Source organism: Lotus japonicus, chromosome 4 (assembly GCF_012489685.1).
Source record: "Lotus japonicus ecotype B-129 chromosome 4, LjGifu_v1.2".
NCBI classification, from domain to species: Eukaryota; Viridiplantae; Streptophyta; class Magnoliopsida; order Fabales; family Fabaceae; genus Lotus; species Lotus japonicus.
The window spans coordinates 6,888,039-6,960,127 of record NC_080044.1 but is presented as its reverse complement, the minus strand read 5'-3'; the positions used below and the strand labels follow the sequence as shown (position 1 = coordinate 6,960,127).

General features: G+C 36.5%; 3 protein-coding genes and 1 long non-coding RNA gene across 4 annotated transcripts; 3 read left to right on the top strand and 1 right to left on the bottom strand.

Moving 5' to 3' along the window:
* The first annotated feature begins 36,777 nt into the window (after window positions 1-36,777).
* On the top strand, window positions 36,778-39,820 carry LOC130711972 (30S ribosomal protein S5, chloroplastic). The gene is made up of 2 exons (XM_057561778.1): window positions 36,778-37,583; window positions 39,361-39,820. Exons 1-2 carry the CDS (start codon window positions 36,907-36,909, stop codon window positions 39,608-39,610), a joined length of 927 nt encoding a protein of 308 aa, XP_057417761.1. The 5' UTR covers window positions 36,778-36,906; the 3' UTR covers window positions 39,611-39,820.
* A 1,396-nt stretch (window positions 39,821-41,216) lies between these two features.
* LOC130715503 (uncharacterized) lies at window positions 41,217-43,540 on the bottom strand. The gene is made up of 3 exons (XM_057565611.1): window positions 43,211-43,540; window positions 42,962-43,119; window positions 41,217-41,790 (listed from the first exon to the last, which is right to left on the bottom strand). Exons 1-3 carry the CDS (start codon window positions 43,304-43,306, stop codon window positions 41,691-41,693), a joined length of 354 nt encoding a protein of 117 aa, XP_057421594.1. The 5' UTR covers window positions 43,307-43,540; the 3' UTR covers window positions 41,217-41,690.
* Window positions 43,541-45,475: 1,935 nt separating this feature from the next.
* On the top strand, window positions 45,476-45,808 carry LOC130712196 (protein RALF-like 19). Its single transcript, XM_057562033.1, has one exon. It carries the CDS (start codon window positions 45,476-45,478, stop codon window positions 45,806-45,808), a length of 333 nt encoding a protein of 110 aa, XP_057418016.1.
* A 4,713-nt stretch (window positions 45,809-50,521) lies between these two features.
* LOC130716196 (uncharacterized) lies at window positions 50,522-51,719 on the top strand. Its single transcript, XR_009011890.1, has 3 exons — window positions 50,522-50,610; window positions 50,766-51,026; window positions 51,357-51,719. It is a non-coding gene; the product is annotated as an uncharacterized LOC130716196 (long non-coding RNA).
* The last annotated feature ends 20,370 nt before the right edge of the window (window positions 51,720-72,089 follow it).

The following is a 72,089-nucleotide window of genomic DNA, read 5'->3' as shown; positions in this document are numbered from 1 at the left end:
CGCGCGACGAGGCGCACATTCGGGAAACAGCGATGTGAAGGTGTGAAAAACGACTAGAAGGGGGGGGGGGGTTGAATAGAGTTTTGAATATGAAAACTTTCCCCTTAAGATTTAAAGTAAATCTTTTCGGTTTCTCTGAGATAGATGGTGCAGCGGATAAAGATAGAGAGAAGAGAGAAGCACACAAGTATTTTATCCTGGTTCACTTGATAAATCACTCAAGCTACTCCAGTCCACCCGTTAAGGTGATTTCTTCCTTCTTAGAATGAAGGCAATCCACTAATCAGATAATTGTTACAACTGCACTTGAAACCTACAAGTGACTAACAATACACTGACTTAGCTGTCACTAAGATTCACTCTCTTAGTCTTCTCTAGGATCCGATCAACCTTGATCTCCTAAAGGAATCACCACTAAGATTCACTCTCTTAGTCTTCTTAAGGATACTGACCTACCCGGTCCCTTAAGGAAAATCAAACAACTGTTTGAGGTTGGTGTTTACAAAGGTTTGCTTCTAAATAAGCTGAGTGTAAACTAAATAAGAACAGATGAAGAAAGTAGAGGCTTGAATCTTTTCTTGTATTGCAGCTCTTTTTTTTTCTCTCTCTTAGCTTTCTTCTTTTCTTCAGCCTTTTATAGTCCAAGGTGCAAAGGATATTTCTGTTGAGAGAATATGACCGTTGGAGGGCATTTCTGGAACTTCCAGAACCTGCTGTGGCTGAACCTTGGTAGGTAGGCTTTTCAGAATAGTACACTGCTCTTGTACTTCTTGATAGAGACATTTGCCTTTAACCAATGACATCTGATCAGAGTTATGCTTCGTGTTGGAACTTGTGAAGCTTGGTGATCAGAGTCAGAGGGATGCTTGGATCCTCTGACCTTCGTAACTTCTGCTTCTGGACCTTCAGAGCTTCTGGACCTTCAGAGCCTCTGGTCCCTCAGAGCTTCTGGTCTTCAGATCTTCTGATCCTCAGATCTTCTGATCCTCTGATCCTCAGATCCTCTGATCTTCAGATCTTCTGATCTTCAGATCCTCTGATCCTCAGATCCTCTGATCTTTAGATCTTCTGACGAATATATCTTCTGGTGTCAGAATCAGAACCTGTTTGTCAAAACACTCAAGACAAACATTAGAGTATCATAGTTGTTCATCCACAAATAAATACTTGTTATCATCAAAACATAGAGTTGTACCACATGACCAAATCTTGATCTTACACGATGAAGCAGCGCGTGGCGGCAAAGTTCAACAGCAGGGTTCGCGTCCAAGATATGCAGGTCGGCGACCTTGTCCTCAAGTGGCGATCGGGAGCCCCGGGGAACAAGCTTACTCCCAACTGGGAAGGGCCCTACCGCATTATTAAAGTTCTTGGTAATGGGGCCTATCACTTAGAAGAGCTTGATGGAAGGCGGTTACCTCGATCGTTCAATGGTTTGAGCTTGCGCTACTTTTATAGTTGATCGCAGGCGAGAAAGTGAACAAGGCGGAATCGCCGGAGCCAGATATCTTTAAGATTTTCCGAAGTGTTTTCAAATTCTCCAATGTATTGCAATAACAAGGCGTGCTCTTTTTCTCCGAAAGGAGTTTTTTAATGAGGCGCTCCATCAATAAAATAAAACGAAAATTCACGAAATTCGTGTCCAAAAATTCCAGGGATTCCCTGACGATCGGAATTGCCGATCGACATAAAGAATTACGGCGATCACTAAGTGGGACAAGCTTGATCCCCAAAGGGGCTTGCTGGAACCCTGAAGGTTGTGGCGATTCCACAAATGGCCTTTGACGCCTGGGAATCACCCTCCGGAAAGTCTGACGTGATCGCCGGTCCCGTAAACGATGTGCTGGGTAAGTCTCGCCAGAATACGACGAGCGCCGTTAGCTAGGCAAAAGTCTTGGGACCCCCAAATGGCCATTGGGATCCAAGCATTGTAAGCCCCGAGCGGGCAAAGCCCCGGGCGAAGTCCTCGAGAATGGAGGCCGTTTCTTCCTATTGGGGAAAACGTCTAAAGTCTTGGTGGTGGAATACCAAGCAACAAGTCCTAGTTTAAAATTAAGGCACGAAATCGTTAGGCGTAATTCAATCATATGACGCGTGAAAAATAACGCAAGATATAAGGTCGGCGAATGAATAAGGTGGAAGGCGAGTGCTTGGTCACTCAGGATGTTGAATATTTTACTACTCTGGCGTGTTGAGGGATTAAGCTATGAAACTTATTCTTAAATTTTTTAAGCCATAAGAAGGCGGCGACTAAAAGGTGTACGGCGTAAGCATTCCAACATGATTTACAAAATATCCAACGGCGATATAAAAAGCTATGGCGAAGGGTTGCTTAAACATAGACGAATGGCGGAAAAGTACACTACAAGGTGACAGTAAAAGCTAAAGTAATGTTAAAAATTACATTATTCATTGTTTTCTTTCTCCTGTTCTTCTTCTTCCTCTTCTTCTTCAGTCGCTGTCCAGAGGTGTTGGTCAATCAGGGGAGGATCGTCGGGACCAACCAGTCCTGCGGCGGTTATCTCTTTCATTACTCCCATGGCGCTAAAGTCAAAGTTCGGGTACAAATGTTGGGCCTGATCTTTGGCGAGGTAGAAACCGCGCTCGCAGTTGTCAAGGGCGATGTCAGCGGCTTGTTCCCTCGCCTCAGTGGATTTGGCCTTCTCCATCGCCAGCTCGTCCTCTAGTCTTTTGATCTTTGCCAGTTGGGAAGCAATCTCAGCATCTTTCGTGGCGAGGGCCTCGGCATGAGTTTCGGTCGCTTTCTTGATCTCCTCGGACGTAGCCTGCATCACCGCCTCCATGTCAGACTTCGCCAAGGCCAAGGACTCCGCAGACTTTTTCTCTTGCTCCGCCAACGCCTTCTTCACTAACTCCAGCTCAGCGCGCAGTATGGCAAGCTGTGACTCCTTAGCAATCAGCGCCTCGCCTCGGGCGATCAAGTCCTTCTCAGCTTGCTCTTTTTCCTTTTTGCAAGCTTGAAGGCTTGCATCAAGCTCATCTGCTTCTTCCTTCATCAGCGCCAGCTGATCCTCCAGCTCGCCGATTTTAATCCCCGCCGTGCCAATCATCTTGTCGGCATAGACTTTGTCTTTTCCTGCCTGCGTCGCCAGTTTGTCGAAACGCTTTTCCCAAGCAGCGACGGCTTCTTGATGCTTAGCACTTTCGGCCTTCAACCGCTCAGCTTCAACGGTGGCGGCATTGAACTTCTCAAACGCGTGGGCAAAGATGCACCCAGCGCGTAGGAGGCAAGCAAGAGTCTCCTCCTTGGTGTCATTAAGGCCCCGACTCAAAACTTCTTTTTCTATGGCGTCACGGTTAAGACCAGCAAGTAAGAATTCTGAGGGTTCAATGGCGTGGGGGAGCATATTATAATAGCTTGAAGAACCGACCTCGGGAGCAGGGGCTTGTTCAATTTGAGCCGCTTCAGAGGTAGTGGCAGCGCCAGGACAGGATTTTTCCCCTTGATGAGGCGGGGAAGGCATGGAGCCCGCATCATGTGTTGAGGGCGGGCTAGGAGGCGCATCTTGGCGAGAGGGAGACTTCGGGGTTTCATTTTCTTTTTCCTTCTCTCCAACAGGAGTGTCGGAGGACGCAGCAGCTTTTGTGGCGTTGACGCCGGCGAGTTTCTCGGCAGCTGAGGATTGAGAAATGTTGGTGGTTGTGGCACCGACGGAGGCGGCTGTGGCGCCAGCAGAGGACTCAGCGGCAACAGCAGCGGTCGCACCGGCGGTGGCAGGAGTAGAAGCTGGTACGGTGGTTGGCTCGATAGCCGCGGCGACGGAGGCTTCAGTGACATTTTTGCCTTTAGGCGCAGCAGCAGTGGTGGGCTGAGCGCCAGGGTTGGATGTGCCGGCGCCGGAGGAGGCTTTGACCAATCTTCTCCTCTTGGGAGCTTTGGTGCTCTCGGCTTGGTTCTCAGCACCGCCCCGTTTTTTCACGTCGCCCTCAGTGTTGAATTTTGGGGAAAAGCGAGCCATTCTCCTCTCGCGGGCCTTCAGGAGCTCGGCGTTCGTGAAATTCATATCTTCTGTAACAATAAAAAAATACGATCAGTGACAACATAGGAGACGAGAAAGGAAATGTCAATAATAAAAGTGAGCTATGGGCAACCTAAGTATTTGGGAGTTCTTGAGAGGTCAGCGCCCTCAAGGACTGTTGTGCAGTCAAGGATGGGAAGTGGGGCAAGGAGATTAAGAAAGGCTTTGTCGTTGGCGGACAAAGATTCCTCTGAAGGATCGGTGATCCCATTGGGCTTCTCCGTCCAGTAAAGAGGAAAAAGGGCGGTCCCGTCTCTAAGGGTGAATGCCTCTGGGTAGGCGGGATGAACCGCCACACGGAAGTACTTCCGTGCGAAGGAGGACTTCGCGTTACTTTTGTGAGGATGCAAGCACTTCCGGCCGGCTCGGGCCTTCAAGGAAATCCATCCTTTGTTTTTGATGGACTTGGGATCGACGTCGTAGAGGTAGAAGAAACTGGTGGGGGATGGGGCGATGCCGACAGCGGCGCTTAAGATTTCAAAACACCGAATGAAGGCCCAGGCGTTAGGGTGGAGTTGGCAGGGAGCCGCGTTGATGTCGCGGAGGACGGTTTGGACAAAGGGCGAGAAAGGAAGCCTGATTCCAAGCTCGCTAAACATGTATTCATACGCAAAGAAAAAATGGGATCTCTTTACGTCGTCGTCTGGCTTATGAAGCCAGGGGCGGTCCTCAGGACTGCAAATCCAGATCCTGAGTTTGGCGTTAAACTCATCGTCATTAGACAAACCACCCAGGGAGTTCACGAACTGCACGATGAGATCGCTATTCTGGAAAATAGAAGGTTGGTCTATAGCCTCGTGAGTGGGGGCTATTTGGACTGGAAGGGGCAGAGTGGCGTAGGTTTTTAGTCGGTAAGGTGGGATCTCCGGGACCTCTAAACAGAGGCCGCCGGCGGCGGTGGCATCAGGGTCGCTTCCGGAGGAAGAAGAGGAGTGGTTAGGGGAGGTAGGGCTTGAAGCCATTTTTAGAAGACAGTGAAGTGAAAGAAAGGAAAAGATGAGTATGTGTATGATGCAAAGATAAGGACAGTGGGACTCACCGGAGTAGGATGTGAAGAGTGGGTAACGGAAAGGGTGATAAGCGACGGCTCCGGAGCGGAAGTGGGCAGAGGGAGTTTGGTAAGCGATTAGGGAAGTAAAGAGGGGTCTCGGAAAGGGATGACTGTGGGGAAGAAGGGTTTTTATAGGAGAAGGGGGGAAGCTGGAAGGGTGACGCGTGTTGGACGCGTGTGGAAGGTTGGAAGTCATGATGGTTTTGGGGAGGTGGGTCGCGTGCAATGGGGAGTTACTGCGCACGATGGGACGGTTATGAAAGGTGAAGTGACGGTTCTGGAGAAAGAGGGAAATTGATGTAACCGACGCGTCACGTGGGGCAGTCACGTGGGGCAGATAGGGATTTGAAAGGGTTTTAAAATAAGGGAAAGCGCGAAAAGCCTCGCCACTATAAAGATCAAACACCATCGCCTGACAGGTGACACCAACAACAAAGTTCAGTCGCTCGCCGGGGTTACCGCCAGTCAATGATTGAATGATCAGCACATGACCCATGCCTGCCACCTTTCCCGCCGGCGAACGATCATACACCTGCTCCAACTTATCGCCAATACGAAGTAATCGTTCTCGCCGCTTGTGGACTTGTGGACTTGCCAGCTCGGGTTGCTCGTCAAGTCAGTGGACTGGGTAACTGAAAATGCTAGTTTCCTTTTGCTCACGCCATGTTGGCGATATAGTTTACTTCTCTTTTCTCAAGCCATGTTGGCAGTGCAGATTCCGGTGTACTGTAAGACATATGTAAAAGCATTTAAAAGACACACTTAGCTCTCGTACCTCGAGCTCGGTGTCTTGTGGACTAGTGGACTGGGCGAGCCCCTAGAGGGGCAACGCCCAGCATGTATCCCGCCTGAGGCGGGGCCCTGGCCTTCAGATGGGCCTTGACCTCGGAGGCCCAATTGGCCCAATAGGTAGTACCCAAGCTCTATAAATAGGAGGTAGTTATCAAGTGTAGGGGACTTTTTGGCTCATTTGAGAAACTGACACATGAAATTCAGCACTCTCTCTCTCATTCTCATTCTCTCTTAGCACAATCCTCTACCTCTAGGTACTATACCTCTCTTCAATGTTCATTCCAAGAACAATTTTAAAAGATAAGATTTGGTCTTTTAATATATTTTAAATGTATTTTTAGAATATATTAATTAATTTTTATTGAATTTTCGAATTTTTATTAATTCGGGATTTTATGAGTTTTTATTGTGATTTGCTAGATTTTGTTAGTTTTTATCTATCTTTGATTAGTACCTTTTTTAATATTAGATTTGATTGGAATTCAGGTTGTTTATTTCTTAATTTTATTTTAATTTATCTTATTATTTATTTAATTTTATTTCCAGCAAATATTTTATTTTATTTTAGATTTATTTTTAGGTTATATTAATTAATTTTTCTTGAATTTTCAGATTTTTAATTAATTCAGGATTTTATGAGTTTTTATTGTGATTTGCTAGATTTAATAGTTTTTATCTCTCTTTATTTAATACCTTTTTAAATTTTAGATTTGATTAGGATTTAGTTTGTTTACCTGTCAGCACCAGATTAATTCTCATAAAAATTATTCCACTTGTCAATTAGCTAGAGGGTATAATTTTCAATTGAAATATGTTTTAATTTTATATATTCTAAACTAATTAATTGATATTATTTTAGAAGATATAATTTTCAATTGATATATGTTTTAATTTTATATATTCTAAAAGAATTGATTGATATTATTTCAAAAGATAAGATTTGGTCTTTTAATTTATTTTTAGAATATATTAATTAATTTTTATTGAATTTTCGAATTTTTTTATTAATTCGGGATTTTATGAGTTTTTATTGTGATCTGCTAGATTTTGTTAGTTTTTATCTATTTTATTTAGTACATTTTTTAATATTAGATTTGATTGGGATTTAGGTTGTTTATTTCTTAATTTTATTTTAATTTATCTTATTATTTATTTAATTTTAATTCCAGGAAATATTTTATTTTATTTTAGATTTATTTTTAGAGTTTATTAATTAATTTTTCTTGAATTTTCGGATTTTAATTAATTCAGGATTTTATGAGTTTTTATTGTGATTTGCTAGATTTGGTAGTTTTTATCTCTCTTTATTTAATACCTTTTTAAATTTTAGATTTGATTAGGATTTAGGTTGTTTATTTCTTAATTTTATCTTATTATTTATTTAATTTTACTTCCGGGAAATATTTTATTTTATTTTACATTTATTGATAGAGTATAATAATTAATTTTTATTGAATTTTCGGATTTTTAATTAATGTAGGATTTTATGAGTTTTTATTGTGATTTGCTAGATTTTGATAGTTTTTATCTATCTTTATTTATTATTTATTTAATTTTAATTTCATGAAATAATTTATTTTATTTTTTAGGTATTTTTAGAGTATAAATTAATTTTTATGGTATTTTTATTGAACTTTCATATTTTTATTTAATTGAGGATTTTATGAGGTTTTATTGTGATTTGCTAGATTTTGTTAGTTTTTATCTATCTTTATTTAGTACATTTTTAAAGTTTAGATTTGATTTGGTATTAGGTTGTTTATTTCTTGATTTTATCTTAATTTATCTTATTATTTATTTAATGCTAATTCTAAGAAAAATGAGTTGATTTGGTGCTGAGTGTCCACAAAGCTACCATGGACACACAAAAATTTGATAGCTGCTATTTCTACCTCTGTCACATGTCGCGATCAGGACAGAGGTATGCCATAAGATGATGTTACGTGAAGTAGAGTTTATCATGTTGTCATTGATGGTTTGTGTCATTTCAGTTTATCCTTTGTTCATAATTTAATCCTGGTTTCTTAAATTTCACATATTTTGTGTGTTTCGATCCAAAGGTTTACAAATTTTTGCATATGCAAATTTCTTTTGTTCTCCTTCTGCTTTCGTATTTTTTTAAACAAAATTTTAGTATAGTTTGTAGAAATTCATGCGTGTGAAGCCTTTCTAAACCAGATTTTGGTATTATTTGTATAAATTCACGAAACTTAGGATAGCCTGAACTTATATTCATTTCTCAAATTTTGCTCCTTTTTATTCATCATGTTTGAGCTGTGTGTATAAGCATACTATTTGCAATGTATGTGAATGATGCACAACTTACTAATTTTTTTTTGTTATGATGCACAGGTCAATCAAATTGATGAAAACATATGAAGAGTTCATATTTAATCTTCATGAGTATGTTTAGCCCATCCTTAACGTTGGTTCATGTTTTCCTCAAACTCATCAGTTTTGCATATAATCATGTTTTAGTATGCCAATTGGGTGACTTATCTTACTTTGCTCTATATATTTCCTTAAGTTCAATTTAAATTGATCGTTAGTATAAGTTCATTGGTGAAGTAACCACAATTATTTTGGGTGGGAGAATTATTTTATTTTTTTCTCACATATATAGATAATTTGTTGGGGTGTGCACATGTGGGGCATTACACCATTTTTTGTTTCTCTTGACTGAAATGTGCCTTTGATTTTTTGTTTCACAAGGGCTCCACCCCAAGATTCACAAATACACAAGATACAATTTTTTCACCACAGTCCTTTCAAATTGGTGGAGGAGGGTTTTTTGTTCTTCAAGACTTCATTTTGGGTTTCTGTTTCAATCTTCCTCATGAATTGATTTTGTTCTTCAACTAATTGTAAGACTCATATGATTCAAGGATTCCTGCTTTTCTCTTCTTAATCAAAAGCAAAAGGATTGAGGAAAAGAAAATCTTCTGGGGTGTAGAATATTCACTTAATGGAAAAAAATTACACGTGTCATTCTTAGATTAATTATCATAAAAAAATACATTTTAAAATTTAAGATTTGATTAGGATTTATGTTGTTTATTTCTTGATTTTATCTCAATTTATTTTTGATTTATTTTTAGAGTAAAAAAATACATTTTTAAATTTTAGATTTGATTAGGATTCAGGTGGTTTCTTTCTTGATTTTATCTTAATTTATTTTTTATTTATTTTTAGAGTATTAATTAATGTATCCCTAACTTTTTTTAAAAAGAGTGAGTTTGAAAGCTATAGCTTAAGTTAATTTGTTAATATATTCCTAAATAATAATAATAATAATAATAATAATAATAATAATAATAATAATAATAATAACATATGTGTGCGGGTATGGGTCGGTTGGGTATTATAGTGCCCATACCCGCACTCATACCCACTATTTTTTTGCGGGTAAAATTACCTATACCCAACCTCATACCCATTTAGCAGTTTTTTACCCTACCCATAGTGGATATTTTTTGCGGGTACCCTATGATTTCGAGACTCATTGTCATCCCTAGATTTAGATTTTGGCAAAGATGGATAGCTTCCTGTAATGACATTGAATTGTCTAAAGGTGGAGAGCTTCGAGTTGCTACCCACGTGAGTATGGGGATGGGTATGTGTTTTTTAAAAACGCGGGTATGGGGATGGTACTATAGTACCTACCCATTATCATCCCTACTTAGTTGGAATAAACACAATAATGTTATACTTTATGATTTATCTTACACAATCTTGATTTGTGCTACTATCACATTCATTTTTTTAAGATTAATATGTTGGTAATTTCTTATATATATGATTTGTGTTATCGTATTCATATTTCATTCGTTGTTTAATATATTTTTAATAATCAAAGTATTAATTGATGTATCTGTAACACCCCGATTTCGGTGGCGTCACTTTAGTAACTCGAAAATAAAATAAAGTAAAGTGGAAAGCAGGTATTTTTTTTTCGTTTTTGTTTAAATAAAAAGACTTGTCGAAATAAAGACTCAACCCAATCGCGATTAACAGCGATTAATATACAATACAAGCACAGCCTTCGCTGCAATTAAAAACATCGTCACGAGTGTCCTCAAGTGACGGAAAGTAACATCAAGTAACTAAAAGTGTTGCCCAACGGCAAACAAGTGCGACTCATAAATAGAGTCATAAGTTTTATAAATACAGTCCTTCGAAAAGTAAGTCAGCCAAAAACGGCTTCCAAAAAGACTTCTTACGTCCGACTACTCCATGCGATTCCCATCAACGGAGAACCACACCGAAAAGCAATCTGTCGGAAACTACCCTATCCCAAAAGTACAAATGACGATTCAGAGCTATGACACTAACACCCAACCTTAGTAGGCTCTAAACACCCATACCCTATGCTTCCATCATCGACCCTCATCTGGTCATGCATTCAGTCCGGGTCCTCGTCGAAAGCTTCAGTAATAATCATTACGTTCCTGGTCCTCCTCGAGTGACGAGTCATCACGAATCGACTGACGGACGCCTGGCAGCAGGCCGACCGCCCAAACACAAACATACAAACAAAGCCAAGGCGCTAGGGTCAACTCACGGAATAAAATAGATAATACAAACAACATGTGAAGAATAAGGGGGTATATATATATATATGTTGTATATCTACATGTAATTTATGTATTGCCTACCCTAAGGTATATACATAGCATGTTATCAAGGCTCTAATAAACAATTCGATATCTGCTATCTCAACAGTTCAATAAACAATGACTCAATAAATCAGTAGGGGTGCATGTATGCATGCAATGTCAACTCAGAAGATTATCCCAACAATTAGGCATGTCAAGTCGATCAAACCCCTTGGGTTGAACATACGGACTCGCACACGCAACTCCCACAATTAGGCATGTCGAGTCGATCCAACCCATCAGGTTGAACATACGGACTCGCACATGCAACGAATGACAACGCCAAGTCGGTTCACTCAAAAGAGTCGAACATACGGACGTTGCGCGTGTCCAATGACTACCGCCGAATCGATCCAATCCATCGGATTGAACATACGGATCCGCGCGTGTCGAAAAGTTGTTGCTGAATCGATCCAATCCCTCGGATTGAACATACGGATTCACGCGAGGTAAAATGGCAATCGCTGAATCGATCCAATCCATCGGATTGAACATACGGACTCACGCGTGCCTGAGTGACTACCGCCGAATCGATCCAATCCATCGGATTGAATATACGGATTCGAGCGTGTCAACAATTATTGCCGAATCGGCCCAACCCGTCGGGTTTGGACATACGGATTCGCGCCGCAAAGTCGAAGATACACCCTTGGTGTTCTTCGTGAAGGCCCAGTCTTCTGACCGTCCCAAACCCCAAACATATGCATAATGCAATATGGTTAACAAAACACCGAATCGTCCTCACACGTACGAGTTTAACCACAAGTCTCAATTTAAAAGGACCCGAAGATCAAAGTCGTCTTGCGACTAGGCTGTGAAAAGCCGGAGTACATATTGCACTCAGTGACATTTCCATGGTCACTATGGTTCATCCTCGTGACGACCATCAAATCATCTCAAGTTCAAGGCTTTTCGACTATTTCCCGTTTTTCACAATCATTTCCAAGTCTTAAATTTTCCTAAAGGTCTCGTTAATTAATCAAAGCATTTCAAGTGGAGTTAATCAAGTTATGAGGTTTATTACGAAATCCAAGTTCCATAAATTCTCAAGTTCCAAATTCCAACTATTCAAAGTTTCCCAAATCCCCCAAATATAATCCCCGGAAAAGTCTAAGTGTTCAAAGAGGGCTAGATCTCAGACCTAAGGTCAGGACCTGCCTAGGGTTTCCTCTCAACCCGAAAGATCAACAACATCAACTCAAATGTCCTACGCTCCGCAATCGCGTCAACACGCACAATTCGATATCAATTCAACAATATTCAGCTCTAAAGAGCGATGCAATAAGAGTATGGTGCGGGAATCATAAGACAGAAACCAGTAAACGGCCGAAGCCTCTCAGAAAACGGAGACACACGTCTCATATAAGTTCACTCGGCCAAAGCCTCCAGAAAAAAACTTTCCAATTTCAAACGATCAACAATACCCAAGCAATATTCAATAACAAGCAATATTCAATATCAAGCAATATTCAAGTCGAATTTATCGACGCCTATAAATCATTAGCTAGTAAGTAAGTTGCCCTAACCTCGAGTTGTTCTGGTCTCGCGGTGCAGGTCTCGCTCACAAGCTTGTTCAGTCAATCCCAAAGTTTCCACAATTGAACCTTTGAGCAAGCAAAGCAATAATGAATCAAAACAAGTCGATACAGTCGAAACAATCCTAACTAATGTTCGATGAAGCTCAAGAAGCTTCAGAGTACAACATTTAGGCACGAATGGAAGGGCTTTCCCCGAATGGATGAGTTTTGACTCGATTCAAGTTTTGTACAAAAACACTTTATTCGCTAAAACATGCATAACTCGAGCTACAGAACTCGGAATGACACGAAACCGGCGCCAAAATTTCGACAATTGAAAGAGCTACGCAATGGCTCAGGTCATAGAGACCCGAAAATTATTTTTGGACACGGTACCCAAGCAAATAGGTTTCGGCCACTATAGAAAATAGGGTTTTCGAACTTTTTCTTCGATCTAAATCAATTCCAAGGTATTCTTAGGTGATATCTAGGCCAGGGAAACTCTCAGAAAAATTATCGGGTCGAAAACTGTCGCAGGGGTATTTTGGTCATTATTTTCAGCTTAGAATTTCAAAATTAGAATTTCGAAAAACAAATTGGATGGGATCGATCCTAACGACATTTATAACAACTAATCCTACTAAAGCTAAGCTCAGTCGTGAATTTCCAGCTTAAAGAACGGAACTTTACCCAGAAATGGGGTTTTCCAACAGAAATTGATCCCGGCGGCATTTCGGCGACATTCAGCAGAAAACAACCGGATATTCACGCTCTAGAGCACGTAGGCAATAAGTTTAGACACTAAAATCAGCTTATTTGGACAGTTTTACAAAAAGCTCAAAACTTTGAGCACAGAAAGACATAGAAAAAGTCGACAGATCTGACGATCAGAAGTGAGGGATAGCATCAGTACATCGATGTCTACGCGTAGCAACGAACGAAACGACGATCGGTCAAGAATTAGAAAAATCACTTTTCTTCCTTTTTCCTCTTCAATGTCTCGGCCGTGTGTGTGTGTTGTGAAGCTATTTTTTTGATTTTTTTTTTCATTTTTCATACTATATATAGGAAATGGAAAATGCGGAAAAATGAGAATTTCGCGAATCCGATTTTTCCTACTGATTCCAACGTATTTTAGACACGATATTCTTCCCGCTGAATCTTCTAATTCTCCAAAGAAATATCAGTATGATTTTTGGTTTTCGAGGCTTGTTTTTAATGTGTACCGGCTTAAAATGCACTTTATGCACTTTATGATTTTGACCTCGGATGCAGAAACTTCCTTCTGAAGAAAGATCTGGAACGTCGATTAGAGTGGGCATACGCGAATGAAATCTTTATTTGAAGCTCCGAATAGAAAAAGTCTTCATCGTCCGTTGATTTTAGGGTTTCTGAACTATCAATGATTCGGTTTCGGCAAACTTCCGAGTATTGGAATTTGACGTTCTTACATTCTAGGGTTTCGTATCGAAACGCTCGTTTATAGACGAATAAGAGAAGTTCTAACATTTCTCTGAAAATTTTTGGAATTAGTTTTCATCGTGCCTTAAAGAGTAAATTAGCTATTTCCTAGCGTTCTTGACCTAGGTTAAAGCGAATACTAACCGTGCTATAACCTTTATCGACTTGGATACCATCCTTAGCTTTTTCCTGAACTTTCTCCTTCACAAATTTATTCCATTCAATAGACACTTGTTCAGGTTTTCCTTCACGTTACCTCAAATTAATCGTGAAAATGAATTTTATTCGGTTTATTCCAAACTTAAAAACTTGGGTCTCACAGTATCAAATATAATAGACATATTCCCCGTGCAACGCGCGGGTAAAAAACACTAGTATGGAGTAATAATAATAATTGAAACTCCAACCAATCTTTTTGTCTTAAAAAATTCTTATTATTCTCACTCTCATGCTATTTAAGCTAATTATATCAATTGCCAATTCTTCATGTTTCTATTCATCCCCTTCTCAACTTGCGTTGTTAATTATTTGTATAATATTCAAGCTTTTTTTCGTAAACGGTTTGTCTACCCTCTACTCAATTCACCATTTTAATTTTAGGATAAAGATGAATCACTTACACAGTGTAACACATGGTACCAGTTGCCCCCTCTGTCCTCTTATCAATTTACCGGCCATTTTAATTTCAGGAGAAAGTAGAAGCAGTAGCAGGTTCAATGACCATCTCTCTTGAATGCTCAAAGCATGGATCATACTGGAAACACAAGAAGTTCTTCTAGAAAAGAAATTAATTAGTATAGAAAAGAAATTCTTCTATCTTAATTTCTTCCCCCAAATAGTTTGAATTTTTTTACTGCGTTCAACCCTCAAATATGGCTTCTATTCATAAGTTTTTTTCACTTTTAGGATTATGTTATAGCCAAATTTAGGTTTCGTGAGGAGTGATATATATTGGTTGATGAAATTGAGCTTGATCAGTTTCAACGGACAATAAGACCATATGGTTTGATGATCGTTGCAACGTACTTACGAAGGTGTTTGAGCAAAGATCCAATGCAACAATATGGGTTTTATTCAAATAGGATTGAGTTTTATTCAAATCTTTATCTTTGAATATTGATATGATGATCTTTTTCATTTTTCATACTTAATATCTTCATCAAAACATGTATATATGCTACTATTATATATATACATATACATGCATCCCCTTCATAGTGCTTTGATATTATTTGGATTGTAAATTTTGTTGCCCAAAATTAAAAGTAATGACCCATGAATAAACATAGAATTAAAATATCAGTACATTATATTTTGATATTTGGAGTATTTTGTGTCGCAAATGACTCTTTCTCTATAATATATCTAAAAGAAGAGTTTGATTGTATATTTTGACTTATATGCTCACCTTTTTTGCTTCCGGTAAATAATGAAACTCAATTTTTTATGGACCAAATGCACTATAGGGTTGCCATGGGAGCTTAATATGTTTTGGTATGTACAAGATAGTAAGTCAATTTTAATTTTTTTTTTTTGCTTATAGCAATCTTGGTTTTCAAATTTATCTTAAGTCAAGGATATGATTCTTTTCTATTACTCTATTTTCTTACTTCTCTCTTGATATTTATTTATTTCCTGATTAGCGATTTTGGGAGTGTATCAAGTGAGAGCAATGTTTATCGTGAGAGATGAGAGCATTAAATCGTGACCATTATATTTTAATCTTGACCATTGATCTTAGATCAAATTGTCACGATTTAATGTTCTCATCTTTCACAATAAACATTGTTCTCACTTGATACGCTCCCTAGCGATTTCAATATATATATATATATATATATATATATATATATATATATATATATATATGTATGTATATCATGAATTGTCTCATATTCTATTGTTGTAAAACGATTTCATGTCTTATAAATTTTTTAATAAATATAAAAAAACAGCAAGAATATATATCATTTCAACATCTATTTGAGCCTACAAGTGGTTCACTTTAAAAAGTTGTGATAGAACTTATCTATATTTACCAAATCAGTTTTATAATGAAGATTCTCTTAGAGAAATAGAAATACAGGCTCCTTAAATTTAAATTACATAGTTGATTGATGACATCAAGAGTTATATTATTCATATGATTTACCACAAATTATGTAAGTGACATTTTATCTAAGAAGAAGATAATTCACAATAAAAATGTTACAACAAAAAAATATATTATTGTTGAGAATAATTCGCCAAAAGGATCGAAAATATTATTGAGTAAGATAAAATATATGCTTAATTGCAACTTTTGTCCCTGACGTTTACCAATTCCACGATTTTAGTCCCCCACCTAATTTAATTACACGGATGGTCCCTGACTTTGCTGGTCGTCTGCAACGTTGATCCTGTCGTTTACTTGTTAACGGAGGAGGCTTACGTGGATGTCCAATTGGAGAGAGAAAGAAGGACTGGAGAGATAGGGAAGCATGTGAGTTGCACGTGAGACCTGCAACGGTCATCTTCTACCCTATTCTTCCTTAAAAAACATAGCACCAGGAGGAAGATGTTTCGAAGCTTGAGATTGAGCGAAAAGGGAAGAGATAAAGAACGAACGAGTCCCTGGAGGCGAGGAAGAAGGTTGAATCAGTTGCTGGTCTCTTTCTCTCTCCAATTCGACTTCCACATCAGTCAAGTGATCATCCACGTAAACCTCCTCCATTAACAAATAAACGGTAGGACCAATGTTGCAGACGAACAGCAAAGTCAGGGACCATCCGTGTAATTAAATTAGGTGGGGGACTAAAATCGTGGAATTGGTAAACGTCAGGGATCAAAGTTGTAATTAAGCCTAAAATATATGTACAATATACTTTTTTTTTCCTTGGCCACAAATGTATTATTTTGTTAAATATATTGTTAAATAATGAATTTTGTCAATATAATTACGTTTAATATACTCATATACTCTTAATATTCTTTCATTTAATAATTAGTTTACCTTTACACAAAACTATGTATGTTTTACAAAGATATACAATTAGAAAAGCTTAAAAATAAGCCCGTGCAACGCACGGGTTTAATTTCTAGTATATATATGTAAAGCTCACTTGAGCTATAAGTATTAAATGCATATAAACAATGAAATTAAACAAATTAAATTTCTATTCAACTTTTAATATAATGTAACTTTTAAAACTTTTTGGTTTTTGACTTTACACATGCCAATATAACTTTTTTGAAAAATACATGTAGCCTCTATAATTGAAAAAAAAAAACATAATAATTACATGCCAATTTTTTTGTTTTTTGACATTACACATGACAATCTGCATCATATGACTTTGAGAGAAATCTTAACCGCATGATATAATATGATGAATGATAATTTTATAAAGTTGTAAATGGTAACACCACTCATTGTTACTGAAAGTGCAAATTCCCTTCAACTAATAAAAAATATGTCATCTTTCTCATCATTCATTTTTCCAAATTCACTTAATATTATAGGTTACTAATATGGATCAGTCTGATTTATTATGAGTGCATTACTCATTCATCTTTTCTTCAAAATTAGTGAGACCTTCCACATTGTTTAATCTTCAAATATAAATACACCTCATCTATTTGTGTTTTATGCAACTCTCATTCAACCCCAATATATCATGAAATATAGGTGCTACCTGTATTCCTTTTGTCATTTGTTTTCATGTCATGCGTCCAAACTTGCTATGGTAAGTTACTATTTGGGTTTTTAATTGGTCGTTGGGTTTTTAATTGGCCAAAACTGCTAACATAACCTTTGAATTAAATTATGTAATAATTTTTTATTTATTAAATAGATGAAATATAAAGATTGAAAACTGAAAGAAATCAACTAGAGACTATTTAGCTACCTATACTAAATAATAAAATTATAAACTAAAGTTTGAATTTTTGTTTTATATTACTCATTTATTATTTCTTTACTAGTATTTTTTACCCGTGCGATGCACGGGGGATATTCGTATTTTGTTTTTTGTGTAATTTTTTTAATTATGTGTTTATTTAAAATATTTTACGAAATAATATGTAATTCTATAAATCAAAAGTAATTAATTGTGTGCTACGAAATTTCCTAACTCATATAAAAGTAATAAAGAACTAATTACTTCTACTTTTTATACAATTAAAAGTCATCTGAAAGGTTAAAACATATTTTATCTATCATTTCAGGGCAATTCATGTTGTGAATTCATAAGAGCAACAAATATGTTTTTAGATTAACACTTTAAAGTGAAATAATAATGCATTTACTTAACGTGCCCATCATTATTGAGATAGTTCCTCCAAGTTCGATTTATTTATATAGCGGTCAAGTTAATTAAAATTTATTGTTTTGTGTGAGGTTTAAATTGTCTTTGAAATTTCAAGAGATTGGTCTAGTAGAGCATGACAGAATCCCATCTGTGACAGGTTGTAGGTTTGAACCTAGCTAGTCTCCTTGGGGTGAGATAAATGCAAGTCTTTTGGAAGTGCTTTTTGAGCCAGATGGCTTTTATAGCCTTGAACTGGGGCACCATCCCCTCACCGTAAGTTTTTGTAACAAAAAAGAGCCTTTGAAAGACATGTTCCAAATAAAACTTTCTGAATCTGTCACTGCATATTAGAGATGATAGGTTTGAGAGATGAAATGATGGAGAACAAAAATATCATATTAATGGAGTTTCAACTTTAGCCGTTACACTTCAACGATGCAACTTTTTTTTTTACCCTTTTTAATGTTATGATTTTATTTTAATAAATTGCGTGGCTGGGGGCATACATAAAGTAATGATGAATGACAATTTGACTATCTAGGGGAGTTCAATACGCCCATTATCTTTAAAAATGTTTTCTTTGTTTAGTTTGTTGGACCTTTTCCAATTGATAGAGAAAAGCCTAAAGCCTTGTAAGTTAATAGAAAGACTTATAAGGGTATCATGTAGACATCATAACTCATAAGTCATAATTATAAATATAAAGGTGATATGAGATCAAGTTCTTTTATCTATAAACTATTTTTATGTCTCCACCTCAAGTTCATCAATCAAGGGTTTGATACAAAGAGCACACCAATGAAATTATATCATGATTTAGCTAGCTTTCCTGTATTGTTCTACTGTGTCACACCCATAAAATCCAAATTTAAACACGAAGGACAGAGAAAAAGGGGAAAAAATATCAAAGGAGTAACAACAACACAGTCCTATTTACTGTTCTCATTACTAATAAGCTCAAGCCATGTTGGGTTCTTCAAAGGAGTTACAACAGTCTTCCCTTGAAAACTTCTCTACTTTTTCTCTGCTGTGACCACTCATCTTTTGCCCACCAAAGGGAATTGCAGCATTTAAGAGTAAAGAACTTGAGCAGATAAAAGCAAGGATGAAACTTGTCTTCCCCATAGTATGAGGTGAATTTTAATTCAATATGCATTTTTTTCAAATCTAGGTTGTTGATAGAAGGCTCCATAAATCTCAAGTGCCCTAGTTAATGATATTCAAACTTCCATGTGCAAAGCTAGATAAAGCTACACTTATAAAATGAAAAGCCACAGAAATTATTTGCATAAATTAAGCGGTTTCCACCATAAAAAAAAGGATTCATTAGAAATAAAGCAGTTTACTTAGTCACATGGAGTAATAAAGTTTGACAATTCAATCGCTGACAACTTCTGCAACCACATTCCTTTCAACTCTAACATGCTCAACCCTTTGATGGAAATAAACTCAATGAACTAAAAATATTCAAATCAAAAAATGAAACTTAAAATACGCTATAACAAATAACTTTCCATTTCTTCTAATATTTAACTGAAGAATGGAAATAACAAAATTAAATGCTATTAAGGGAAACACGAAAACTCACATGTCTCCTACTAAGCATTTCAAACTTTTTCATCTTTTTCATGGTATATATGTTAGATGATTTCTTCTCCCTATAGGGTATTACCCGTGAAATAATACGGTATAAGATTTCACATAATTTCACAGTATAGAGGTATGTAAACAAAAGTAAAATGAGAGATGTTTCCAGGACATGCTCAATTTCCAGGGGAGAGATTCTTTCACAGCTGATATGGCTTAGAGATAGTCTCAAGAGGGGGATAAGATGAAACATTTTATCAAAACAGAAAGCAGTGAGCAAAGTAAAAGCATTCCCATTTGTCATTCTACTGCACGAAGGCCTCATTTAAAAAGAAAATAACAGACCAAAAAACTCTTTCAAAAAATAAAAATTGAAAGTAAGAAACAAATAAAACAGTTTTAAAAAAAATAAAAACTTGTTCAATTGAACAGATTCAGAACCAACAACTAAAGAAGAAAAAGAAGCATAGGATGCTAAATAGATTCAGACAGATTGAGAAAAGCTATGTAAATATGTCACAACTAACATAAGAGTTATATATGGAGCTGCATATGTAAGGAAAACACCCCTAAGCATATGAATGATATGATCCACCCAACAACTCTTCATCTATTACCATCATTCATATCTGCACCACAAAAATCAAATCAAAACAAAATAAGTAAGGAGAAGAGAGACAGTTGGAAACAAATGGAAACATGATCCTTAACAACTGAAGGTTTTGTGTCCTCAAAAGTATCAACGTTTACCTCAGAAAATTTTACATTGTTCTTTGCAGTTAGCACTGCTCAAACTATACCCCGCTGACACTGAAGAAATTGAATCCTGGATAGAAAGAGACACTGGAATTGCACGCAAAAGAAAATGACTGCACTGCCCAAACTCTAAGAATAAGCTTAATCATTTTCTACACATTGTCATCCATGAATGAGAAAATGAAAAAAAAATTTAGAAGAATCATAAGTTAGTGATGCAATGAAAGAAGAATCTGAAAGCAAAGCATTGGCCAAAATCACATAACTGACATAAAACTCACCTAATTTAATGAGGAAAGCATTACAAAAATCTTATGGGAGATTATTGGTCAAAATCACATAACTGAGATAAAACTCACCTAAAAAACCTGAAGGCAAAGCAAACACACCAAAAAAATGCGAAAAGTAACTCATGGAAACTCAAAAACTTACTCAATGACTCTTAATGAAGTGCAATACAATTAGACTTTGTAACTGACTCTTTAAGACACTTTACTTAGTAACTGACTCTTAAAGATACTTTAAGCACAATTAAAAGTAAGAAAGATAACGGACAATAAGCAATTATTTCTAATACTTATCAGCTAATGGAAAGAGGAAAGCATAACAAAAAAACTCAACCCACATATAAATCATATTAAACTGAGTTAATGTCATAAGGCCACAAAGTTACCCCAACAATAAAAGAACATGCTCTAATTGGAACTTATCAGTGAAAAGAACAAAAAGCCACAAAGGCACTCCAAGCACGAAAGATACACTGTTGTGGTCCCACTAACAATGTTGTTTTCTTCAATGAACATTCAATGATATGTATTAGAGTGATTGATAGAAGGCAACAAAGAAGGCAAGACCATTTCAAATAAAGACTCTCAGTGAGAGAATCTCACTCGCAAACCCCACCTAAAACCACTCTCCATATAATTTTTTCCAACATTCCATTACTCTAACTCTGTATTTAATATTTTCGACTATAAAAATTCAGCCCTCAAACCTCCCTAAAGTCCACCTCAGTATCCACATAAGTGAGGCTAAACAGAATATTTAGCAAATGAAATCCATATCTAAATCTGGTTATAGCTTCTTAAGTTTTCTAAATTAACAATTCCATCTCTTTTTGCTCTTCAAAGTAATTATTAAAGTAATTGGTGGAAGGAAACAAAGAATATAAGGAGAAACATTACAAATAGAGACTTTAAGTGAGAAAAGTATCTCATCTTTGGGAATGGCTAACCCCACCTAACCAACTCTCCATGCCATTTTTTCCTACATTCAATTCTTCCCTCTCTGCTTAAATGCCCAGGAAGGAAGCATGCAACCAAGATCAACCGGACAATATGATAACAAAATGACATAAAAATTGACCTCCTATTCCACAGCAAGACTGCAGCAAAGATCATCAAAATCCACTCAGTCAATCAGAAAATCAAAATCAAGCTTAAAAATCAAAATTATGAAAAAAACATTTACCTTTCCCTAAGTAATTCTGCAACAGTTTGAAAATAAAAACATGATTATTTATCATTTCAAAGCCCAAAATTGGGGTTGATACAGTATCCACCCTGAAGCTTCTTGACCTTAAAGAAGAATGCACAGACCTGGAAACTTGCCCTGATTTTTCCAATTCCATTGCTCTTGAATTTCTTAATAGCCTCACATAAATGAAATTCAAACATTTGATGATGCTCTCAGATAACTTGTTGGGATGCCACTTTAGGCCAGTTTCTTCTGACAGAAGTGGATCAAGTAGTGATCTAGTGGGGAGATCTATACATCTCTGGATTACGTTCCCTCAGCTGAAAATAGAAAAGGAATTGTAAATTAGCAAATTAACACTGTTGACAACATTATATATTCCAAGTTATGGCATGTATAAGGTAAGGTATAGATCATTGTTTTCTACTTGATAGATCTAGTGGGGAGATCTATACATCAAAGTTATATATTACAGTATTATTTTCTACTTGATAAATATCATAAAGGCACCAAAAAAGCAAAAATATAAGGGCTCTTACTGGAGCAGAAGATAATGACTGATAAGAACTTAGCCTCACAGCAAAATCTAAAGATATAGGGTGACGACTCCATAACAGTAAAAAAACACAAATGCATAAAACATCAATTCAATTCTAACCCCCCAAAAATGCGAGCATGGGCGTTAGTTCAGATGAATCAAAGTCAAATTCGGTCTCTCCAGAGCAGAACTGTAGGTAAATTAAAAATGGAAGAGAAGATGAGACTCTAAATCACATAATAAGGTCGATTGAGATGAACAAATGAAAGACAGAAAGAAGAACAATCAAAGAGTTGTAGAGAAAGAAACCTAACACGATGATGAACCCAAGGCGCACCGCAACGACGAAGACACAAATCCAATAGTGAGATGAATCTAGGAACAGTAGCGACAGAAGAAAGAAATTGAGGCAGGAGGCAAAGAGAATAAATGGAAGGCGTACAACAGAACTGAAACCGTGCGAAAGAGAAGAATCAGGTAGGTCAGGGGAAAACGAAAAGAGTGAAAACGGTTACGTTTGAGAAGCCAAAAAGGCAGTAACATTGCAAAGGGAACCAACGGCTGTGATTGAATCAAGAAGAACTACTTATTATTTTTACCAAAATAACCATAGTTAAATTTCAAGTATAGTGCAATAAAATATTGAAGTACTAAATTGCCCTCTAGGCTGCACAAACTCTCCCTTTATATAGTTTATAGATAGATATAGATAGATAGATAGATAGATAGATAGATAGATTTCGGAGAAAAATCATCAACTACAAAAAACTACATTAAATCATATGACAGTACTATATATTAAATAGTAAAAAAATAGAAAATATATTAAATAAAAAAACTCCCCTTCGTATTAATTGTATTAACTAATAATTATAAATTTCAGTTACTTATAGAAAATAGTTTATTCAATATTAATTAAAAAATGTTAGAATATTTATTATCAATCATAAATTGGAGGGGATAAAATTAAAATAAAGCTAAGTAATATTTTGATATACAAAAATATTGAGAGTTAAAATTAATTATAATAAAATTATATTTATTAAAAACTAATTAAGAAAAAGTAGTATTTAAATAAAAAGTGGCGCTCTATAAATATTTACCATTAACTATTATATGTGTATATTCGTTGAAAAAATTCTTTAAATATAATTTTTGATCTATTATATATTAATAGAAATGACTTGAGAAAGAATAACAGAGTAAAAATGTTTTCCGAAGGTGTTCTCGAATTAGCTATTCTCAGAGCATGGTCCTGGTTATCGGCTAAGATTAAAGAATTTCGTTGCTCATTATTCGAGTGGTTTTCACTTCCTATGCAATGTATAGCTCAATGTTAATTTGCTGGTTTAGAAGGTAATTCTGATCTCGCTTACTGGTTTGTGGATACTAGGCAAGATGGTCTTGGAATTGTTTGAATAAGAAAGACACTCTATTTGTTAGCTCTCGTGAAGCTTTAGGAAATTTGATTTTCATCATTTTCTTGGACTGGACCTGGCTGGCTTTACTATGGCAGAGTGGAAACTATGCTTGCTTTGCGGGTCTTACTGTTGTATGCTAACAAAGACAAGGGGAATCTACCTGATATAATATATCATTGTAGTTACTGAAATTCTAGTCATGTTTTATCTAAGTGGATTGTTGCAGGGCAGGTGCTGGGGTTACATACTGGCTATTGAAGATATGAAGTAGCTTTGATGTTTGGAGAAAGTTTATTGGCTCTTTCTTGAAATTTGTGGGTGGTGGGCACTAGTAGTAGGATCATTGTTATTGTCTTGTAATTTTACTACTTAGCTCTCTTTTCTCCTCTTTTCCTTCTTGTATTGAGTTGAAGTACCCCTTGTGCTTCACTTCAATATAATTCATTTGGCTTATCAAAAAAAAAAAACAGAGTAAAAATGTTTTCCGAAGGAACAAAACAGAGTAAAATAAATATGACCAAAGTTCAATAAATATAAATTTAATAAATAATTCTTTACACTAATAAAATAATTTATTATTATAATTTTTAAAGTTAAAATTACTTTATTGTGAATATACAGTGTAAAAAAATATGTCATTATAACTTATTTATGACATTAAAAATTTATTACTTGATTTAATATATTTCAAATTCACATAATGATTTTTTATATTTTTAAATGAATAAAATATTAAACTACTTCAGTGTTAATTATTTAATATCAATGATTAGGGAGAAATGCATGCGTGTTTAATAACAAAGTTTTGGTTGTTGAACATATATGAGACTATTGCTTGGTTCGTGTGTTTTGGTGGGTCAAGGGGAAGTGGAATGACTGTCCATATTATTTGGAATAGTTTGCTAGAGGCTTTGAGCGTATTGAATGACCACTGAAACAAAAGATGCCACGAACAGTGTATTGTGAGCAACCGCCAGCAATTGTTTTGAAGTTTAATGTGGATGGGGCGTCGAAAAGGAATCCAGTGGTCAGTGGTATTGGCAGAGTTTTGAGGGATTAAGGAGGAGAGGTGTTAGGTTACTTTGCAAAAGGAACTAAAATGTTGTGGCATGTGGGCTTTTGACGAAGGTTCAAAAAGTGTTACATGCTTTGTTATTTTTTCCAACAATTTAAATTTTCAAATGTGGTGGTTAAAAGTGATTCCTCCTTAGTGGTCGGGTGAGTGTCTAAGGGAGATAGAAGGTCATTGAAATTGAAACATGTATTTAATCATATAGATCATCTGATACCTATAATCCAATGTGTTGGTGTAGTGTATGTACTGCGTGAGGGAAACACTGGAACAAACTTTTTGGCAAATCAAGGGTGTGGTAGGGAACAACATATATGGGTCTATTGTTATCTAATGTAATTATCTAAATGAGAAGGTTGTTCTCATTTTGTTGTGTTTCAATAAAGTTTTCTTAAAAAAAATATCAATTATTAAATTTGAGTAATATTAATTATTTAGATTTAGAGAACTCTAATTCTATTGAATGAAATGTCTCACCTCCATTATTATTTAATTTATTATATCTAATAATAAACATATTTTAATATTTATTAAAACTATAATAATCATATATAATTTTAAAAATATTATAAATAAACCCGTACAATGCACGGGTATTATTTCTAGTGATAAAGTAAAATTGACTTAACATTTACAGTAATAACAATATTAATTAGGATTTAATAAAACTTTATATTGTATTTATTACTAATTGCAAAAATTTATATTTTTTTAAATAATAAATTAAAGTAATCACTATTTTTAATCTCTAACAAATGTATAAAGTCTTAAAGTTAGACTACCAAAAATAATATTAAGTTTAAGTATATCTAATATATATATATATATATATATAGGGAGCGTATCAATGAGAGTAATGTTTATTGTAAGAGATGATAGTATCAAATCGTGACCATTAAATCTAACATGAATGGTCAATAACTGTTAGAAATGTTGAGAAACAACTCCTCTCTACAACATGGGTACAGTAACCCGGTCAACCAAAAGGCCGACAAAAATTCAAGTCCCAAGAAGTTACAATTTACCGTGAAGATTGAATAAAACTTACAATTACAAAAGATAAAACGTTAAAGCCTTGAAAAACCCATGATCAAAGTCCTAATAATGAATAAATTAAATCCCAACAAACCCTAGCCTCGCAATCCAAAACCAAACAAACATCGAGAATGGAACTCCATCGGGGACTGAGATGCAGCGATAAGATCTAAGGATCAAAACATGTCACAGAAATTTGTTGTGGTTGATTGCAATGTAAGTCTCACATTGCTAGTGAAGGAGAAAAAAGATCAAGGAAAGCTATTGGAGAAGTCTCACATTGCTTAGAATAAAGAACAATGAGGGGTCCAAGGCTATATATATGGATCTCAAACTCCTTGTTTCAACACACTAAAAACACCAAGCAGTAGCACCTGAAAACACTATAAGTTTATACTTGTGTTTTCTTTTTCTCTTATGCTCTTGTTTTAGAGTATTGTGAGATGTAGTTTAAATATTCACTTTGAAGAGTGTGGGTGTACTGGGGTCATGGGGTGGTTGAGAGTGGAGTTTCCACGTTATATTCTTGTGTTGTTGATTGCGCTCCTTGTTTATTTTACTTCTTTAGCTATGTTATTTCCTAATAGTGGTATTAGAGCTTCCGGTTCCATGGATATCACTTTATGTGGTATTGTGAAGGTGTTGAAGAAGTGGTCTGCAACTGCGATGATGTTGTGATGGAGGATTTGATGCAATCATGATTACACAAGGTGTTTTGGACATGAAATTGTCTAGGTGGCACATGGGCATTGTTTGATATAGATGCAAGGTGTGTGGTGATAGCGTGCGAGCATTGGTTGGCGTTGATGCAAGGTACGTGGTTATGTCGATGGCTGATGAACTTCCTAAGAAAGCCAACATGGAAGTTGCATCATAGATTTTCAGTAAGGTTTCGGCATGTGAAAATTCTTGGAATGGTTTAGTTCCAAGTGAAGAAAATTCTTGGAATGGTTAAGTTACAAGTGAAGAAAATTCTTGGGATGATTTAGTTCCAAGTGTAGCGTACTCTTTATGGTGGAGTATGATAATTTAATTTGTCGGTATATAGACAATGAGAATTATGTTTGTCGGTGAAGACAATGATTGTCGGTATAGACAATGAAGACTAAAGACCATTACAATCAAGGTGGAGATTGTTGAGGTTGATTGCAATGTAAGTCCCACATTGCTAATGAAGGAGAAAAAAGATCAAGGAAAGCTATTGGAGAAGTCCCACATTGCTTAGAATAGTGAACAATGAGGGGGTCCAAGGCTATATATATGGATCTCAAGCTCTTTGTTTCAACACACCAAAAACACCAAGCAGCAGCACCTGAAAATACTATAAGTTTATATTTGTGTTTTCTTTTTCTCTTATGCTCTTGTTTTAGAGTATTGTGAGATGTAGTTCAAATATTCACTTTGGATAGTGTGGGTATACTGGGGTCATGGGGTGGTTGAGAGTGAATTTTATGTGTTGTAATACTTTTCACAGAGTGTTTATTCTCTGGTTTTCGGTTTTGGCATCGACCATGGTTTTTTCTTTGGTTTTTGAGTTTCCATGTTATATTCTTGTGCACTTGATTGCGCTCTGGTTTATTTTACTTCTTCAGCTCTGTTATTTCCTAACAGTGGTATCAGAGCTTCCGGTTCGATGGATATCACTTTGTGTGGTATTGCGAAGGTACTGAAGAAGTGATATGCAGCTGCGATGATGCTGTGATGGAGGAGTTGATGCAATAATGATTACACAAGGCGCTTTGGGCATGAAATTGTCTAGGTGCCACATGGGCATTGGTTGATATAGATGCAAGGTGTGTGGTGATAGCGTGTGGGCATTAGTTGGCGGTTATGCAAGATACGTGGTTATGTCGATGGCTGATGAACTTCCGGAGAACGCCAACATAGAAGTTGCCCCATAAATTTTCAGCAAGGTTTCGACATATGAAAATTCTTAGAATGGCTTAGTTTCAAGTGAAGAAAATTCTTGGAATGGTTAAGTTCCAAGTGAAGAAAGTTCTTGGGATGATTTAGTTACAAGTGTAGCGTACTCTTTAAGGTGGAGTTTGATAATTTAATTTGTTGGTATATACACAATGAGAATTATGTTTGTCGGTGAAGATAATGATTGTCGGTGTAGACAATGAAGACTGAAGACCATTACAATCAAGGTAGAGATTGTTGACGTTGATAGCAATATAAGTCCCACATTGCTAATGAAGGAGAAAAACGTTCAAGGAAAAATATTGGACAAGTCCCACATTGCTTAGAATAGTGAACAATGAGGGGGTCCAAGGCTATATATATGGATCTCAAGCTCTTTATTTCAACACACCAAAAACATCAAGCAGTAACATCTGAAAACACTATAAGTTTATATTTGTGATTTATTTTTCTCTTATTTTAGAGTATTATGAGATGCAGTTCAAATATTCACTTTGGAGAATGTGGGTGTACTTGGGTCATGGGGTGGTTGAGAGTGAAGTCTATGTGTTGTAATAATTTTCACATAGTGTTTATTCTCTGGTTGTTGGTTTTGACAACGACCGTGATTTTTTTTCTCCGGTTTTGGAGTTTCCACGTTATATTATTGTGTTGTTGATTGCGCTCCTGGTTTATTTTACTTCTTCAGCTCTGTTATTTCCTAACAAAATTTGTACATCAATATTTATTTTAAAGAGAAGTCGCCACCCCCAACCCCAAAAATTAAAGGATTGACTATAATTCTCACTGGTTTGCATCTCTCTTTGCATCTGTCACCATTTCATCTCACCTCACATGAATTTCTACTTTCTCACCATTTCATCCACAATATTTTTATTTATTATTTTTTTTCATAACCTCAGATGAAGACAATAACAACCGAGCCACCTTATTTTTTCCCATGTGAGTCAAGTGTAAAGCTCGTTTGAACTTTGTCAACCTAGCCACCTATCTAAGGATTATCACATTTTGTTTCTTGTTTAGTGATTGGGTGCCAGCTAAGACTTACTGCATCTACAACTTAGTAACTCATGATATGCATTATCCAAATCCATCTGTCACAACTCAGAATCTCACCTTTAATTCTTTTTCCAGGCTAGATTTTCCTCAGTGTGTGCTAGTTTTATTGGCATAATCTCAACCCTTCAAGGCCGATCACAACTATAAAAATCCTGCAATACACTTGCACAAACCACACACCACAACATCACTCTCACTCTCACTGCTTCACTTAGCAACAAAAACCACCATCAAAACCGGCCTTTAGTAATGGACAACTTTACAAATGATCAATTTTCCCCATACATCACCCCTGCATCTAACTCTTTCTTCAACTCGAACATGAGTTTATTACAACATCAACATGACATGGTAGGTCTTCCTCCTCTTCCCGAAACTCTTCAATTCCCAGATAACAACATTTTGGAGCAACACATGTTTCCTGCACCACCTTCTCCCTTAATCCCAGACCCAATCCCATACTTTCAGTTCCCACCATCTTCTCAGGCATCTTATCAAACATCTAACTTGCAATTTTCACCACCATATGAGGCCCCTTATCCAACCCTTAACCCGCATTTCCCATATATGGACGACATGAATACAATTCCGTTAGTGATGAACCATGCTTATAACAATGAGTATAATCCTATGTTACCTTTCCCGATGGAGCAGCAGTACAATGCCAACGTGCCTTTAATCATACAAGACTATCAACTTGAAGATCTCTCCCAACCCTTGGACGTGGAACAACCATTACTGCATAAAGAGGATGGGAAGGAAATTGTTGCAACTTTGACCAAAACTACAAGGGGCAAGAGAAGAGAACAAAATAAACAGAGGATCCGCAAAGTTTTCAATGCCCCAGATGGGAAGGTAATTAAATCCTAATATTTTCTATATTGACAACAGTAATGATTTATTTACACTCAATGTTTCTTCCATACTTTTTTCCACTCATATTCTCTTCGTACCTCTTTCTCTATTTCCCATCACACACCGATCATATCTCACTCATTTATCAATCATCTCTTCTTACCCCACTTTACATGTAAGTGGAATTCAAGTATGAATGAAGTATCATTTGATATGCATTATGGGGAATTTATTGTTGTGGTTTTTCACTTTTTTTTTGAAACAGAAGCTCTTGGAAATTTTTACCAAAACATTAAAGAAGAGTGATGTTGGCAAGCTCAGGCGCATAGTTCTTCCAAAGGTGATGTTTTATTCATCAATGATAGGCCCATATAGATTTATCAAAGGATAAAAAAAGGAACAAAAGTTATCTCCTTTCATGATAATAATCTTTGTGGCACTAATTTGTAGAAATTTATAATATAATTTTTTTCTTTATAACTTTCTTTTATGGAAAATAAAATTAATTAACATTAAAAAACTTCCATTTTTTCTTTTGGTTGTTAAATTAAATTATATACATTTGTGACTAATAGAGGGAAGCTGAGGCAGAGCTTCCACAACTGTCAGAAAGTAAAGTAGCCACTACCATTTTACTTAAAGATGTATATTCTGAGCATCAATGGGCCTTGAGATATAGGTAAGCAAATCAATCCTATGTAACTCACTTTTTTTTATTGATATATATATATATATATTTAACGTCTCATAGGATGCTAAGTATAAGCTAATAATTGCACAGGTACTGGAGTAATAACAATAGTCGGATGTATGTTTTGGAGGGTGTAGGTAAAATTTCATTTGCTATTTTTGCCAATTAATTACAATCATTGAGTTTTTATGATTTTGGATTCATAGAGAGATGTTTTTCCTAATGTAACAGGGGATTTGGTGAAGCATTATGGATTGAAAATGGGAGATTATATAACCCTTTACCAGGAAGAATCTAATGTTCTGGTTAGTCTTACTTTTCTTGTTATATGTAACACAATTTAGTAAACATGGAGTATCCATTTTTTTTCTATGGGGTTTGAGACTAAGTCCTAGAATGAGGTTCAAACGAGTTTGGTGGGACCCTGAAACGGTTTAAAAGCTTCAAGTGCTCCTTCATTTACTTGAGGTTTTGGATTGTTGTAGACCTGAACAAGTGAAACGATTTTGAATTTCTACATTAGCTAGGGCCAACTCATGCATAAAACAGCGAACATAAAACAAAAAAACAAGAGTGCTGAAAAAACATATTATTTCCTTAGTGAAATTCAAAGAAAGTGCAAGGGAAAGTAACAGGTTAAAGCTAGAGCCTCATTTTTCTTCAACTTTTGCAATGCTTGAGGCCAATATTTTGAGTACACTGCCATGTGAAGAACATGAAATTGATAAATGTAATTTGGCCAACTCTTTGTCCATTGTTCTTTAAAATATGCTAAAGGAGGGAACAAACACCGGGTTTCTATTTCAAATGTTTGCATCTCTTAAACATGCTTTCCTCCATTTTCTAGCTAGCTAGTATCCTCAGACCGTGCTCTCTTATATTAAAAGAACATGGCCATTAGTTTCTTGTATTTTTGTTTGTAACCGGGTCTTTTTTAGTACTTGCAATTACACAAATTTACACTCGCACTCACAACATTTTACTATATATCCATTTGATAACGCGTGGTCTAATTTTTGTGCTCATCATATATCTCACATAATTTACCTCATTTGTTTGCATATCATGCATGAGTATGACAATTTTATAACCTTAGATATGCGATTTTCATATGTCGTGACACAATTTGATTGGCGTAACAGGAAAATAGATACGAAATGATGACAAAAAGTGTTCATCCAATTTATGTAAGTGTCTTCACCTTGGCTTATCCTTTTAGATTGCATAGTTCATTAATTATTTGATCCATCATAGAAAATATATGTGGATTCTAAAATTAAATCAAGTTGGTATCTATTTCGGTTTGTGTCAGTTTCATTAATGTAAATGATGTGCATATGTGTTTCATAAATTCTTATTACTAACAAAGTGAATCATTTTTGTGTGAGGAAACAAACAGTATGTGACAATTAAAAAGGATGAAAATGCAGAAGCAACGGTACCCACTTCAAAAACAAAAGATGGAGAAGAAGAATCAACCTCGGCTGAAGAGATGAGATTTGATGAGATGGAAGAAGGTGGTGGCGATTCTTCAAGTGACGGAGGAGAAGACTTTAGAAGTGAACAACTCGGAAATGTGGAAGGGGTGTGGAACTGGGAAGCTAGGGCGGAAGAAACTAAAGAAGATGAAAAAATCTGGATGCAGCTACAAGCACCAATGACTGGTGATGACCTCATCGTGTACGGGGAGCTTGACAATATCGTGGATTTTGGAGATCGGTTTTCATCTTTCTGATTTTGATCACTAGCCCTTGGTGGTAGATTTCAAGGTCCCCATGCGTGAATGATTAAATATTTGAGACTTTAGACAATTATTTTTGGTGAATTCTGTGGTACCTGCAAATTTTTTTGGGTGTGATACCCACATTAGGTGATTCAGTAGACTAATAACATGTTGTAATTGAATTTATAATTCTCAATGTTATAATTCTAGTCTCAATAATGCTTTCATTCATTGGGCAACTCAACTGTCCTCCAACGATCTTTGTTGACGTCCACCACGACCTTGCAGAGGTTGTAGTGAATCTTGACCTTAACGTTGAGTCTGAGCGACATGATATCAACAAGGGAGAGACTTAACATCTATCTAATCGACGTCATTAATCTTAAGGTACATTATTGAGAAAATACAATTGATAACTCATGTGATACATGAGCCTTTATTACTATGCTAACTCATTTAGGGTACCATACATTCACCTGAAGTAAGGTACCACAACAAGCAGTCAAGCACCATTATTTTTTGGTGGATCTTGTAGGTTTATGATTTTTATCAATGCATGACATTCTGCATAACATTAGAACTATTGTAATTTTTTTATTTTATAATATTTTGTTTCTATGTTTTATGTGTTCTTTTCTAAATGCTATTATCTTATTCTAGTATATATATACCACCATAGAATATGACTTTGGTATAATAGTCCCACACATTTTGGGAAGAAGTATGTTTTTTTTTCCTCCATCGAAAAATTGGGAAGAAGTATGTTAGGAAGGAATGTCTTTTATTTTGGACTAAAAGCTGCAACAACTATTTTTCAAACTGAGTTATATTCATGTGTATTTAAGTAATTTAATTTTTAATTCAAAAAACCTAATTTCTCTCCTTCTTTTCACATGTTCTCTCTCTTTTTCTCTTGAGACCTTCCACATTCTTCCTCATTCTCTCTTATATATGTTATGTTTGTTTCTAGTCATTTTGTGTGGAATGGAAAGTGAAGGGTTGATAATGACTGGAAAACTCCATCTGTGGCTGTTTGGAACAGCAGGGAAAATAGGTGGGAGGGGAATAAATGAGTGTGGGCCGCATGAAAAAGTTTTCCATCCTATCTTGCCGAGAAAACTTACACATGAACCCTTCTTTCCATTTTACCCTCTTATTTTTATTAATAAATCCCAATAACATGTACCAATTCAATTGAACTGGAATGTTTAATTGGTTTTAGTGATTATCTTCGTAACATTTGTGGCCCTATGCATGGTACAAATTCATATTATATGTTTTAGGTAAGAGGATGAAATGGTAATGACATATTATATTCACTTTTCATTCTCTCACTTTTCTTTTCATTCTTCATTATTTTTCTCTCTATCCAAACAACTTAGAAATTATCTCTTTTTTTTTTTTTATTCTTTCTACTCATATTTCTTCCTCTCGTTTTCACTCTTATATTTAAATAGAAGTCATGTTTCACAAACATCTTTGTAGAATACCATGTTTTAAACCCATACCAGCTTTAGCTGGTTAGGTTATTATCCTCATGTTGAGAGGGGTTGTTTCTCAACAAGTTATATTTATATATTGTTCCAGTATAGAACCACAGACTAAAGGCTAACCAGTTTGAGAGCAAGCGAAGTAAACAAAGTAAATGAAAATGCGTGAAATGATAGGATCCCTGCCGCTTGGGCGGTCCTTCTTTATTTATAGTGGGGTTTTGATCCGGAAGGACCATGGGTGACCCGGCCCATTAAGTACAGAATATTGGTTAGCCCAATTACATACCGACTAGGTTCGTCCATATCAGACCATATATATATATATATATTATTCTCCTTTAAAAAAAGACTTAAGATTGTCAATATTTGTTGAGTCATGCTTCTGTAATTATTGTCTTGCCACTACACATCTCAGAACTACATGGTGAATTGCTACAAGAACAGCTTCGTCCACGGTAATCATGTTTGTTAATGCGTTCATATTTGTAGAAAATGGTAAATTGGTAATCATAAATTTGAGAATAGTAAACTTGAAATTGAAGGTTGTATTTAGGTTCTGTACTTGATGACAATTGAGTGCTTAATTAAATTTCAGATTTGATCAAATGAAAGCGAGCTCTTTCCGTTATTAGGGATGGTGGGACGAAAAAAAAAATACCTTTTTACTAAGGATGATATATGTTATTGGTTGTAAAATTTTTAATGTTTAATTCTCTGTACTTTTTATGATAATATTTTCGATCCTATTATCTAAGTTCCGTATAAATGTTAATGTTTTTGCAGTAACAATGAGATAATTGCATATTTATCAATTAGGTACTTATCAAACAATGAAAATTAATAGTTTTTACAATTTATAGTTTGTAATAGTTCTCGCCATGACCTAGGATTCTGAGATCTAGGGTGTGCAAAGCCATCTCTTATTAGTAGAGAGAACCTGCCTTATTGAGTCTTGGATGTAGCCTTAATCCTAAGTGTATTACATCATGAGCCTTATAGTTATTACACATGCCTTAAATCAAGTCCAACCCAAACATAAATGGTTCACCCTAAAACTGCGTGGTCTCACCTCGGACCCTATAAGCTCCCTTGACCAGGTTGCCAGCTTTGGGCGTGGCGCCCTCTCCAGTCTAGAAATATTCTACTAATTTTTATTTTTTGGTAATTACCTAATGGATAATTACAACTATTTTTTAATACTCAAAAGCACTTGCACTCATATGGAATCTGAATAAATGGATTATATTGTCAGGAAGGGTGCAAAGAATTAAAATTTAATTTCTTTTTACAACCAATAATGCACTTTCTTTCATAATAAAGAATTTTTTCCATTCTAGTAAACAATTTACCGACGACCGTACCGACGACTGTAATCGACGGTTGAGGATGTCGGTAAATTGATGATGGTTTCCCAAAATCTGTAGGTAAATATTACTGACGAATGTTTTAACGGCGGCGGATTGTTAGCCGTCAGAAGGTCTTCCGTAATATCTCATTACCGAAAACTTTATGTCGTTATCGACGACCTTTAGCCGCCGTTAATTCGAGTTTTTCTTATAAGAGCATCTACATCCATCATACTTACTAGAATATCTACACTTCATTTTTTACAATTTCATATAATGCCACATCATTTACACCACTTTACTGACTTTTAACTCCAACCCAACAACTCTTAAAAGTTTCTATAGTGAATCCCACCATCAACATCACATTTGTATATTTTATTATTTATCTCCATTTTAATTAATTATATTAATTGTAAGTGCTTGTAATAAATACAAACTCACTTTTCAAGTCTAGTGTAGAGTATCTATTCCCACATACTCATCTTTGTCATGTTGGAATTGAATATGTACTCCAATGAAAATAGATACTCATATGAGTATGTATTTAACATTAGATACTACCATTGGAGATGCTCTAATAAATACCGATAGAGGACCAACATGATGCGAAACGATTCCATAAGATCAGGTTTTTCTTTTGGTTAATTGCGAAGGAAGCTCTCCCCACTAATGCGAAACGATTCCATAACCACTTGGCTTCATCCTCACGTTGTGGCAGATGCAATGCAGAGAATGAGGATGTTGATCATGTGCTTCGCCGCTGTCCTGACTCTTTGAGTGTGTCACAGCAACTCAGAACCCTTCTCTACAGGAGCATGTGAGTTTTAGCACTTGGTTCACGTCCCTCATTACTCAGGAGAAAGATGTTCTTCCATTTGCCGTGCTATGGTGGACTTGGAGATGAAGAAATCAAGCAGTGCTCGGTGACAGCAATTGGTCTCTTAACTATGTTCTCCGACAAGTGATTATGGATGCGACCAATTAGCGTAAGTGGCCAGGGTTTACGACTGCTTCCAGCAATAACCAAGCATCAGATACTCAGCTCGAGGAGGGGCAGCTCTTGTTAGCTGTCGATGGCAGTTGGAACGCGGGTACTCAGAAAATGGGCACAGGAGCTATTAACCAAGACCAGTATGGTAAATGGATCTCTGGCCTGTCTTTGAGTTTTGATCAAGGGAGTGCATTCCTTGCAGAACTTTTGGCGGTTGAGGCTGGACTTAATCATGCATGGGAGCTGGGATTTAAGGCGCTTCAGTGTGTTACAGATTGCAAACAGGTGGTCGAAGTCCTCACGTGTGCTACTGATGTCTCAACGTTTTGGGACCGTGATGTGATTACTAGAGTGCGAACGTTAGCATGCAAGAATTGGAGAGTGATGTTTGAGCATATCCCTAGGGAGATGAACAATACAACTGATTGCTTAGCTCGTCAAGCGTCGCATGAAGGCTCGCCACGTCAGGTGTGGATAAATCCGTCTTCTAGTGTTATTGCGTCCTTATATTTAGACGCGCTTCCTTAGTTTCTTGTCTCTTTTTAACCTTACTCTTGTAACCAAAAAAAAAAAAGAGGGCCAACATGATTGCAGATGCTTTGATTGGCCAAGCTTCTACCATAACTCCCATTGTTGTGAATTGTGATTGGAAATTCCCTTCTTCCAATTTCCAATGTTATTTACTTTTTTTTTTTTGGCTTGTCTATCTTTTCTAAATGTAAGAAAAAAAAGGGAACTATTGGAGAGCTGGATTTGCCACCCCAACCATTAGATTTCACACCTCCAATTTTTGGATTTTCAAGTTCCGAATTATTTCAGAATCTTAGATTCCGAAATTAATTCGTGATTTGTAGTGCAAAATACATGTAACACGCCACACTTTTGAGTGAAAAAGTGCTTCGGAAACCTTATTTCCGAAATATTTCGAAAATTAAGTTTCCGTAAGTGGGGTGACATTTCTAATGAGTGGGGTATTGTTATCCTATTGTAAAGTTTTAGATTTCACTTCACATCATCCATTTCCAAAGTAACAATCTTCATCATCATCCACTTCAACCAAGTCTCCAAGACAGAGTGACCCAACCCAACCCACTTCGTCCTTCAGGATAAGCCTTCTTCCTTCCTTCCTTCAATGGCTACTGCATCTTCTGTAGTACCCTCCGCTGCTCTCTCCTCTCTCTCCCTCCGCTCCTCCTCATCCTTCTCCCTCCTCCCCTCAACCACCAAACTCCCCTTCTTCCCTCTCCTCACCAGACCCCTCCTCTCCACCACCTCCTCCACCACCGTCTCCTCCAAATGCAAACCCACCGACGACATTGACACCACCTTCTTCGACACCGCAAACCCAGAAGAAGACCTCCCCTTCAACCCACCAGAAATCCCCGAAGGCTTCGTCCCTCCTCCTTCCATCGACGACGGCCCCATCGAAACCGAGGACGAAATCGCCGCCGCGTATGAGGAAATCTACGGCCCTGCTTACAGCGGAGTGTCGGTTCTGGGTAATGACATCCACGTGATGGACTCGAAGGCGAAGAAGGATACTGGGTTCGGGTCGGGTGTGAAGAAGGAGAAGGTGAGAGATGGGTTTGAGGAGAGGGTGGTTCAGGTGAGGAGGATCACCAAGGTGGTTAAGGGAGGGAAGCAGTTGAAGTTCAGGGCGGTTGTGGTCGTCGGTGACAAGAAAGGTAATGTGGGTGTTGGTGTTGGCAAGGCCAAGGAGGTTGTAGCGGCGGTTCAGAAATCTGCTGTCAATGCTAGGAGGAACATTGTCAGTGTGCCTATGACTAAGTACTTGACTTTCCCACACAGGTAGTTACCTTATACCTTTGCTTCCTCAACTCTCTTTTTGGGTAATGAGAGTACAATGGTGAATGAATTGTATGTTTGATATTCTGTGTGAAATTGTGTTGTTGAGTTAACTTACAATGTGTTAGTATTGAATTGTGAAAGTTATTTGAACTGGCCTGGGACTGGTTGATTGTGCTAAGATTATACTTGACCTGTGATTATTAGTGTAAATAGGGGTATAAGGTCACTGGTGTGGTTTGAGGTTAATCAGAATCTATTTACAGCATGTTTGCGAAAGTATTGTGTAATAACTTCTATATATAGAATCAATTAGGAGGTAAGCTCATGTGAGTAGCTTCTGTGCATGAGAATTGATTATGATATATAGAAAGATAAGCTGACCGAAACATGATATTACTACATTATAGTTTGTTTTCTTCTGCTCGAGAGTTCTGTTTCCCTTTTCCATCTAATACCTAAAATCTCAGTGGATTCTGGTAGTGATGCTTTTGAAGTAGGTAAAGGAGGCACTCAGTTGCATTAGGCCTACCTATATTTAAATGGCTCCAAGTTAGGGTGATGGATAAAGAACATGTCAGATGCTATGTATTGAGTTGCTTAATTTCTTTAGGCCTAATTTTAGTTGGGGAGTATCTCATAGATGGCAGTCACAGTCCTATTGGAGCGGCACACTTAATTTTCAGATAGAACAGTTAGTTAAAGGGGATTAGTGAGACTGTGATAAATAGGGAGAATCAGGATGGAAGGGTGAGTCACATGGAAAGGGAAACTTATGTGAAGGGGAAAACCCTTTTGTAGAGAATTCATACTACTATTCTTAGTTGTACATTAAAGTTTCTCCTTACCTCTATTGACTCTATCAATTTTTCCTTTTCTTTCCTGGGTTCCTAAGTCCTAACGTTCTCCCTTGAGACTTTGCGTGTAACCTTGAATTATTCATATTGCAACTCGTGCCTAAACTACTTCTGGATATCTTGTTTATAGAAATTATTGGGGACCTAATTTCAAAATCAGAAAATGATTTCACAATTTTATGAAGCATGCTTGAGGCTTGATTCTCGATTATTTGAACATTGAAACATGCCAAACTCAATTCTTGAACATGTTATTGGAAGCCAAATCTGTCAGACTAGGGCCTATGTCTAAAAACATGTTTAATTTAATGAATGTTTCACTATGTTTATGTTTGACATGTCAGTAGCTGTTGACATCTTTGTAAAAATAGAAATCTAACTAACATTGAGTTGGTGGAAGTGTGGACATGTAATTGTTATTAACTTCCTAAGATTTCATTGGCCTCCACTTGAGCACTTGATGGATTGAAGTTCCTCAACTGAAACAGAATATTGAGCTTGGTATTGCCTGTTTGATTTGGTTTTCAATACCACCTTTTTTTGAAGGATTTATTTTCAGCTGTCAGTTCCCTTTCATAAATGGTGTCATTTGTGATTGCATACAAATTGATGGTTGTGCTAGTAACTTGACATTATGATCACTTAAGCAAGCTCTTGTAAGTTGCATCCTGTGAGATTCTAACTAAAGAAACTTCATCATGGAAGTTCCTTAACTTGAGCTGAGTTTCTTCCTGATGACAGTTAAAAGTTGGAACCTTTAATTTAGAGTAGATTAGAAGCATGTCAATGATTTTGATATCTGCGAATTCCTCATGTTCTAAAAGGCTAGCATGTTTTGTATATATTCATTATGATTTACGAATTATGAATTTCTCTCTTTTTAGATAGCTGCTACTTATTTAGTAATTGTAATGTTTTTCCAGATCTGATGGAGATTATGGAGCGGCAAAGGTGATGCTTAGACCTGCTTCTCCTGGTACTGGAGTTATTGCAGGTGGGGCTGTGAGAATTGTTCTTGAAATGGCAGGTGTTGAGAATGCTTTGGGAAAGCAACTAGGAAGTAATAATGCACTCAACAATGCCAGAGCAACTGTTGTTGCTGTGCAGAAAATGAGACAGTTCCGTGAGGTCGCTGAGGAACGTGGAATCCCAATGGAAGAGTTATGGAAGTGAAGAAACTTGTGAAGCCAATGCGATATTTATTCATCAATCATTGTGATATAGAAATGTTCTTTGTACCTCTCTGGGTAAGGAAGTGAAATGTTGTTCCATTTTTGTTGAAAGTTTCTTAGAAGCAAACAATTTCTTCACGATGCTACTTGTTCAACCTGAATCATATTCTTTACCTGCCTGTTTAATTTGTATTTATGGTTGTCCAGTTTATGTTTGGCTTTCATTATCATATAACACTGCAATCAAGTTCCTTATATTTTACTTTTAAGTTCTCAAACTAAATTATGAATGTGGATATGCTTTCAAAATTAAATATTCTGCATTAAGAATACATTACGAGAAAAATTCATTTTTTTGATCAAGACTTTATACATGAAGAGAGTGAAGGAAGGAAAGATAAAAAAATGAGAGATATGATAGGTGATGTAATATAAAAAGAAGGATTAGATAGGAAGAAAGAGTGATTGAAAATGAGATGGAAGAGAAAATGAAATGTGAGTGAATCAAAACTCGAGAAGCCACATCCAACTCTTCCTCTGCAGAAGTCATCTTGAGTAGCTACGATCTCCTGGCAAGAGTCTGGGCTGCAATTTGGTTGAGGGCAACCGCATCTATACAATCATACACCATGCTCAAGCATTTCTCCATCAAAAGGGCACTACGTGCCCTAGTTTGAACACTCATAGGCTCCGAAAGCTCAACCGACAAAAGCATTAGTTGCCTCCCTTAGATCTAATATCTACATCTGTAACCTATGATACAACCCCACTTGAATCCACAACAAGACCCTTCTTCTTTCTCCCTTCTTCACCTCTTTCCTAGGTCTTCCCCTACCCCTGTTTGCTTTTTCTACATAATCCTTAACACTCAGCATAACAACAAGACCCTTCTTCTTTCTCCATTTCTTCACCTATTTCCTAGGTCTTCCCCTACCCCTTTTTGCTTTCTCTACATAATCCTTAACACTCAGTATAACACAGGGGAAGGGATATCCTTAAGAATGATAGGTCAAGTGGAAAAAAGATATTTTATTTATATGGGATGAAAGAGAAATGCTAGCAACACTCTTTTAGACACTCTTTCAAACAATCACTCTATAATTTGTTAAAATTCATGTAGTCCAACTAAATAAGTGGGTCACATTTCCAAAGTGGTGGGATCCATGTATGTTTTAACCAATCATAGAGTGAGTGTTTGAGAGTGTCCAAAAGAGAGTGTTAGCATTTCTCGGGGATGAAATCATAAAAATTAGTGACTTTTTTTTCACCCTAACCTCATGACTCAACCAAACTAACCCATCTTAATGGGATCGTTATGATTTTGATTTCCTGGATTTTTTTTATATAAAACTGAACCAAGCAAATCCATTACATATGATCATTTGAATCTATTTCACCTCAAGCCGATTTCAAAAAAAAAAAAACAAAACCTTAAGCCCAGATCAAATCAATACAAGCATTGAAATATAATTAAATAAACAAAATGCTGAAGTCATGAAAAATTCAATCTTTACATATGACAATAACATAATTGAAACATGAGATAAACAATTTGAGATTTTCTTCTCCCGTTGAATAACAATTATCAAAATATTTTGCTATTGAAGTCGTAATAACTAAATAGATTCATAAGAAAAATTGTAAGGTTCTTAATCACAGGGAAGTTGAAGTATTTGTACAACAATTTTCTCGATTAATTCAGATACCAAACTGCATAATTGCATGCCAAGCCAAGCCATCTTATTATTACTAAGCCCACTGCTCTCTGTAGCCCATGTATCTAATCTGTCATGTCAGCAGATCATGAAAGAATCTAAGTTGTTGCAATTTCCCAGTTGCTCATCTTTCTAGTTCATCAATCAAACCAATAAAGAGAAAAGAACATCAACAGTTATTGACATAAGATAAAAAAATTAACCAGCATGTCTTCCTCCTATGAAATCTGGAAGATTTGGTTGCTGTTCAATTCACTTTGAATGATTTCAACTGAAATTTCTCTAAAACATTTCAAAGTGTCCTCAAAAAGCTCACTATCACGTGTGTATATGATGTCTTCTTTTGTAATGTTTATAAGAGAACAGTTATTTGGTCTTTCTGTTTGTCTCTGGATTATCTTTCTGCTGTAAGCCCATCTCACACATTTGATGTTCGATAGAGACTAAACCAGTTTCTGCAAGAAACCTGCAGGAAAAAAAGAGTATGAACTACTGGATAGAAACATCACCAGAGCAAATTATAACCAACAAATAACCCCATGATTAGATGCATAAAGAAACCAAATGCATTTCATGAATTTCCTTTAATATAGAACGCACACTTCCTTTTTTTCTTCTCTTTGCAATGTTCCTATAGATGGAACTCAAAAAAGACTAAGCAATTGTGATATATTGACTAATCATGTATGCATTTATGTTTCCTTTTCTATGCTAATGTACCCCTTAAAACTACATTAGTTTTTTTTTTGATAAAAACTACATTAGTTAACTCCATGAATTGCACATTTCAATCCATCACAAAGCATTTCCGTTGCAATATGGGTGACAAACATACACTGGCACACATGTTAAACTTCCCCCACACTTCACGCAGAAGAATTTACACCCACTACTACAATGACATTTCTTCCAAGCTGGGACGTATACAAACCTACATGGACAAACTTCACATGATATTTCCACAGCATTAAGACGCAAATAGAATGTTACTTGATATGAGCCTGTTTAGATACAAGCTAATTGAGATTATCTACTAGAAAATGCACTAAATAGGCTCCAACAAGTGCTCTTTGGTTTGCATCCAAACAGGTCAATACTTAGGTAGCATTTGGAGTGTAGATATGAAACTGAAAGGTTTTGCTGTCTTTCTTGGCTCCACCCTTTTTAGTGAAACTAGAATGTACTACATGTTTAACCCAAGTTCTTAGATCTACCACTTTAGTGAGACCACTAGAGGTTGAAACACTAAAGAAAACAAACAATAGGACAAACCATTCAAAGCACTTAGAGCTATATAGTCTGCCATAAAACATGATTCATGCTAAAACTTTATGTACTCATCTAATCAATATAGTTCGCGCGACATAGAAGGAAAAGTCTTTGGTTGTTGTTGTTGTTATCATTGTTTTGTTTTTTAAATAAACCAAACACCGTACTTAGATTCTTTACTTTTCGGATTACTCAATATAGAGGGAGTTACTCATCAACCAGCAGCATAAACAAAGCAAAACAAAAGAGACTAGTTGGTAAATGTTAAACTTTAAACTTCATAAGATATAAAACTTCAATTTGATAGCAATAAGATATAAAACTTCAATGAATTTATCAGAGGCATTTTCAGGTAAGAATGAAATTACCAGCTGAGAAGCAAGAAGAGGGTAACACAGATTAGAACAAGAAACCCAACATGAAGCACCAACCATGAATCACTGGAAGAGAATGCTAAACCCAGCATGAAAGCAAGAGAGAGACCCAGCAACAAAAAAGTCGACTTTAAAGTAATCCAAGTAGGACCCTGAAACAAAAACGCAAAATCAGTGGAAAAACTCGCAAAATCTGAAGAAAATTGAAGCTACAATCAGAGAGAACAGAGTGAAGATACCCACGTTGACACCGGGAGCTAGAGCTCCCAGGAGAACTGCTTGAGCTGAAGATACATCTCCAGTATTTGATTCTGATTCAGCAGGGTCATGATTGTTCATCTTGCAATGGAAATTGTAGTTGGTTAGGGTTTTGTAGCCACAAATGCAGAGAAATTGGGGACAATCAAGAACATAAACATGGGGTTTCAGCAAATCATAAACATGGGGTTTCAACAATCAAGAACATAAACAATCACAAATGCTATTTCAAAATTGAAGTATTATTGTTGCATCATGATTAGTAGGTTTGGGAGAAGAAGGAGAAGAAGAAGAATATAGACCAGGTAAAATATTTGACCCAAAAAAAAAATAGACCACGTAAAATATGTTTTAAATCCGTTTAAAGAACGTGCTGGTTTAGTGGTCAGCAAGTTAGATTCGGATAAGATGATATTTGTTAAAGACAAATGAAAAATGAAAAATTTTAATTTTAGAATCTAACTTTCTTTTAAAAACGTATCCTTGTTTTTTTTTTTAAATAACCTAACTCAACAATTTTTTATTAGGGCAAAGTCATATATATTATTATTAACTAGGGTTAATAGTCAAATTAGTCTCTGTCTCTCTGAGATTGTAAGCGAGTTTAATTTTAGTCCCTCTGACGAAAAATGACAGTTAGTGACGGTCATTTTTACAATTACTGGCGGTTTTTGACCGCCACTAAACGTCATTTTTTGCTTAGAGGGACTAAAATCAAACTCGTTTACAATCTCATGCACTAATTTGACCATTAACCATATTAACTAATACAAACTTTAGATAAACATTTTAAATTATAATATATATAACGTGAGAAGATAATTTATCTTGTCAAATTAAGGGCAAACAATATCGTTGTTGAAGGGCCCTCGAGTCTTCCTAGACGCTGGGGTCGACCAAAAAAAGATTCGTGTTGGAGCTCCTGTTAATGATTTGGTCGTTGATGGTGGGGAAGGGGTTATTAGAGGTCGATGTCCTATAGTGAAGGCTTCTCGCCCCCCACGGGCGCCCTAGGAAAGGGAAGAGTGTGACTGTGGGTTTGGGGCATGAGTTTTCCTCCTCTTCTAGCCCTGGGGAGGGTGCTTTGGGTTCTTTGGACAATCAGTTGGTAGTTTATGCTCCTCAAAGCTCCAACAGCTCCTTTGATGTCATGATGCGGGCGAGAGCGGCTTTGGCCTTAGGGGTCCGACTAGGTATGACTGCTCTAGCGAAGAAGCCCTTCAAGGCATTGCAGCTAATATCATGTCTCGTAGGTTGAGTAGGTGATGATGGCTTGATCTTTCTTGCTGGTTTATCTTGGAATCCTTAGGTTTTGTGGCTTCTCTTGGTGTTTCTAGTGGTTTGTTGGGGATTTTCTTATTTTTTGGTCTTAAGGGGGGGGGGGGACTTTGCTTAGTTGAATATAATGTTGGTTAGCTTTTTTATGCACCAACCACTATTACCCCTTGTATTCTTTGAGATGTGATCTCATTTATATATATAATATATCTATCCTTTTGCTTTAAAAAAAATAATGAAAAATTTAATTACTAACAATCAATTCATGAAGATTATTTGTGAAACTTTTGTAGCTTAAACTTATATTTTTTCTTTTAAAAGATTTTTTTTGTTACATATATAATTAGAAATGAAAATAAAGATCTTCACCTCTCATTTACAATTATTGCAAGTGCACCATGCATGGCACTCATCATTAAAAAAAATACATGGCAGTCATCCATTTAAACTAGAATTAGCCATGCATTTATATATTTATGCTCTTATATCAACTCATCAAAGGCTATATAACCAATTTATTAACAATTAAACATATTGATAATGAAACTAGAACACATTAACGCTAATTTGAGTATCATACATTGCAAATTCAGTCATGCATTTAAGCTAGAATTAGTCTTGACATGTTAAAAGTACCAACGATGAGCTAGCCTCATTAGCATTAGATATCATAAAAACCGAAGAGAAAAAAGAGGAGCAAGAAACGGACAATGCCCAAAATCACGTTGAATCGCAAACAACACACAACCACAAAATACACCCCCACCCTCCATTTCTAAACTCCATCCTATTTTATGCCAAGAAACTAGCTACCTTCAAAACTTGTCAACCTATAACCTCCTCCTACCCATCCTCTAGCAGGAAGGGCAAGGACTAAAGGAAACTTTAAGAGGCTTTGTTTTCCCTACACATTTCAACCCACAAATAAGTCATTTACTACCTCCTTCCTTGCCCACATTATTATCTGAAACAATGAACTTCAAGCCATGGCTTGCACTCCTCATTCTAGCCACCATGGCCTTGGCCATGGCGGCGGAAGCCTCCAAAGTTCATGATTTCGGGTATTATGGCGTTGTGGGCGATGTCATAGGAGAGGACAATGAAATGTTGTTGGACTCTGAGGCGAGTCGTCGAACACTTAGAGGGCGTCGAGGATACATTAGCTACGGAGCTTTGAAAGCCGGTCAAGTGCCATGTGGAAGGCGTGGACGTTCCTACTACAATTGCCAACAAAGGGGTAGGGCCAACCCTTACCGTCGTGGTTGCACTGCCGCGACACACTGCGCCAGAAACCTTAATAATTAATTCAACAAACGAAGAACAAGAGGAGGAAGAGGAAGGTTATGTGTTACAAGATTGATTGATATATATGATAATGGCTGGATTTCGTTCTTCAATGATGATTTGGTGATTTCTAGCCAAAGTACATTTAATTTTCTAGGCCTCCTCCATTGAGCAACATTTTATTTTTAATATGGTAAATTTATTTCGTTTGTTGATAAAATTTGTGTTTCGTGTTGTGATGTTATAACGTGATACGAGAGAAATGAATTGGTATATTGTTGTTTATAATATATATGAAATTTTTATATGATGATTCTCGCTAGCTCTTCTTTCTGTTACATTACAATTACATGATTGCAATTTGGAGCAGTGAAATGGAAACTTTCGGATTTTTTCTTATTTTTTGTTTTAATTTTGATTTCATTTGAAAATTGTAGAACTTAATTTCCTATGCATTCGTGTCAGTCGTGTGTTACACTTGTCGTGTGATATACCATCGTTTGTTTATTTTCTCTTCTCCAAAGGTCTATTAGACTATTACACGCCTTAACACTCAGAACCCTCTCCTTATTTATTTGGATAATCTTTAGATTTGTAGATCATCTAAAGTTTAATAGGAAAAGGCACAAACATTATTGATAAAAATAACTTAGATTTTATTACATGTTCAATTTATAAAAAAAAAATATGGATCTTGGATTAGAGTGTTGGTGATTGAGGTGTTCCAGTAGAGGTTCTAGAGATGCTAGTCACAGGGTGTGGGAATGAGCGGCAGGAAGTTGAGATAGTGGTTGTTGAAGCTGGTTTGGGGTGAGGGATGATGCAGGTGAGGGTTGTGTGATTTGGATATTATTGGTGGCCTCTGCAAGTGTGGGTTTCTAGTGTGGGTGATATTTGTGGTGGTTACGGGTGCTTCGATTTGGGTTTGGAGGGTGGCTACATCAATGATGTGGAGGCTTGGTTTGTAGCTCAATGGAAGAGATTATAAAGGTGACGACATAGGTGGTGGTCTTGAGGCTTGGAGCAATGGTTTTTTTAACCAAACCCTGAAAATTTTTACAATGTAATTTCCATTTTATCAATCATCAATGATAAATGTACCACCAAACAATGTGTAGATTTTTGTCATTCTCTCCATCTCTTTCTTCTGGTCATATCTCATCACATATTATTTCTATTATTTATATCTCATCTCTTTCTATTTATCTCTAGTGGCGTTATTGCTTGTTAATAAATGATTTTACAAGAAACAAAATGGCTTTGGTTATGTGTCTCTATTTAATATCAATACCCATATCATGAAATTCTCTACCATGCATCAAATTTTGCAAAGTCAACCAGATTGATAAAGAAATCAAAGAGATAGTGTGAAAATTCTAAAGTCAAAAATAATTATTATTCATTCCTGAAAATGACATTTATTACATCACACGTTCACTTTATTGACTTAGATCGAGAAACAACAACTGAAAAAAAAAATTCTACCATGAAGAGTGCTACCAGCTCTCACTTTATCACTCTAATTTTAACATTTTTTTTATTGGTTGTAATCCATATAGTTCCAACTAAATCATATGGTTATCTCTGTCAATTAGGCGAGACCTACATGAATTTTAACCGATAAATGAAAGAGTGTTGGAAAGAGAGTGATAAAGTGAATGTTAGTAACATTTCTCTTCTACTAGTTTTGAGGTGGGGGAGGGGTGCCATAGCCTGGGAGTCCAGGACCATGATTTGGCATGGTAAAGTTCTCATCAAAGTTACCACCACTGATATTTGAAGTCATACCAAACATATCATCCCACAAAACAGCATTAGAAGCAGCCACATTATTATCAGTGTTGATGAAGCTCTGTGGCCATTGATCATGGTAGTGAGAAACAGCAGCAACAACATTGTTATCACCCACACTCGGTTGAATGAAACCTTGATCATACAAAGATTCTATCCTGGGGTAGTGAGAAGTGCCAGCAGCGTTAAAATCAGATTGAAGAACCAAATCAGAAGAACCCACACCACTAACACCACCATTCAGAGATCCAGCCAGAGCCCCACCGCCAACAATACCATGATCATAAGGGTTGATAGTTGGTAATGAAGGACCTACCAATGGGCTTTGAACCAATAATTGCGGCGGTTCCAAGGTTGATGAAGAACTATAATTTGTGGCTTGATTTGAAACCACAAAATCAACACCGCCACCATTTATAGGCTGAAATCCGGTAAGAGAAGTGAAATACCCAGCCTGGGCCTCACCACCAACACTACTAGGATGATAGGTGTTGGTTACTGGTAGTGCAGAACTAACCAATTGGTTCTGAATTAGTGATTGTTGTGGCGCCAAGGTAGACGAAGAACCAGAGTTTGTGGTGACGCCAAAATTAAATCCGTCTCCATTAAGAGACTGATTAAAAGGTGCTTGTGATGAAGCGTTTGGTGACTGAACTCCTGCAAGAGCAGACAAATAAAAAGTCCCTAGACCACCACCACTGCCTTGATGATATGCGTAGCCAATTGGTTGTGAACACAACCACTCATGTAGGATGGCCAAATCAGAAGAAGCCATCGCATTAGCTGTATCTCCATTCAGAAGCTGGTTTAAAAGTTGGGATATAAGGTCCGGAGGAGAACTTACCGATTGGTTTGCAACCACCTCTTGGGACAGTGATTGCGGCGGCGGTGGTGCAACTGCAGAGGCAGATGATGAAGAAGCGATAATGGTGTGCCTTTCCCTACGGGGTATGTCCCTTATGGCTCCACCTACAGTCCATTTTCTACGACACGTTTTGCATAAGTGTCGAGGTTGTGAGGGGTTGTAATTGTTAAAGTAAGAAAATTTAGTGTCCGATGAATCACATCGTGGGCATTTGAGGTTTCGATTTGCCATATCTCTGCTATCACTTTGTATCTATTGCTTCTGTTATGATGAAGGTTTGTGGTTTTGGCCTTCACATGCTTCGTATTTATACAGTAAGAAATGGTCGGTGGTTTGGTTCGAGATTCTTCTATGTGTTTCTTAGAGTAATGATTCATTCATCTATTACATTTTATTTCCACTTTTTTTTTTCATATATGTTAGAAGTCTCACATTGACTAGAGATATGACAGAGATAATCTTTATAACGGGTAGAACAACTCTCACATATAAGCTAGCTTTTGAGGTAGAGTTATGTCTCATAAATTCAATATCTCTTCATATTTTATTATTAGGGTGAATAAATTTATTGTGTGAATAATGAACGATGGGTTTGCCCATGGAAAAATGAACGAGTAAAACATTATGAAAGTATCTACATTTTGATTATTGAATCCATGTACTCTTTTTCCTTCACCAGGTTTTCCCAAGGGGGTTTTTCCGGGTAAGGTTTTAACGAGGCATGTGTTCTCTAATCTGTCTCTAAGGAGGTGGTGGGTGGTGGGTTTTTTAGTAGTAGGAGGTCCTCGCTTTTGATGTTAATTGTATTGCTACTACTCTTAATTTCTTTCCTCCTCTTATCTCATTTGTATTGGGTTGAAGTACCCCTTGTACTTCATTGCTTAACAAAAAAAAATCTACAACTCTAAGTCTGTATTAATAAAGTTGACCTCCTTAAATTTTTATGGATTCTCAAAATCTCACCCTTAATAAATGTTTTAGATTGAAGTACTGAATTTCTAAACGAAGAAAATGAGAAAATTCAAACTTTTTAATTTTGCAGATTTGAGTAACATTGGTAGATCGATGTGACATGTGGACAAATTCAAAATGAACGGTCACAGTCAGCCGTGGGGACTGGGGAGAGAGTGAGGAGAGAAATGAAGTTTGAAGAGAAATTGAATTTTGGTCAATGGTAAAACAAGTCAAAAGGTAACATTAAATTTGAGACAATTTTTTAATATAAAAAACTATATATAAAAAAATAATATTATATATAGTGGATATTATATTTTATGAATATTAATGGTCAAAGCAATAAATATTGAATTTAATGAATTATCAATTGTCAATAAAAACGAAATGGCCAATGTAAAACTGATTTCCACAACCTCTTATAATTACTTGTTATGCTAGAAATTTTTTATTGAATTAATTAAAATGATACTCCCTCCGTTCTAAAATTATTCTTGTTTAAGGTTATGAACCAAAAATAATAGTTTAAGAGTTCATTAGTTGATAATATAAATTGGCTAAAACGCCCTTATTTAACGTTGAGTTATATTAGAGAGAGAAAGAGAATAATAGTTATTGGTCAACTAATTGATGAAAATTATGATTGGTGAAAATATGAGGCAATAGTTGAGAGATATAATAATAAATGAGGGCATGAATGGAAAAAATGAGATAAAATGCTTTGGATTTATAAAACAACAATAGTTTTGAAAAAAAAAACACAAGCTAAAACAACAATAATTTTGAAACGGAGACAGTAAATAATATTGGACTAGGCGAGCCCCTATAAGGGCAACGCCCAGGGGTTGCCCGCCTGTCGGCGGGACACTTGGCCAATAGACTGGGCCTTGACCGTGCGGCCCAACTAGCCCGTTAGGAGCTAGTTAGCACGCAGGCACAACCCCTACACCTATAAATAGGTGACGATTATCAATTCATAAAACATTTCAAAATTGAAAGCTAAATTTTAGGCGCTAAAAGTTTTGGCGTTTCTTTTAGAGTTTTAGGCGCTAAAATATTTTAGTTTTCCTAAAAATACTCCACCTTAAGAAACTGTCTACAAAACTGCTAGGTCCCTGCTTCATTCACACCAAAAAATGGCAGAAATTGTTGCGGCCTCTTGATGGTTTTCTAGTAGCTTCTCTACATCAACCAAAGCTGCTTACGCACACAGGTTTAGTTCGTATATTTTTTTAAATACAATCAATTTTTTTGTTTGAGGCATTATAGGAAGACAATCTCACTATTTAATTATTATCAAGTTTAACACAGTCCTTACAATTCTTTTATTTTTGTGATTTTTATGCTTGTTTTCCCTTTTCTTTAAAGGCAAGTGTAGATTGGAAAAAGGTAGAAAGTGGACATGAAAAGCGATGAAGAAAAGAAATGAAATTAAGATAGAGTGAGGCGCAACTTCAAGAATAGCATAACAAAAAGAAAGAAGAAATGTCTACACGAACGGAAGATAGTCAGGGACAACTTGAAGAATGGGAAAAATAATTTGAAGAAAGAGTGGAGAAACAACTTGGTGAAAGAATGGAAAAGAAATTTGTGGAAATGATGGCGGCCATATTTTTTAAAAGGCACTGGGTAAGTATGAATGAATATCAGTTAAACAATTAACTTTCTTTCGTAAATTCCATTAATTCAGTTAATTCACAGATCATGTATCTTTCTACTTTTTTTTTAGAATAAGGACTCTTAATGAGTTTCTAATTTATGGTATTCATTTATGCTAAGAATTTTTGTTTGTTTGTTTTGTTTAATTATTCAATGATAAGTTAGTTTTAAATTTTTAGGTGGTTTTTTCAGGGGGTTACAGGTAGGTCGTTAAATTCTTATTTATTTAGATGCTATATTTTAAATCTTTGAGATTAATTGAGCTGCATTTCTTATCTACTTAATTTGATATTTTTATAGGTTCTCTGTTCCTTGAGAATCAGTGTTTCTCATAGCCTGCGAGATCATCAGAATGGAGTGCACCTGAAGTTGGGTTTCTAAATTTCAATGTAGATGGCACCTCAAGTGGAAATCCAAGGCCTAGCGGCACAGGAAAAGAGCTTGGTGAAGAAAAGAAGCGAGTCTTTGGGTTATTTCTCCAAAAAAACGGGGTGAAACTTGGGCCTACGAAGCAGAGATTTTAACGATCCCAAATGCGAGCAATTCAACTTCAGAAATATAATTGTGGAGAGTTGTTCAAGCCTTGCAAAACTCTGTAATTTCCTTTTATGGTGTTTTTGTATGTCTTACTCATTTTATCAATAAAGCTTTCTCTCTTTTCAATAGACCAATGAATAAATATCACTTTTTGCTTTCAAATTTTTTATTTGTTTCGTTGATAGTTTTCTTCAAGTTTTTCATTTTAAATACTTACTATAATAATTAAATTAGTATATATAATTAATATAAATCCTAAAAAGAAAAAAATTCATATTTATAAAACAAAATCAGTATTATCAAATCCGATAATTAAAGTTGTTGTTAAATGGTAATAGATCGCTGCGACTTTTGTTATTTATTCGAAATATAACTTGTATATTGGTCACGAAATTAGGGGTTGAGAAAAATACTTAAGGCTGCGATTTTAATTGTTGAGAAAAAACATCCATATCACAACAACTTTAGTTGTTGAGAAAAAAGATTTTATCGTAACGACTTGATTTGTTGAGAAAACTACTTTATCGCAACGACTTTAGTCGTTAAGACATGTTAGGTATGACAACGACGTGAGTGGTTGTAAAAAATTAGCTATAACAACGACAAATTGTTTAAAATTGCAGCGACAAAAGTCGTTGTGAAATCCTCAACAATGGCAGCGACAATAAATGTTGTCGCAAAACTTTTCGCAACGGGGTTTTTTGCAGCAACATGCAACAACTTTTTTTTGCTGCGAAAGATAGTTTTGCCAATGACTTTTCCAATTTAGCAACGACATTTGTCGCTGTGAAAAACCTTTTGTCTAGTAGTGTTGCCTCATTTGATCAATATACTTATGAAAATCAGTTACACTCTCTCTCTCTAATGCAATCACACCACATTTTAGGTACTACCCGATCTCATATTGTTCATAGCAGGAACAAATATACTCCCTGCAACCACAAAGAAATAACATAGAAACATGTGTTTTTCAATTAACAAAGCTAAAACATAATTTTATTTTCAAAACTACCCTTATCTACAAAACATTTAATCATTAATCACACCATTTAGTTAAGTATATACCTAATACATTCGTCTCTCTTCTCCAAGTAAATAACCACTTATACAAGAGAAAGTGGAGAGATTAAATGTTTCTTGTATATAGTAAAGTGGAGTACTTTCTAAATAAATAAGAGTAAAATTGGAAATGGATATTTTGCACACTCTAAAAACAATGCTTATTTCTTATATAGTGGACCACCAAAACACCAACTTTTTTGTTTATATTGTGGACCGGAGGAAGTAACTATTTAATTTGAATTTTCATGAATAGTTAAATTGCAGTGTGAAGAAGTTTTACTCTAACTTTGCATAAAAATTAAATTCATTACTAAAAGTTGTTGGAATGGTTTTTTATACAAATTACAATATTCTCCATCAACTCTAGAATTTTTTTTCAACACCTTCTTATTTTTGGTTAAAAAAGAACTAGAGCTTTGTAGGATTATCTTTGGTTTATATTTTTTTGCTCTTGTTCAGCAAAAAATTGAATTATAAAAACCAAAGTTTCCAGCATGTCAAACAAGGGTTTTCTAAAAATAAATAATAGTTAAGTTTTGATTTTTTTAACTTGGTTTTTTTTATAAGCAACTTTGGGTTTTAACTTTGGTGATTCTCTTTTTCATTTTACCTCATTTATTACATTGTTATCCATATTTATTCGCGACAAGAAAAGTGCTACCGTACAAGCCTACGCTAAATTGCGAGTTAGCGCTAACATAGTGGCTAACATTAAACAACTTTGATGACTGTGAGATATTTTAGTCTTTTGATTTTTTTTCTTTATTTTATTTATTTTGAGTACTTTTGTTGCATTTCTCAATTTGCATTTTTAAATTAGTTTTTATTTTATTTCAGTGTTGCTTTTGTTAGTTTTAAGTAGGTTTTTATTAATTTTATTGGATACTTGTTCAGAATTAAGGTCACAATTATTTAGTTTATGAGTGGGTTAATGAATTTGGGAGTTATGTTTGCAAATTATGAGAGAATTTGATGAGTTGTTTGTGATTAATTGTGGTTTCATGAGTTACATTGGTACTTTGATGGTTTGTTGTAAGATGTTGCAGGTTTAATTTGATTTTGATGAGTAATGAAGGTGTATTGAAGGGGAATTGAAGAAAAGGATCAAGAAATAAAACTGAAGAAAGAGGAAGTTGAAAATCCATTTGCACCAAGGGCATATGCGCTGGGTAGCCAAGGCACGAGCGCGGGCCTACTGTTCACGCGTGCAAATTTCACCAGTACCCCAGAGCATATGCGTTGGGTATCCAGGGCACGTGCGCTCACAATCTGTCCCTCGTTTTTTCTTACTTTTTCAAGGGCGTATGCGCTGGGAAAGTCAGGGCACGGGCACTGGATCTCATTTTATTTTATTATAAATAGAGTACTTTGTCATTTGAGTTAGTATCCCATATTTTTTGAACTTAGTCTTGGAGCATTATTTTTAGAGTTTTTGAAAGGTTCTCTAGTGCTATTCTTCCAAATTTTTACTTCTTTTACTTTTAATTATGTCTTTCCTAGTCATATTTGGCTAATTTATCTTTGTACCTCAACAAAGTTATTGATTACACCATTATTGCGTCACCTTCATATGGTTTTTAAATTTAAATTATCAACTGATTCTGAAATCCAAAGTTCCAAATGTGAGCATGGCAAATGAATTTGAAACCTAATATTTGTTAAGATCCTGCGTCATCAAGTTTAACTAGCATGACTCGACAAGCCTCCGTTTTTTCTTATTTTTCATTATTTTTTTTTTGGTAAAAAAAAAATTAGTAAATCCAATTATTTAATCAGTAGTAAATCCAATTATTTAATCAGTACAAATAGTAGTATTTAATTTCCAAATTGATATTATAGTTCCAATTATTTGATAATTAGGTTATTGGCTAAATTAAAATTTTGCAATGTATTATGAAATTTACTTATTAGAGCATCTTCTTAAAGGTGAGTTCCTAAGTTAATAACTAAGAACCAGATTCTTAATCATTGGAGATAGTTGACGTAAAGTTCTTAGTTCATAAAAATAAGAATTAGTTCTCATATAAACAACTTTGTTTTATGAGTTCTTAGCATAAAATAACATTTTTTTTCTCTCATTCAAATTGCTTTATAAGTTTTGTTTTATTGTTTTATGAAAATAAAAAGTATAAATAATGTGGTATTGAAAAGTGTTAAGAATTAAAAACTCGTGATTGGAGCGAAATCTGCAATTTTTGCTTGAGAGTTTCTTAAACACATTTGACAGTACGGACTCACATAAATAGTGCTTAAGAACTCACCTACACTACAAAAAAAAATGTTATTTAGTGGGGGTTTTTTTTGCATTTAGTGGGGGTTTTCAACCCCCGCGAGTTACTTAGCGGGGGTTTTGAAAAATCCCGAAGTTACACTCCCCACAAATCATTAGCGGCGTTTTTCAGCAAACCCTGGTACCTGTATATGGATTTAGCGGCGGTTTTTAGCGGGGGTTTTAAACCTCCCTTATCCGCAAGCTTTTTTAACGGGAGTTTTAAACCTCCCTTAAATGCAAGAGATTATTTACAGCCTAGAATATATTCTAGGAACATTTTTAACCTCATAATCCAACATAACAAAACACTTCAATTAAAGAAACAAACCCATAGACAACTTACAATCCAAAATAACCCATACACAACTTTCAATCCAAGAAAGCCTATAGCTAGAATGTAAAAAACAATCTTTGAAGCCAGTTATCAGGTCACAATATGAAGTTCCTGAGTCATGCTAAAAGAAAGTTCAGATTACAGGAACTCAAAGGTTACAAATTTCCCATTACTCTGTCAAGATGAATATTCCAAACTGAAAAATATAGACTATTAAGTTCCGCTCGGTTTTCTTTGGAGTTTGGATTTTCTTTTCTTCTCTTACATGCTTTGCTTCTCTTCTTCCTCATTTCATTATGGGGTAGGGGTTGGTAAAAAAACTAGATAGATACATTATACAACACCTCATCAATCATCATCTAAATATCAAGCATAAATGTATCATGAACCAACCTGAATAACATTTATAACTTGCTTGGTTGCCCATCCAAATAGAGTAATACCAATTAGGAAATAAATCAATGATATATTTTGGAGAGTACTCCATACAACCTGAAAATGAAAACTTGAGAAACTGAGATTATAGCAAGAAACCTTTCAGATAAGTAACAACAGTAGAAAGTAGAAACAAAGAGAGAAAATTTACATCCATCAATTTCCCTGTTTGAGTCTCTGAAAGATAAAACAGAGTTAAGTAAAGAACCTGTAGTATATTAAGGATAAGAAGCAAGTGTTTATTGGGTGCACTACTGGTCTTAATTTCTTTCATTCTCAAGGTATATGCTATTGCTTACAGCATAGGTCGGTACACATCTTCTATAACAGGTAAAAAAGGAAGGAAAAGAAAGTAAGCTTAAAATATAAATTTAGTTGGAGAACCACTAGTAACTGACAAATCCTACAAATTGAGCTAAAATTAGCAGAGACTATAGAAGAAGGGGCAAGTGACTGTTTCCTAAGATGGACATAAGATGAACAACACACCAAAAATCTAAACTTCTCAAAGCATCTATCTCATTTTTCTAGAGAAATTACACTAAAACCACTTCAAAAGTCCATCTTCTAAAGTGTCATGATCTTATTTATTTATTTATAAATTATTCTATGATTATGAACACATAGTTTTCTCTGCAGCATCCTAGGCCTTCTTTCTTTATTTCAGTTTCAACTTTGAAGAAGAAAGAAAACTGATGTCATTGAAGTAGATGCACTCCAGAACAAGGATCATAGGAATCTGGTCTATATTATTTTTACTGTGTAGTGCACACAGGCTAAGATGCTAATTAGTCATAAACTCATAACGCACCACTAAAAGCATATACATATTCTACTCAGCAGTATTTATTTCTCCCAAGGAAGATTTGAAAACGATACATGGTTTAAGAAGAAAGTGTTCAAATGGCGAAATTAAATTTCACCAAACAGTCAGTTTATATAAATGAGTTAAGCTCAAGTTTTGCAGGCTAACCATTAAAAGCTCATTAATATCTTGTGTGTATGTAAGCTGATTTTTGTGGGTTGTGGAAACGCTTGAACCTTGGCATGACTGCATAAACAAAGCAAAAACCTATCAAGCAACAAAATGATTAATAGCTCAAAATGACAGTACCAATCAGTTCCCAATAACAGTATAAAAAAAATTCTGCTTCATAAAATATTGAAATGATAAGGAAAATATGTTCTTGTAGTGCAATAGAGATTGCCTTGAAACTTATGCCTGCCTAAAACACAGTTAAAAGGAGAAAACAAGCCATTAAACATCAACAAGAACAAGCTCTTATGGGGAGCAAGCAAAACATAATACCATCATTGCTTATAGAAATATAAAATAGAGATATGCAGCTAAAAGGGATAATCCCATTTATATTGGCTACAAACATCACCAACACAAGACTTGGAAAAGTAAATATAAATACTAGTGTGCAACGTTCTTCTATAACAGAATATGCAGCTGATGTCAATGCTAGATGCTGATATCAAACAGAATAAATGATTTTATACTATTCGCTTTGTTTCTAATATAGGAATTTTAGTAGCTAAAAGGGGTTCCCCATTCAGATTCAACTTGAGTACTTCATTGAAAAATTGGGATAGATCCAAGTTATCAATCGTATGAAACAAGTCAACACTCCCAGAAGTCAATTGAAACTGGAAAACCTGTATTCACTTCCACAGTTTTACTCGATCATATCATACCAATCCAGCCATAGAAATTCAAGTTAAGCAAACGAAATCGACTTACCTTCCAGCTCCTAACAATGTCTAGGTTCCAGCTCCAAAGAATTTCTGCCTAATTTGTGATTCCAAAGAGAAACAAAACTCAAAATCAGAAGCAAAATTGAAACTCATATGGAAGTGGAGTTGAGTTCTTACCAGGAAAATGCAAGTGAAGCAGAGATTGAGCGTTTTCTCGTGAAACACTGGAGATTGAGGAATCATGAAGAGAATCGAGAGTAGATTTTAGGGTTTAATCGAGAGTGGAATCAGGAGAGTGAAATTGAGAGTCGAATCAGAAGAAATCGAGAGTGAATCAGGTTGAAATCGGTGGAAATCGAGAGATCAAATCAGGTTGCAATCGGTGGAAATCGAGAGATCAAATCGGTGGAAAGGATTCAGGAGCTTCCATGGTTAACGAATCAGGTTGCAATCGTGAGAGTCAGAATGAGAAACGAGTTCAGAGTGAGAGTGAGAGTGAGATGAGAGTTCAGAGAGTGAAAATTGGGAGAGTTAATAACGTAATTTTTTGCGGGGGTTATTAAAACCTCCCCTAACTAATGAAAATTAATGTAATCTGCGGGGGTTTTAACAACCCCCGCTAAATAACCCCCACTAAATAACGTTTTTTTTGTAGTGCTATAAAAACTAGAATTGGAGATGCTCTTAATAAGCCAACCCTAGTACAAATTGTAGATTATTGCCCAACTTTTGCTGATATTGTATACGGAAAAATAATTATTTTCATTTAAATTAATAGTAAAAACAATCGTGCATCATACAGGTGATTTCCTAGTGGCACCACATATGTTCAGATCCAACAACCAAAATGAATCTATCAGCATTGAATTCAAGTTATTTTCTTCACGAATTAAAATGCTTACAAGTAATAGATCTATCAACAACTCAATAAGATCTAAAGAATTGAGCAAATTTTTTCATCAAAAACAAACTTTGAATCTAGAACCACAAGAAAGTTGGACACCTAAACCACAACAAGAATATATGGCTTTTTTTACATTTAAGATGTAAGAAAGACAAATCAACCAAACAAATGATAGAAAAACACAAGATCTAAGTGGGTCAAACCAAGATCTAGCATGAAACAAGCAAAAACTCAAAGATAAATGAAAGAAGAAGATTATAACCTCCATGAAATGGTTTGGCTAAGGCATAGATCCATGAGGGTCGATCTTTAAACTCTTGATTTACAAGCTTTTAAGGGAATCCATGATACCAAATGATGTGGAGTACTCTTCAGACACCATGGATTCTTTAAGAACAAATTGGGTCTAGCTTCCTTGGATGTACAAATTGGCCGAATGAAGAAGAGAAGGTAAATGATGGAAGCAAGGCACCATAAGCCTCAAGAAAGAGAGGTTTGATAAGCCAAAAGGTGAAGAAGAACCGCAATAATTCTAGGGTTCTTGGTAATCTTCATGAGAATTCTATAGAGAAAAAACTTGATGAAATGGTTCATTTTGCCCCTGAAAGTGTCACGTGCTATCACCTTCATTCCTAAACTTTCAAAATGCTTCTTGTAGTCCCTGAAAGTGGATGGCAAATGTTGGTCAATTTAGTCTCTAACGTTAAAAAACCTTGCTGACATGGCACGTTCGTTTGTCACTTGGGCAATCTTTTAGCTGCCAATTTAGTCAATTTGTTGAAAAGTCAATATGATCTTTCCAATTTTTCTATCACTTCGGTCCTTCTACTTCTTTCTCTCCCCAACTTCCCCCACCGCCAACATCCTTCTCTCGCCCCGTCTCTCCCTTTCCCCCACCACCATCGTCGCACTTCTCCTACCCCCTCTCCCTCATCACCACCACCACCACCTCACAAATCAATTTTCAAATTTTAGCTTAATGCGTGCGAAAATACAAAGGCAACATCCATATAGAAGGGAAGGAAGACCATGAAAATAGTGGGAAAATGGGCCAAGCCATTGGTTCAAACTCATACAAAGCTATCTGGTTCATTCACATACTATTCTGCTAACCTAATTGACCATTTATGTAAGGCTCGTCCATTATTCCTATATGGGCCAAAATACAAGCCCTAAAAATTCAATATCAAATTCAATCCTAAATTTAATTAAGTGACTCATATCAAGTCCAACTTAATACAAAAAATAAGAAACATAATAAAAATATAAAAAATATTAGTTGTGCAAACTATGATAGAAGTCAAGTCTTAAAACATGACTCCTACAAGTCATTAAAAGTATATCATCCATGATCCTGTCTCCATATGCAAGCGGGCATCATCAACCGATAGTTATGTAATGTTCATGGATCTTTGTCACTTAATATCAAGCGTTTTCTGTTTTGCAACTATTCAATTTTAATCTGATATTATAAGTTATTGTTTACTGTTATATTATTTTCATATGTGTAAGGTCCTCTTATTTTTATTATTTTTTGCTATACTAGTGTTTTTTACCCGCGCGTTGCACGGGGAATATGTCTATTGTATTTGATACATCAATTAATACTTTGATTATTAAAAATATATTAAACAACGAATGAAATATAAGAGTCAGAATTGATGAGTAAAGTGGACATAAGGACTTCTCTTCTAAGCCTGATTGAGACCAACGGGAACTCGTTTCACAGTCTCCGTAAATATGAAGACGATAACACAAATCATAGATATAAGAAATTACCAACATATTAATCTTTAAAAAAAAATGAATGTGATAGTAGCACAAATCAGGATTGTGTAAGATAAATCATAAAGTATAACATTATTGTGTTTATTCCAACTAAGTAGGGATGAAAATGGGTAGGTACTATAGTACCATCCCCATACCCGCGTTTTTAAAAATTACATATACTCGTCCCTATACTCACGTGGGTAGCAACTCGAAGCTCTCCACCTTTAGACAATTCAATGTCATTACACGAATCTATCAATCTTTGCCAAAATCTAAATCTAGGGATGACAATGGGTCACGAAATCATAAGGTACCCGCAAAAAATACTCACTATGAGTAGGGTAAAAAACCGCTAAAAGGGTATGAGGTTAGGTATAGGTAATTACCCACAAAAAATAGTGGGTATGGGCACTACAGTACCCAACCGGCTCATACCCGCACACATATGTTATTATCATTATTATTATTATTATTTGGGAATATATTAACAAATTAACTTAAACTATAGCTTTCAAACTCACTCTTCTTAAAAAAAAGTTAGGGATATATTAATTAATACTCAAAAAATAAATAAAAAAATAAATTAAGATAAAATCAAGAAATAAATCACCTAAATCCTAATCAAATCTAAAATTTAAAAATGTATTTTTTTTACTTTAAAAATAAATCAAAAATAAATTAAGATAAAATCAAGAAATAAACAACCTAAATCCTTGGACTGGGCGAGCCCCTAGAGGGGCAACGCCCAGCATGTATCCCGCCCTGAGGCGGGGCCCTAGCCTTCAGATGGGCCTTGATCTCAGAGGCCCAATTGGCCCAATAGGTAGTACCCAAGCTCTATAAATAGGAGGTAGTTATCAATTGGAAAGGGCTTTTGGCTCATTGGATGAAATAGCACTTGAAATTCAGCACTCTCTCTCACTCTCATTCTCTCTTGGCACAATCCCTCTACCTCTAGGGACTATGCCTCTCTTCAATGTTCATTCCCAGAACATTTTGGCGCCGTCTGTGGGGATCGAACCCATTCTACTCCCATTCACGTGGATTGATTGTGCATGAAGTTACCTCTGATTGTGATTAGGCAATTCTCTGGTTTTCGGATTTTGATTCTGTGACTAGTGTTGGTTCTCCGATCGAGTTTGCATCGTTTCTGGTTTGGATGGAGACTCGACGCAGGAGGCAGCATCATTCACCAATGCGACAGCGGATTTCGCCGCCTCGGCGGCCTCATCGTGTGGACCTGGATTCTCCGGTACGAACGACAGGAGTACAGTCGCCTTCTCCTCTTCCATCACCATCACCTCCTCCATCGCCTTCACAGGTGGGATCTCTGGAGCGCTCACCAGAGAATTCACCTGCTCCGGAACAACAGCCGGCGGTGACACAGGAGCAATGGCGCCATTTGATGCGCAGTATTGGCAACATCCAGCAGCGGAATGAGCATCTACAGGCTCAGTTAGATTTCTACCGTCGCGAGCAGCGAGATGATGGAAGCAGAGAAGCAGATTCCGTGGCTGAGTTCCGCCCGTTCTCGGAAGATGTTGAGAATGTGGCGATTCCGGATAACATGAAAACGTTAGTTCTGGATTCTTACAGCGGAGATTCCGATCCGAAGGATCATCTTCTGTATTTTAATACGAAGATGGTGATAATTGCGGCGTCAGATGCGGTGAAGTGCAGGATGTTTCCATCGACGTTCAAATCGACGGCGATGGCGTGGTTCACAACTTTGCCGCGTGGATCGATTTCAAATTTCAGAGACTTCTCATCCAAGTTTCTAGTGCAATTCTCGGCAAATAAGAATCAGCCGGTGACGATCAATGACCTATACAATATTCGTCAGCAGGAAGGGGAGTCACTGAAAGAGTACATGGCAAGGTATAGCGCGGCGTCGGTAAAGGTAGAGGACGAGGAGCCTCGAGCTTGTGCTTTAGCATTTAAAAACGGTTTGCTGCCGGGAGGGTTGAACAGCAAATTGACACGTAAGCCGGCGCGCTCGATGGGAGAGATGCGTGCTCGTGCCAACACTTATATTCTCGACGAGGAGGACGACGCTTTCAAAAGAAAGCGCGCGAAGTTGGAAAAGGGCGACACGTCGCCCAAGCGCGTGAAAAAAGATAGGAGCGGCGAAGATAAGGGGGATGGCAAACAGCAGAGGTCGGGTAAGGGGAAGTCGGTATTCAAACCGACCAAGGAACAGTTGTATCCACGGCGCGATGATTATGAACAACGTCGGCCTTGGCAATCTAAGTCTCATCGCCAGCGGGAGGAAACTGATATGGTGATGAACACAGATGTATCGGATATGCTCCGAGGGGCAAGCGACGCAAATCTAGTGGATGAGCCGGAGGCCCCAAAGTATCAGCCAGGGGACGCCAATCCCAAGAAGTGGTGTGAGTTCCATCGGTCCGCCGGGCATGATACGGATGACTGTTGGACTTTGCAGCGGGAGATTGATAAGTTGATTCGGGCGGGATATCAAGGAAATCGTCAAGGCCAGTGGCGCAATGGAGGCGATCAAAACAAGGCGCACAAGCGGGAGGAGGAGCGAGCGGACACTAAAGGCAAGAAAAAGCAAGAATCAGCGGTCGTCGCCACAAAAGGGGCTGATGACGCGTTCGCTCGACACTCGGGACCGCCCGTCGGGACCATCAACACCATCGCCGGGGGATTTGGCGGCGGTGGCGACACTCACGCGGCGCGTAAGCGCCATGTTCGTGCCGTAAATTCCGTTCATGAGGTCGCTTTTGGATTCGTACACCCTGACATAACAATTTCGATGGCGGACTTCGAGGGGATAAAGCCTCATAAGGACGACCCGATTGTGGTGCAGTTAAGGATGAACAGTTTCAACGTTAGAAGGGTACTCCTGGATCAGGGTAGTTCGGCTGATATTATCTATGGTGATGCATTTGACAAGTTGGGACTAACTGACAATGATCTAACTCCATACGCGGGAACCTTGGTAGGTTTCGCGGGGGAGCAAGTAATGGTGCGGGGATACATTGATCTAGACACAATATTTGGGGAAGACGAGTGTGCTAGGGTTTTGAAGGTAAGGTATTTGGTTCTCCAGGTGGTAGCATCCTACAATGTCATCATTGGGCGAAATACGTTGAATCGCCTTTGTGCTGTAATTTCGACAGCTCACTTGGCGGTCAAGTATCCGCTAAGCAGTGGAAAGGTGGGAAAGCTGAAGGTGGACCAGAAGATGGCAAGGGAGTGTTACAATAATTGCCTTAACTTGTACGGCAAGAAGAGTGCGTTGGTTGGTCATAGATGTTATGAAATCGAAGCTTCGGATGAAAATCTTGATCCCCGGGGCGAGTAAACAGGCCCACGCCAATTGAGGAAACGAAGGCGCTAAAGTTTGGCGATCGCACTTTGAACATTGGGACCAAACTGACGGAAGAGCAGGAGACGCGCTTGACAAAACTGCTTGGGGAGAACTTAGACTTGTTTGCTTGGAGCTGCAAAGACATGCCTGGAATTGATCCAAACTTCATATGTCATCGGTTAGCATTGAATCCAAGTGTCAAGCCAGTTTCACAACTTAGGAGGCGGTTACCTCGATCGTTCAATGGTTTGAGCTTGCGCTACTTTTATAGTTGATTGCAGGCGAGAAAGTGAACAAGTCGGAATCGCCGGAGCCAGATATCTTTAAGATTTTCCGAAGTGTTCTCAAATTGTCCAATGTACTGCAACGACAAATCAATAAAATAAGACGAAAATTCACGAAATTCGTGTCCAAAAAATTCCAGGGATTCCCTGACGATCGGAATTGCCGATCGACATAAAGAATTACGGCGATCACTAAGTGGGACAAGCTTGATCCCCAAAGGGGCTTGCTGGAACCCTGAAGGTTGTGGCGATTCCACAAATGGCCTTTGACGCCTGGGAATCACCCTCCGGAAAGTCTGACGTGATCGCCGGTCCCGTAAACGATGTGCTGGGTAAGTCTCGCCAGAATACGACGAGCGCCGTTAACTAGGCAAAAGTCTTGGGACCCCCAAATGGCCATTGGGATCCAAGCATTGTAAGCCCCGAGCGGGCAAAGCCCCGGGCGAAGTCCTCGAGAATGGAGGCCGTTTCTTCCTATTAGGGAAAAAACGTCTAAAGTCTTGGTGGAGGAATACCAAGCAACAAGTCCTAGTTAAAATTAACGCACGAAATCGTTAGGCGTAATTCAATCATATGACGCGTGAAAAATAGCGCAAGATATAAGGTCGGCGAATGAATAGGAGGGAAGGCGAGTAGTGTACGACGAAAGCATTCCAATATGACTTACAAAATATCCAACGGCGATATAAAAAGCTATGGCGAAGGGTTGCTTAAACATAGACGAATGGCGGAAAAGTACACTACAAGGTGAAAGTAAAAGATAAAAGTAATGTTAAAAATTACATTATTCATTGTTTTCTTTCTCCTGTTCTTCTTCTTCCTCTTCTTCTTCAGTCGCTGTCCAGAGGTTTTGGTCAATCAGGGGAGGATCGTCGGGACCGACCAGTCCTGCGGCGGTTATTTCTTTCATTACTCCCATGGCGCTAAAGTCAAAGTTCGGGTACAAATGTTGGGCCTGGTCTTTGGCGAGGTAGAAACCGCGCTCGCGGTTGTCAAGGGCGATGTCAGCGGCTTGTTCCCTCGCCTCAATGGCTTTGGCCTTCTCCGTCGCCAGCTCGTCCTCTAGACTTTTGATCTTTGCTAGTTGGAAAGCAATTTCAGCGTCTTTCGTGGCGAGGGCCTCGGCATGAGTTTCGGTCGCTTTTTTGATCTCCTCGGACGTAGCCTGCATCACCGCCTCCATGTCAGATTTCGCCAAGGCCAAGGACTTCGCGTTACTTTTGTGGGGATGCAAACATTTCCGGCCGGCTCGGGCCTTCAAGGAAATCCATCCTTTGTTTTTGATGGACTTGGGGTCGACGTCGTAAAGGTAGAAGAAACTGGTGGGGGATGGGGCGATGCCGACAGCGGCGCTTAGGATTTCAAAACATCGAATGAAGGCCCAGGCGTTAGGGTGGAGTTGACAGGGAGCCGCGTTGATGTCGCGGAGGACGGTTTGGACAAAGGGCGAGAAAGGAAGCCTGATTCCAAGCTCGCTAAACATGTATTCGTACGCAAAGAAAAAATGGGATCTCTTTACGTCGCCGTCTGGCTTGTGAAGCCAGGGGCGATCCCCGGGACTGCAAACCCAGATCCTGAGTTTGGCGTTAAACTCATCGTCATTGGACAAGCCACCCAGGGAGTTCACGAATTGCACAATGGGATCGCTATCTTGGAAGATGGAAGGTTGATCTATAGCCTCGTGTTTGGGGGCTACTTGGACTGGAAGGGGCAGAGTGGCGTAGGTTTGTAGTCGGTGAGCTGGGATCTCCGGAACCTCTAAGCGGAGGCCGCTGGCGGCGGTGGAGTCAGGGTCGCTTTCGGAGGAGGAAGAAGAGTGATTAGGGGAGGTAGGGTTTGAAGCCATTTTTAGAAGGCAGTGAAGTGAAAGAAAAGAAAAGATCAGTATGTGTGCGATGTAAAGATAAGGACAGTGGGACTCACCGGAGTAGGATGTGAAGAGTGGGTAGCGGAAAGGGTGATAAGCGACGGCTCCGGAGCGGAAGTGGGCAGAAGGAGTTTGGTAAGCGATTAGGGAAGTGAAGAGGGGTCTTGGAAAGGGATGACAGTGGGGAAGAAGGGTTTTTATAGGAGAAGGGGAGAAGCTGGAAGGGTGACGCGTGTTGGACGCGTGTGGAAGGTTGGAAGTCATGGTGGTTTTGGGGAGGTGGGTCGCGTGCAAAGGGGAGTTACTGCGCACGATGGGACGGTTATGAAAGGTGAAGTGACGGTTCCGGAGAAAGAGGGAAATTGATATAACCAACACATCACGTGGGGCAGCCACGTGAGGCAGATAGAAATTTGAAAGGGTTTTAAAATAAGGGAAAGCGCGAAAAGCCTCGCCACTATAAGGATCAAACGCCATCGCCTGACGATTGACACCAACAACGAAGTTCAGTCGCTCGTCGGGGTCACCGCCAGTCAATGATTGAATGATCGGCACATGACCCATGCCTGCCACCTTTCCCGCCGGCGAGAGATCATACACCTGCTCCAACTTGTCACCAATACAAAGTAGTCATTCTCGCCGCTTGCGGACTTGTGGACTTGCCAGCTTGGTTTGCTCGTCAAGTCAGTGGACTGGGTAACTGAAAATGCTAGTTTCCTTTTGCTCACGCCATGTTGGCGGTATAGTTAACTTCTCTTTTCTCAAGCCATGTTGGCAGTGTAGATTCCGGTGTACAATAAGACAGGTAACAGCATTTAAAAGACACCCTTAGCTCTCGAACCTCGAGCTCGGTGTCTTGTGGACTAGTGGACTGGGCGAGCCCCTAGAGGGGCAACGCCCAGCATGTATCCCGCCCTGAGGCGGGGCCCTAGCCTTCAGATGGGCCTTGATCTCAGAGGCCCAATTGGCCCAATAGGTAGTACCCAAGCTCTATAAATAGGAGGTAGTTATCAATTGGAAAGGGCTTTTGGCTCATTGGATGAAATAGCACTTGAAATTCAGCACTCTCTCTCACTCTCATTCTCTCTTGGCACAATCCCTCTACCTCTAGGGACTATGCCTCTCTTCAATGTTCATTCCCAGAACAATCCTAATCAAATCTTAAATTTTAAAATGTATTTTTTTATGAGAATTAACCTGAGAATGACACGTGTAATTTTATCCAATAAATGAATATTCTGCACCCCAAAAGATTTTCTTTTCCTCAATCTTTTTGCTTTTGATTAAGAAGAGAAAAGTATGAATCCTTGAAGCATATGACATCTTACAATTAGCTGAAGAACAAAATCAATTCATGAAGAAGATTGAAACAGAAACCCAAAATGAAGTCTTGAAGAACAAAAAACCCTCATTCACCAATTTAAAAGGACTGTGGTGAAAGAATTGTATCTAGTGTATTTGTGAATCTTGGGGTGGAACCCTTGTGAAACAAAAAATCAAAGACGCATATCAGTCAAAAGAAACAAAAAATGGTGTAATGCCCCAATTATGCACACCCCAACAAATTATCTATATATGTGAGAAAAAAAAATTCTCCCACCCAAAATAATTAATTGTGGTTACTTCACCAATGAACTTATACTAACAATCAATTTAAATTGAACTTAAGGAAATATATAGAGTAAAGTAAGACAAGTCACCCAATTGGCATACTAAAACATGATTATATGCAAAACTAATGAGTTTGAGGAAAACATGAACCAACCTTAACAATGGGCTAAACATACTCATGAAGATTAAATATGAGCTCTTCAATTTCATCAATTTGACTGACCTGTGCATCATAAAAAAAAAATAGTAAGTTGTGCATCATTTACATACAGTGCAAAAAATATGCTGATACACACACAACTCAAACATGATGAATAAAAATGAGCAAAATTTGAGAAATGAATATAAATTCAGCTATCCTAAGTTTCATGAATTTCTATAAATTATACCAAAATCTCGTTTAGAATGACTTCACGCGCATGGATTTCTACAAACTATACTAAAATCTGGTTTAAAAAAATACAAAAGCGGAAGGAGAACAGTAGAAAAAACATTACATAAGAATCAAAACATTACGTCTTCAATAATAATTCGTTAAAGGGTCTATGCAAAAATTTATAAACTTTAGGATCAAAACACACAAAATATGTGAAATTTAAGAATTCATGATTAAATTACGAACAAAGGATAAACTGAAATGACACAAATCATCAATCACAACATGATAAACTCTACTTTACGTAACATCATCTTACGGCATACCTCTGTCCTGATCGCGACATGTGGCAGAGGTAGAAATAGCAGCTATCAAATCTCTGCGTGTCCATGGTAGCTTTGTGGACCCTCAGCACCAAATCAACTCCCTTTTCTTAGAATTAGCATTAAATAAATAATAAGATAAATTAAGATAAAATCAAGAAATAAACAACATAAATCATAATCAAATCTAAACTTTAAAAATGTAGTAAATAAAAATAGATAAACACTACCAAAATCTAGCAAATCACAATAAAAAAATCATAAAATCCTGAATTAAATAAAAATATGAAAGTTCAATAAAAATTAATTATTATACTCTATCAATAAATGTAAAATAAAATAAAATATTTCCCGGACGTAAAATTAAATAAATAATAAGATAAAATTAAGAAATAAACAACCTAAATCCTAATCAAATATAATATTTAAAATGGTACTAAATAAAGATAGATAAAAACTACAAAATCTAGCAAATCATAATAAAAACTCATAAAATCCTGAATTAATTAAAAATCCGAAAATTCAAGAAAAATTAATTAATATACTCTAAAAATAAATCTAAAATAAAAGAAAATATTTCCTGGAATTAAAATTAAATAAATAATAAGATAAATTAAAATAAAATTAAGAAATAAACAACCTAAATCCCAATCAAATATAATATTAAAAAAGGTACTAAATAAAATAGATAAAAACTAACAAAATCTAGCAAATCACAATAAAAACTCATAAAATCCCGAATTAATAAAAAAAATCGAAAATTCAATAAAAATTAATTAATATATTCTAAAAATAAATTAAAAGACCAAATCTTATCTTTTAAACATAATATGAATAAATTATTTTAGAATATATAAAATTAAAACATATATCAATTGAAAATTATATCTTCTAAAATAATATCAATTAATTAGTTTAGAATATATAAAATTAAAACATATATTAATTGAAAATTATACCCTCTAACAAATTGACACGTGGAATAATTTTTATGAGAATTAATCTGGTGCTGACACGTCACTATGAAAGTTCTTCTTTTCTAATATATATTGATTGATATTGATCTATCTATCCATTTAATATAAATCTTAAAAACCAACAAGTTTTAACATGAGCCATGTATGGTCCATTCCTCAACAGGAAAAGCCAACTTGCTGGGAAACGGAAACTCAAGATACATTAATGCAATGCAAATGATGGAAGGGACTGAAAATCGATGCACGTGAGATGTGTGTCTTTTTCGTTTGCCTTATTCAAATCAAATGCAATGTCAACACTTGCGGCTTCTTACTTCCAAGTTGAGCTTTGGCTGGCATTTTCAAATTTGAGATTTGAGAATAATTTATCCATAAAAGTATATTTAAAGTGAATAACCATATAGTTTATTCTGAAATAAGAACACCTTCTTATCTTCGTATATTTTATTTGATAACCCTAGTTTGGATAAACCATTTTATTGAAGAAAATAAAGAGATGATTTAATTTGATCCCTGCATTTATCGCTAATCTTTTTGTCCCTTTCCTCATCGTTCGATCAAGCTGAGTGTGCACCTGAAAAGTGGAAAAACACTTCTGCTTGGCGGCAGTAAAAGACTAACCAAGTGGGCTACTAGTTTTAAAGTGATTGACATTCGTCAGCATGAATATAATCCAATCTAAAATTTCATTGTACCACCCAAACTATGTGTGCCAACTTGTGTCCATGTTGTTGTCCTCATACGGTCTCAAAGTACTACTCTTAATTACAATCTGCATATTTTATGTGAACTACTAAAATAGATGGATGTGATTGAATGATGGTGTAAAATTTATTTATATCGTCGGTGCATAGAAATTAATCTCTTTATGTTATTGGTCCACATGAATGTAACTTATAACTAATATATATATCCATTATCAATCCATCACATTACTTATTGTTTCCATCTGTTTCGTTTAAAAACTTCAAACTCTTACCATGACCAAATTAACATTAATGCATGTAATTGGACATAATCCATCACTCTTGACTAAGTTATGTATAAGTTTTGCTTTAGAATAGTGTTTCATTCACACCTCTCTTTGAGGTGGAGAGAGGTGGAATGAGAAGAGAAATAGGAAAAAAAGAAAAAAGTATGAAATGTGATAGATGATAAGAAGAGAGAGATAGAAATAAAAAAAAGTGGAAATGAAGTGTTTAAAAAAATGAGGTGTGTATATATCATTATTGTTAACTTTAACATTAAAATAATTTAAAACAATAGTTTTATTATTTTTAATGTGATTCTTTTTTTTTGTTACATTTTTTAATGTGATTCTAAAATAATTTAAAACAATAGTTTTATTATTTTAATCTCGATTATATTAGTTTTTACCGTATTACAAGAAAGGGTGACATGATATCTCGATTAGATTTTTTTAAAAATTAATGATTATTTTATAGCGGAGAAATGTGAAAAAACGTGCAACAGTAATAAGACACATAATGAAATGAAGATGGTGTTGTGGAAAGTGAAGACATATGCACTTCGCTTTCATGCTTCAGGCTTGGTATCTTGGGGGGATTATGGACTGGAAACTGACAAGCTGATCTTGCAAAAGCGGATCAAGGCAACCCAATTTGAAGACACACTTTGCCTTCGTGCTTCAAGCGCAATGTCTTAGGGGTGTGTGAATGGTCGGGAGTGACCGCCCTTTGACAACCCTTTCATTCTTATGTCCTTTGGCGAGCGCGTATTGAATACGCATTTCGCCTTCATGCTTCACGTACGCCCGCTGCCTTGGAGACTTATGGACTTGCCATGAGTGTCTTCTCTACTTAGCGAGCAACTCCCTATATAGCAAGTGACTCTCTATCTAGCGAGCATTTTATATTTAGCGGGTCATCACTCATGACTCCTTCATCTGGACTTCTCGTCATACAGGCAACTAATGTATATCTGATGTCCTGTTGTCGATTTGTATATCCCACACACTCCGTTGGCGAGTTGTGTGTAGTTCCCACCGCATGTGGGTGATTCATTTATTTTAAAGTCTTATAATACCTTATCCCATTTTTGCAGGTTATGTATATATGATTTATTTTGCACCAAGGCTCAGATCCGTGCATTTTGCGTTAGACTCCTCTGTATAGTCAAATAACTAGGTTTAAGTCTATCTTATTTCATGGGAGCACTAGATCTAATCATAGTTCATCGATCAACAATAAGAGTATTGGGTTGAAGTTCTTTTCCTATATGTATTGGGTTGAAGTACCCCTTGACTTGAAGTTCTTTTCCCCTCTCACATTAAAAAGAACAAATATTTTACAAAAATGTTATTCATATTTCACAATTTTATTTTTTATTTTAATTTTATGGTTATGCCTCAAAATGGTGAAATTTAATTAGTTATCTATTTGTACGGTTACTGTATGGTCATTAAGCCTTTTCTTTTTTATACATCGGAAAAGCATTAAACCTTTTCTATTAGTTGTTTTTTTATTATTAAAATAAAATTATTTAAAAATTTAAAGGTTTACAAATTACAATATCTCAACTACAAGGGTGGCACAATTTATGAATGTACATTTTCTTAAAGGATTTCGTCTAGGCTTCTGGCCCAGGTTCGATCTCCTCTGAGGTAAAAAATAATATCTTTCTGACCAGACACTACCGTATCCCGAGTGAAATTAGTCACGTGGGCCCCTTTCCTGTGGAGACCGGTGGTTAAAGGAAAAAAAAATTACAATATCTCGTAAGATAGTAATTAGTAAGAGCCAATATGACCAATAATTTGGGGCTGATCCTTATTACTTTATTTTTCTAATATAAACTTAAATTTCAACATATGGTCAATAAACTTTATGTTTTCCAGGCCTAAGTCAAATGATTGGTGAGTTTGTATATTCACAAAATCTCAAGGTCAATAGAGTAGTCTTTCAAAAAAAAAGAGTAGTCTTGAATGAGAAAGCATGTTGTAACTAAATAAATTATCCAACCGCTTTTTTTCCTTTCAAGGTTAATTGGTTGCGAACAATTCTTCCTTTTCTAGATTAGACATCACATCCCTCTAATTATTAAGCCCCTTGGCCCTTAGTCTCGTGACTACTAGTTGACTATCAAACTACATACATCATATATGTGATAATTATTAGTTATCTTTAGTTGTAATTTTAGTTAGGCTTTATAGAACTTTTGGCTCCTTACTTATCATGATTTGGCATTTCTGGTCTCTCGTGTAATTTATTAGTCTACAACGTC

What these genes read in the sequence shown, in the direction of transcription:
- LOC130711972 (XM_057561778.1), top strand. Translation starts at nt 36,907, where the DNA reads ATGGCTACTGCATCTTCTGTAGTACCCTCCGCTGCTCTCTCCTCTCTC. An exon ending in TACTTGACTTTCCCACACAG is followed by an intron (nt 37,584 to 39,360) that starts GTAGTTACCTTA and finishes ATGTTTTTCCAG; the next exon opens with ATCTGATGGAGATTATGGAG.
- LOC130715503 (XM_057565611.1), bottom strand. Translation starts at nt 43,306, where the DNA reads ATGAACAATCATGACCCTGCTGAATCAGAATCAAATACTGGAGATGTA. An exon ending in CTCTAGCTCCCGGTGTCAAC is followed by an intron (nt 43,120 to 43,210) that starts GTGGGTATCTTC and finishes TTTTTGTTTCAG; the next exon opens with GGTCCTACTTGGATTACTTT. An exon ending in CTCTTCTTGCTTCTCAGCTG is followed by an intron (nt 41,791 to 42,961) that starts GTAATTTCATTC and finishes TTTTTCCTGCAG; the next exon opens with GTTTCTTGCAGAAACTGGTT.
- LOC130712196 (XM_057562033.1), top strand. Translation starts at nt 45,476, where the DNA reads ATGAACTTCAAGCCATGGCTTGCACTCCTCATTCTAGCCACCATGGCC.